The sequence below is a fragment of the Balaenoptera acutorostrata genome, chromosome 14 (genome assembly GCF_949987535.1).
Source record: "Balaenoptera acutorostrata chromosome 14, mBalAcu1.1, whole genome shotgun sequence".
NCBI lineage: Eukaryota > Metazoa > Chordata > Mammalia > Artiodactyla > Balaenopteridae > Balaenoptera > Balaenoptera acutorostrata.
Window position 1 is genome coordinate 73,040,250 of NC_080077.1, and position 59,632 is coordinate 73,099,881.

The 59,632-nt window shown below is 41.4% G+C and overlaps 1 long non-coding RNA gene across 2 annotated transcripts; it reads right to left on the reverse strand.

The window, feature by feature from the left end:
* Nucleotides 1-8,544: 8,544 nt before the first annotated feature.
* Nucleotides 8,545-50,983, reverse strand: LOC103002292 (uncharacterized). 2 transcript variants are annotated; one of them, XR_452306.2, is made up of 4 exons: nucleotides 49,857-50,983; nucleotides 40,966-41,055; nucleotides 9,734-9,855; nucleotides 8,545-8,586 (listed from the first exon to the last, which is right to left on the reverse strand). It is a non-coding gene; the product is annotated as an uncharacterized LOC103002292 (long non-coding RNA). The 2 variants fall into 2 exon arrangements; XR_009005218.1 differs by lacking the exon at nucleotides 49,857-50,983 and adding an exon at nucleotides 48,969-49,041.
* Between the last annotated feature and the right edge of the window lie 8,649 nt (nucleotides 50,984-59,632).

The window sequence follows — 59,632 nt, forward strand, 5'->3', positions numbered from 1 at the left end:
CCAAAATTGATTGAACATCTTTTATATGCCAACACTCCACTAGGTGCTGGGGATAAATCAATGAATAAGAGGCATTTTATATGCCTTCAGGGAACTTGTATTCTGGAAAGGAAGGCATAGAACAAGTTAACAGGAAAATAAATAAAAGAATTGCAAATTGTGATCAGTGTTATAACAGAAAGAAAAGAGTAAGAGTAACAGAGAGAACTTCTGTGGAGGTGCTTTATATAGCCTAGTCAGAGAGGGTTTCTCTGGGGGGTGGAATTTTAGCTGAGACCTAAAATAATGAGAAGAAACCAGCCATGCAAAGAATGAAGGAAGTGCATTCCATGCAGAGGGAACACCAGATGCAAAGACCCTGAGGATTCAAAAGAAGCTTGTCCAAGGAACCAATCAAAGATCAGTGTGGCTGGAGTTTAGTGAGTACAGAGAAGAGTATCATAAAATGCAGTTAAAGGTAGGCAGGAGATTAATACCTGGGGTATACAATGAACTACTACTCAGCAATAAAACGGAATCCTGTTATGGGTAACACCATAGATGATCTAAAAAATCACTGTGTGGAGTAAAAGGAACCAGACACAGAAGAGATGATACCATGTGCTTCCATTTATATGAAATCCTGGAACAGGCAAAACTCATTTTTGATGATAGAAATCATAACAGTAGTCCCTAAGTTAGGGAGTAGGGCAGGGATTAACTGAGAAGGGTATTTTTCTGGGGTGAAGGAAATGTTTTATATCCTGATAGGGGTGTGTGCTACATGGGTAAATACATTTGTCAAAACTCATCACATTATACACTTATAAATTATAATTCAATATAAAACAAACAACAAAGGACGCATACACACAAACAAGAGTAGCTGGGGCCATTTCATGCAGGGACTTTGAAGTGGTGGTATGGGTTTAGATTTTATTTCAAGCACAGTGGAAAGCCCTTGGATGGTTTTCAGCAGTGGAATGACATGATCTGATTTACAGTTTAAGATCAGTGTCGCTGCTATTGAAGAATGTACTGGAGGAGGACAAGTGTGAAGATCTCAAGACCAGCTAGGATATACTGCAGTAGTTCAGTTAAGAGATGATGGTGACATTAAGTGGGGAGTATCTTGGGTCTAAGGTGGAGGCAGTGGGCTGGTACTCAGCATGTAAAGGTACCAGGATAGGCCAAATCAGCCCCTTAATAAGTGACATTTGTTCTGTTCCCTTTTTGTATTATTTCCATTATAAGCCATCCTACACCCTTATAGATCAATGTTTGGGCACATCTATGGTCACATTCTTGGACTAAATAAATTCTTAGAAGCAGGACTGCTAAAAGAAAGGGAATAAACATTTTTATTTAGATACAGGTTATCAACTTATCCAGAAATCAGCAAGTTTGAACACCCATGTCCCTGAATCTCCATTCAAACTGGCTGTTAATGATGATAATAATACTGTTAAACTAAAGAATAGCTTCTTGTTATTTTTTATTACTACAAAATTTGATTTTTAAAAATTGTTTAGGCATTTGAATTTAGTTTTTGAGTTATCTATTTATTTCTTTGGAAGGTGGTCGTTCTTTAATAACTCTCCATGGTATTGATATTAAGCTTTAAGCTAAAATAAATCATTTCTAAGACTTGCAATTGGATTTCATGAGTTTCTTCCAACAAAAAAAGACAGAATTGCACATTATAAGTACATCGGATAGCCAGGTTCCATTTCCCCATGTGGGACTTGATTTAGCATACTACGTTGGGTGAGCTATTTGAACTCCCAGTGAATTAGTCGTCTAGCTGGGTCAGCATCCTTCTAGCAGTATCTGCGTGACTGTTTTCTGTTTCTCTCTTCTTACTGTTATACTGAGATAGCGCCAGAGAGATCAGATGACAACTTTGCATGAGATCCCAGAAGGCCTCTGTCTTCTTGTTTTCTATGCCTTAAGAGCAATTAGTAGAATGAAGTTGTTTTAATGGTTGAATCTATTGAGTGTACTCCTCCAGAAGCTCTTGTTTCTCAGCATTTGCTTCTCCACAGTTGATGTCATTAGAATCTGTGAACTGAACTGGGATCCAGTTTTCTCTTGTGTTTCCCAATGTCCCTCTCTCCAAATTCTTTTCAATATCTATGCATTCTCATTGGTCAAAGCCATCTGTCAATAAAGATTTACATACATTCCTCTCATGGAGACTTACAGTAAGATTAATTGTGACAAGACTATTGTCTGCATTTCCTGACTTTTATTAAAACAAAAATTCACGGATATTTAACAACTACTTCAAGACAAAGGATTTCCATTCTTACATGAAGGCTTCTAGTATGTTATTCACCCAAGTTCTCCATTCTTATCATACGCTTCCCATATTCTTCCTAGTAATGTTCAGTATACATCTTGTGTAGTCATCATCTATAGTAGAGAAAATAAATTCCTATAGACTAATGGTTCTGTTTGGAAGGTTGTTGGACTTTTCCCTTCAAAGGTTCTTTGTTTTTTTCAAACTGGTTTCAGAATCTTCCTAGTCTTTTCCACAACCATTTGACTTTATTAAGTTGGTTATTTGAATTCTTGACACACATGGCACAGGTAATGGCTGTACCACCAACTGGCAGTTGTTATCATAGTGATTTATGACTTTGTAGACTTATAAGTTCCTTAAGGACCAAGACCATGTCTTGTATATCTTTAGTTGCCTTTAACCAATTTTTTTTTTTTGCCAAGTGCCAACCAACATTGTCAACACTTGACATAAGTTTGTGGACAACCTAATGAAAGAATGAATGAATGATGGGTGAATGGTGAATTAAGAAAACAAAAATACAGTCTGTGGCTGTGGAACAGTCTATGAAGGGATGCTGTGTATTTTCTCTCCTTAATAACACAGTATAGCCAGTCACACTCTCAGAACACTGTAAAGCTTAAATTATAATATATTTAATTCAAGTCCTTATCAAGCACCTTAATATAAAATAGGCTTATTTATTTAAAGAATTTTATTAGAAGTCTGAAATCCTGGATATTTTTCTCCTATGCCTAGTTTGACATTGTGCAAGGAATTTAAACATGCTGAGCCCTTTGTTACCTGTGTATAAAACTCCTGAGAAACTCATAGTTAAGATTTATGAAAAATATTGGGAGGTTGCTTTGAAACTACTGAATTTATATAACTGTACCATAAAAGTACACACCAACAATCATAATCATCATTAAAAATAAGTGAATGTTTTAGGTTTCCTTTAAAAATATATTTAGTTCTGGGGGCTTCCCTGGTGGTGCAGTGGTTGAAAGTCTGCCTGCCAATGCAGGGGACATGGGTTCGAGCCCTGGTCTGGGAGGATCCCACATGCCGCGGAGCGGCTGGGCCCGTGAGCCACAATTACTGAGCCTGCGTGTCTGGAGCCTGTGCTCCGCAACAGGAGAGGCCGCGATAGTGAGAGGCCCGCGCACCGTGATGAAAGGTGGCCCCTGCTTGCCGCAACTGGAGAAAGCCATCGCACTGAGACGAAGACCCAACACAGCCATAAATAAATAAAAATAAAATAAATTTAAAAGCTGCAGTCTCTATAAAAAAAAAATTAAAAACAATATATTTAGTTCTGAAAAGCATGAAAAAAAGATATATACAATTCAGTCAACAAAGTATGTACACAAATTAAGTTTTTTTAATAGAAAATTTATATGTAATAAATGCCTAACCCTGGGAAAACTGCTGTAAGCTAAAGTTCAATAAATATGACTGAGCAGGAATGAGAGCGAATGCTAGGAATGGTGAGAAACTTCGTTACTGCCTATTTCCTGGAAATAAAACCTGATTTCTGGGTGAAAGTGCTCTAAGTCTGTGAATTTCAGGTATGATTCTAGGATATGGATGACACGTAAGGATCCTCAAAATGGTGCAGGCTAGCTTTTTGTAGTGCTGCAGTAATACAGACAATAAGGAAATGCCTCTAGTTTCTATCATGAATTTGTATTTATTTGCCATATTTAATACAAGGACGTGCTTGTGCAATGTTCTTGCTCTTAGAGGGTTTACATTCTCTTTGAGAAGAGAAAATGAAAGAAAAACATATGCCTAATCCAGTTAAAATAGTGTGAACAATGCTTGTCAAACTGTAGGTCATAATCTGTCATGGGTTACGATATCAAAAATGAAAATATCAGAGGGCATCACATGGAATAAGGCAAAATGTTATTTTGTGAAAATATTGTAAAAGTTGTGTGTTAGTGTTTAGGTATGTATCAAATGTATTCTTGTGTTTTACTGTGGGTTGTGTCTCCAAATGTTTGAAAGCCCCTGAATTAGCAGGCCAGAGCAGATTTGCTATATAAACTAAAATAATAAAAATGAAGAGCTGCAGCCCAGCTTGGGTGGTCAGGCCATTTCTGCAGAGCAGGTGAGCTGCCTCCTGAGCTTCCATCAGCTGTCAGGAGTGGTACAGCTGCATCCGAATGTAAGGAGCTGAAGAATTCAGCCTTGCCTTCATGACAACAGCAGCAGATGGCCCTGTTGGGAACTCTCGCTGGCCATTCATTCGCTGGCCAGCTTTCACACAGAGAGAGCAAGTGACAGAGCTTAGGAGCAGAGTGTTGTAAGCTTTAAGAGACTCTGGAGACCATGAAGCCCAGCCCTTCATATTATATCCTAGCCAAGAAGGATGTGTGAAAACCTCCTGGTGTCCAGGGATGGCTCCAGAGCTTCTCTCCCTTTCCCCTACCTCCACTCCTCCACCAGATAATCCCGCCTGACATGAGGGATTTGATAGGATAGAAATATGCTGGCATCCTCAAAATTGGGACCTCTCCATTTTACATAAAGCTAATCAACACAAGGTCTTTCCCAAGTTGAAACTTGCCCATGATTACCAAATGATGTACGGTTGTTTTTGATACAGATAACATTCCAATAGGGACCTCACTAAATATCCTCTAAAAACTCCTATTAAACAAGACCTCTGGCTGAACTTCAACCTTCTGCTAAGGAGTGAAAAAGAGTCGTGCTGTATCTGTTAACACGCCTCTCCCCAGCTCTATTCCAAATCCTGGAATCGTTAGGCAAATTACCCTATTTACCTTGTAAAATTTTGGACAAAGTGAGGCATCAACCTCCAGAAGAGTGTAATTAATTAAAGATAACTGGACTGATTGAATTTAACATTCAACTCTGGAGTGCCTATAAAAAGGACAAGGTGACCATCTATTATTAAGTTCTTAGTAGCTTTTGGCTTTCTTTACAACAGATGTTTTCCTGTGTTGGTCAATAGTATCCTATGGGTTATAAAATAAAGAAAGAAGTCTGAACAATTGATTGGCAAATTTCCCAAACTTAGGTCAGCCTCAAGTATATGAGAAATGATGCTACACTGAGGGCAAATACCAAAAAAAATCAATCTGATTCTACAAAATCTATTTTAGTTTGGCTGGATGCTCCCTGAACTCCCACTGAAGAGAATGGCAAGCAGACAGTGCATGGTTCCAGAAATCAATATCAAAAATGTGTTTGTGTGATAGTACTACACAATCTCTTTAGATTTGCTATGTAGGTTGCTATTAAGCTAAGGGAGTTGTTCTGTGTTTGTCATTGGTATTTTCCCTTAGAGTGCAGGGTAATATGAATATACTCTAATTGCAAGATTATTTTTAAAAATGAGAAGATTAAAAATCCATCCTGATCAACACTGACCAAATATTAAGTGTGATTGAAAAAGTATTTAGACTTTCTAAAAACCAGACATACCAGAATTTATACATCTCAATAAAGCCATTTGAAAGGTTGCAAATATCATCTAATTTCCTTGTTCAGAATGTAATTAGAACTCATTCTTTGGCTACTTAGAATTGAATTACCTTGGACAAGTGTTTTAAACTCTAAGAGCCTCCAAGTCCTCATCAATAAAATGGGGATTTTTTCCATAGACATCTATCAACAGAATACAAATGCAGCAAAACTGCAAAACTATTTTTGAGGATTAAGTAAAATAACATATGCAAAGTTTCAAACAGCAACTAGCTCATAGTAGGCTCTTAATACATGGAAGATGTCATTATCTTTTATTTATATACAACTCCTTCCATAAGACATAAATCTCATTCTTTCTTCTGAAACAATATCTTCAGAAACAAAATAAATAAATAAATGACGGTACAAAGGTCATCATTCTGCCCAACCATCACTGTTTCTGTCCATTCACTGCATTACAAACAGCTTTGGGGGAAAAAATCCATTTAATATCTCTGTTTAAGGAACTCTTCAACATATTGCACATTTAGACTTCTTAACAATCTGGCCTCTGCCTACTTTTCATTATAACCTCCACACTGAATCCCATCACTAGTGCACAATACCATGCCTTTTGTGGTCTGAAAACAATTCCCCTCTGCTTGCAATGTCTGTCCGTCATTCTTTATCCAGCAACCCCAATATAATAATATCTTTTTTTCTCACTTCTGCAGCACAAGTTATTCTCTCCCTCTGCTGTGCTCCAGTATTACATTGTACATTCTTTTTTGTTGTTGTTGTTTGCTTGTTGTTTTTTAGGTTTTTGGAGGGTTTTTGGCCACACCATGTGGCATATGGGATCTTAGTTCCCCAACCAGGGACTGAACCCGTGCCCCCTGCAGTGGAAGTACGGAGTCTTAACCACTGGACTTCCAGGGAAGTCCCACATTGTACATTCTTGATGCATTCAAATTACTTGCTTGATTTGAACAATCTAGATGAACACAGAATAATCTGAACATAGATGCAAAAAGATGCAACAAAATATTAGCAAACTGAATTCAACAATACATTAAAAGTATCATATACCGTGATCAAGTGGGATTTATTCCAGGGATGCAGGGATGGTTCAACATCCACAAATCAGTCAATGTGATACACCACATTAACAAAATGAAAGATAAAAATCATATGATCATCTCAATAGATGCAGAAAAAGTACTTGACCAAATTCAACATTCACTTATGAAATCGAGGGAACATACTTCAACATAATAAAGGCCATATATGATAAACCCATAGCTAACATAATACTCAAAGTGAAAAGCTGAAAGCTTCTCCTCTAAGATCAGGAACAAGACAAAGAGGTCCACTCTCACCACTTTTATTCAACATAGTATTGGAAGTCCTAGCCAGAGCAATTAGGCAAGAAAAATAAATAAATAACATCCAAATTAGAAGGGAAGAAGTAAAAATTGTCACTATTTGCAGATGACATGATATTATACACAGAAAACCCTAAAGACTCCACCAAAAATATAAATTGGTACAACCACAGTAGAAAACAGTATGGAGGTTGCTCAAAAAATTAAAATTAGAACTACCATATGATCTAGCAATTCCACTTCTGGGTATTTATCTGAAGAAAACAAAAACACTAATTCAAAAAGATACACTCATGCCCATGTTCATTGCAGAATTATTTACAGTAGCCAAGATATAGAAACAACCTAAGTGTCCATCAATGGATGAATGGATAAAGACATTTTAGGTATATATCCAGAAAAAAAAATGAAAACACTAATTCGAAAAGATACATGCACCCCAGTGTTCATAGCAGCATTATTTACCATTGCCAAGATATGGAAGCAACCTAAATGTCTATCAACAGATGAATGGATAAGGAAGATGTTGTATGTATATATACACAATGGAATACATATATCTATATCTATATAAAATAGAATACTACTCAGCCATAAAAATGAATGAAATTTTGCCATTTGCAATAACATTGATAGACTTGGAGGGCATAACACTAAGTGAAGTCAGACAGAGAAAGACAAATACTGTATACCAGTTATATGTGGAATCTAAAAAATAAAACAAACTAGTGAATATAACAAGAAACAGACACAGATATAGAGAAAAAAACTAGTGGTTACCGGTGGGCAGTGGGAAAGGGAGAGAGGCAATATAGGGGTAGGGAATTAAGAGATACAAACTATTATGTATAAAAGAAGCTACATAAGCTACGAGGTTATATAGTACAACACAAGGAATATAGCCAATATTTTATAATAATAATTATAAATGGAGTATAATATTTAAAAATTGTGAATTACTATATTGTACACCTGTGACATAAAGTATTGTATATCAACTATACTTCAATAAAAACGATGCACAGGGGGCTTCCCTGGTGGCGCAGTGGTTGAGAATCTGCCTGCTAATGCAGGGGACACGGGTTCGAGCCCTGGTCTGGGAGGATCCCACATGCCGCGGAGCGGCTGGGCCCGTGAGCCACAGCTGCTGAGCCTGCGCGTCTGGAGCCTGTGCCCCGCAACGGGAGGGGCCGCGATAGTGAAAGGCCCGCGCACCGCGATGAAGAGCGGTCCCCGCACCGCAATGAAGAGTGGCCCCCGCTTGCCGCAACTGGAGAAAGCCCTCGCACGAACCGAAGACCCAACACAGCCAAAAATAAATAATAAATAAAATAAAAAGCAAGTCTTTATAGTAAAGAAATGTATTTAAAAAAAAAAAAAAAAACGATGCACAAATAAAAGGAATTTTAGTTTAACTATACAGTGGACTATTATTCAACCATAAAAAAGAATGAAATCTCACCATTCACGACAATGTGGCTGGACCTTGAGGACATCATGCTAAATGAAAAAAGTAGACAGAGAAAGATGAATACCATATGATTATATGATCTCTCTTATATGTGGAATCTAAAAACAAAACAAAATAAAAAGCTCATAGGTATGGAGAACAGGTTGGCGGTTGCAAGAAGCGAAGGGTAGGGGGTGGGAGAAATAGGTGACCTGGTTATGTTTTTAGTTTAAATAAATTGAATAAAAATGTTAATAACAAAACAAACAAACAAAAACCAAAATTACTTGCTAGCACATTTGTACCCTCCAATAGAGTTTTTAGTAGTATCCTAGAGTAAAGACGATGGAAGACATTGTGTGGAGGTTAAGAGCACACATTCTAGAGTAGAACCAACCAGGGCTCTGCCCTTTACCAGCTTGGGTGGGTGACTTAACCACTCTGAACCTCAGTTTGCCCATGTAGCAAACAAGGATCCTATTAATACCTGCTTTATAGGGTGATTGTGAGGATTAAATGAAATGATGGGTATTCAAGACTTCACACCATTTCATGGCATCTAATAACTGTTAGCTGCTTTGGTTTATGTATTTGTTTGTGGTTATTTTTGGCTTATTTATTCCTTGAGGCTTTACTGCAGCTGTAGCCTAGAACATAGTAAGTCTTTGATTAAAGTTGAATGAATGAATGGTGACTTAAAAAATATCTCAGAGATGTATCTCCTTACATGTAAGAAGTATTTAAAAAAGGATAATCTATGATTCACTTGAATAACATACTGAAGTAGCTTACAACTCATACAGTGAGAGATGTGACAGAAGAGACGTGATGAAAGAAAGATGATTCTCTTAAACATGTACTCTTGTTAGAATTTTTATGTTGTTATGATTTAGGTGCAACTCAACAAAAGTGCTACTTTTCGGAAAAGTCGCTCCTATGTGAATCATGAAATAGGTGAATTATTCACATTGACTTCACAAAGAGAGACCTTTCCCATGGAAAAATATTACTGCAAAAGTACACTAAAAGGGGCAACAATCTCCATCTTTGAGCTTGGAACGATAAGAACCGTCCTCAGACTAATCGGTCTTTTTGTTGCCACAGTGTTCCCCAGGGTTTCAAAGGTTGTGGGTACGGTTGCCTGCCTTAATGGAAAGCGAGGTACCTGCCTAACAAGTTCCTGACCTGGGATGGTACCTGAAAAGCCTGGTCCAAGGTTCGCATTGGTGGTTTCACTCCTATCACAGGAGCGATACGAAGACAGGAAGGGAGAGAAGTCCTGGATTCTTCTACTGTCTTTCATTATGTCAGGAGTTCTGCTAAAGATAAGAAAATATGAATCCACTTCTATTTTATGCTTTGCTATAAAATGCTTTTCATGGGATTTATCTGTATCATTATTATTACTATTATTATTATTCATACCTTTTAAACAAAACCTCACCCTATAAATTTAAATGCCTTATATATTTGACTTCCTATAAAACTTTTCAGGGCTTTTAAAAGAGCAGTTTTACATTTATAGGAAAATTAAGAGGAAGGTAGAGAGATTTCCCATCCACACTCCTGCCCCTACATGTGCATAGCCTCCCTTGTTACCAAATTCACCATCAGGATGGTACATTTGTTACAACCGATGAATCTACATTGACACATCATAGTCACCGAAGTCCACAGTTCACGTTAGGATTCACTCTTGGTGTTATGCATTCTATGGTCCTGGACAAATGTATAATGACGTGTATCCATCACTGTAGTATCATACAGAATATTTTCACTGCCCTAAAAATACTCTATGTTCTGCTTTTTCATCCGTTCCCTTGCCAAACCCTCTTTAAAATTTTTACTCTATCCCTGTAGCTCCTCCTATTCTATTGATACTATCTCTTAAGCATGTATAAAGTACTTGTTTCTTCACTGGCAGATAGTAGATGGTGTAACCTTTGTTTTATATATGCAGGAGGTGAAGTTTTCATTATGTTAAAGATTTGTGTTCTGTACCTTTCCCCAGCAATATATTTCAGGAGGAAATCTGCATTCTTTATGAGTCTGGCCCTAAAACTCCATAGATTTCAATTATCCTCTGAGTTTAGTTATGCATCAAAAGATCTCTTTTTTCTTTTCCCCAAAAATATGGTGCCTAAAATGAAAAGCTGCTAGGTTGTTCATACACTGTGCTTTGAGGAACAGCTTTTCACAGATGGAAAGGCATAAAAATGATGGGCTGTTATCTTGTAGCCTGAAACTCCACGCTCTGAACATATGAAATATTGATATTAAATCAAGCTGTACCTGGTTTCTCCCATATGAATCCTTCCAAGTTCTTGACCTCTCTTCTGTTGCTGTTTCATTTTAGGCAGAATTCCAGAGGCAGGGGGTGAATAGAGGGGATATGTGGCCTCAGTGAAAGACAAAATGAAATTGGACTAGCCTGTTCGTGTATTAGTAAATTCAGGGATGGCAGAAAACAGTAAAAGTAAGGGTAGTGACAATACGGTCAAACAGATAAACATTTATTCAGTGTGAACTGTTTCACTCATGTACAATGGCATCATTAAAAGCTGACAACAGCACTTCTAATATTCATAAGTAATAGATTGTGAAAGAAAATAAATCCTATACAAGATTTTAATTACACAGATTATTAGTTAAGGTAATGCTCGCTGCTGTAAAAACAAATCCAAAGCTTATAACGGTTCAAACACATATTTCTCACTCATGGATGGCCAGATAAGTGTTCCTGATCTGATGGGGCTCACCTCTGGCCACTGCTTCAGGGTACTGGGCTCCTCCCATTTGCGGCTCCATCAGCTTTAACACAAAGCTGTTGCCACATTCCTCTGCACCAATTCACGTGAAGGAAAACAGCCCAGAGAGTCTACCAGGGGAGGTGTTTATACACCAGGCTCAGAAATGCTACACATCACTTCTAACTCATTCCATCAGTCACCTGGCTACATCTAAGTATAATACAGTCTTATAAAATGTTATCTGGCTGTATGACCTGGAAGAGGAAGAAAAGCTTTCGTTGATCATCTAGAAGTCTTTTCCATAGCTGGCATATTTTCAATAGGAGCACCTTCAAAAATTTTCTTCGTAGATAATTGGACAAGATCATGAAACAAATGGGTTATTGGGATAAAGAGTGGTTTTCACAAAAAAGGGGGGAAAAAAGATATCTCATATTTTTAATACATCCTGAAAATGTAGTTTGCCTTTTCAGTCCCTGTAATTGTCTTACTATTCTGTCTGAAAGCAATATAGTAAAAGAAAGTCATACACAACTGGATTTTCCACATTCACAAAGATATGAAGGCAGACATAGCAATTAACCTCAGATCAGTTGTCAAAGCCCAAACCATCAAACGCTAGAAGATTCTGCCTTTCATTGGCTGCCCTGGGTCTAGTCCAAACCTTGGTTCTTAATATCTGGTAGAACAGCTACAGAGTCATGAGGACATGGAATGAAATCAAGAGGAAAAATTTCTGGAGTATTAGTCATAAAAACTTACAGTGTCAGTAACAGGTAATTACTGCTCTTTCCAGGGACGCCTATATAGGTAACAGTTATTCCAAGTTCTTTGTAATAACTCCCATCTAATCGCAGAGTACTTATATCCATCCTGGGGATAAATTGTACACTTTTTGGAGGTTAACTGTTTCAGGACCTGACATATAATTTAGATTAAGAATTCACTAGTTGGCTCCCAGGGGGCCCAACCACCAACAGGAAAACTAATTTCCAAGATCATCTTTGCAACCAAATTCTATTCATATAAATTTTATTTCTAGCTTTAAAACCTTGTATTTCAAAATCAATTTTGTAAATATTCTTTGAGGTATACTAGCAAAATAGAAGAGTGACAATGTTATGCTGAAATTCACTGACAGTTTACCATCCCAACCCCCGATACTGGCTTTTATCCAGAAGCTTTGCCCTCTTCTGTGCTCTGTTGTGTTAGTTTATCAGTCTCAAAAATCACTTGGAAAATCAGAAAATTTTTCCAATGTCACATATGTAATCAATAATTTCTTTTCTAAACACATGGTTTCTGTGACTCACGAATTAAGAATATGTTTCTTAGAGAAAAGAAATATGCCATGGATTAAATACCTATATTCAGTTTCTACACGTTTATGAGCATTTTTTTGAACATCCACTAGATGAAGACATCATAACACATTGAACATAAAAAGAAAGAATGGGCATGTTTTGCCCCCTATGCGGCAAAGGTGGAGAGGTAATATATTTACCCAATATGAACCAATGATATTCACTAAACAATAAATAATAAATCCTCTCATAAGGAACAATAAGTCAACAAATGAAAAATCCTCTCCTAGGATGGCAGGCTAAAGAAGTATTTGCTTTCAGGCTAGATCATGAAATTCTAGAAATGAATTATTTAACTGAAATTAATATGCCCTTGATGTGTTGTTAAACAAAACAGTTAAGAAAGCTAAAGAGTAATCTAATAATCTGGTTTAATATTTAGGATTCATAAGAAGGAGTAAATAAAGTAATGTGAAAATATAAGAATTAATTCCACAAATACAGGGGTTAAAAAAGAAGAGACCCCTTTAATGAGAATTATTGCCTTTCTGAGTATAGATCCTTAGAAATGTCTTTTAAAATACCTCTGATTTAGCAAAGTGGGTGGAAAACTCCTGGTAACTTCAGTTTCTTATGCTCCCTATTGTTCTTGCATGAGAAAAGAATAGCTAATTCCTGATCCCACTGCTCTTTTATGATCTTTCAGAGATAAGGTGTTTTTAAGATATAATCCACAAAAGAAGACCTGGGGAAGTATATATTGATCCCAGAAAAGCATAACCTTAAGGAAAATATTTTAGCAGGAAACTTCACACAGTGATATTATAGCATGGTTTGATATCATTAGCCAATACTGATAAACATTCCACTTTAAACCAAAGTGGAAAATATAGATTACACTTCAGGTAAAAAATTATTTCACCAAATTAATAAGGGAAACCTAGGCCTAAGTTACACAGCAATCAGGATATGCTAAAAAAGAAAGTGGTGAGCCAAGTAAAGTTGGAAAGCAAATGTATTCTTGGTCTAAAATCCTTTTTGAAATGTAATTGCACCAAGTTGACAAAAAATCAGTTTCTTTTGATTCCAGGGGTCTTGACTGTGCAATTAATAATTTGCACTCTGAATTTAAAATGCTTGGAAGCAATATGGTGAAGATGACACACATCTGGACCCAGAGCCCACATGCACCATCTACGGGTTCCTAGCCTTGTGACCTTGGGCAAGTCCCTTCAACCCTCTATGTCTTGCCCTGACACTGTATGTACTGGAGTGTCCTCCATCCTGCCTGCTGCCTCCCACTGTCCACCATGCTGCTCTCAGCATTCTGACCAGAGAACACCCCCAAGCTGCTGGATGACTGTGGTAAGGTGAGTTTGGAAGATGGGTGGTCACACCAGAGAGCTCTGGAGGGAAAACCATGCTGGATGAGGTCTTTGAGGGTCTTTAGAAAAGACAACTCATGCATTTCCAGAGTCATAAATTGTCACACGAAGCCAATGATCTCATTTTAGTGATATTTGTTGTTGAAAGAAGTATGGTGACAACTTGTCTTAAAATCATTTCATGACGTTGTGGTAAATAATGTCAGCCCAGCCCCGAGCACTGGCATCTCATGCTGACTTTAAAAGTGAACAAACCAACAAAAAAGAAACTTCTTGATCCTCCTCCAACCAAAAGAGGTGGAAGTGCAAAATCATCATATCTATTTGAAAATATAGAGTATACCTCCATTTTTGTCGTGAAGTACAGTGCCGTGTTTGTAAGATTATTTTTATTTTGTATGTACCCTGTAGTGCTCAACATTTTAATTGCCACTTCCTCAATAAAGTTATTGGAAATCTTCCATCTTGCCATTAGCGCTAGCAAAATAACTGTTAACAATAGGTTATCCAGACACAGAAACTTTATAATTAATGTTGGAATAGTCTTCAAAGCCTAGTGACTAAAATATATCCTATAAAAATTACTGGACTTCATTCAATGCTGTTCTGCTGTTTTAAAGTTCAATAAATGTGTTGAGGGGGAGATATTTGGCAACCTAAGTTGGGCAGTCTGGCAGTGAGACCTGAGATGCTGGAGGGTTTGATTTCTGTTTTGTGGTAAATGCACCAAAGGCCTCCAGTTTCAGTGCAACCCCTGAAAGGCTGAAGGAGATCTGACCAAATGCAACAACCCCCGGTGGGAATCTGAACAGTCATCTGGGGCTGTATTCCCACCTTGTCAGTTGATGAGGCACTGGGACAGGTTCCATTTAAGCAATAAAACACAACAGGCCATGTATATATCTGGGTGATTATAGCATAACTCAGATTGTGTTATAAGTCATGAGGCTGAAGGCCAAGTGTCTTAACTCCATGAGAAGTGCAATATTGGCCCTGAAACACACTGCCTGAAGTGTCTTACTGCTGTCAAGAAATGGAATTTCTATAGTACATTAAGAAAAGGAAAACACTTAGCACAGTGGATTTAAAATAACCATGGCTATGACATCACTGACAGCTAATCAAAATTCTAATTGCAACCAGAGTTCTGAGGCTATTGTATGAAAGGTCTTAACAGACCCAGTCATGGATACAAGGAAGAACAATGCCGATGCCATGAGCAAAACTTCAGTAGCACAGGACCTGAAGCAAGAATGGGGTAGGCTGGCAGATTTCAGACAATCTCATTAGCAGTGAGTTGGTAACGTTGCAGTGAACTCACCTTGAGCAAGTTAGCCAAGAAAAAGCAGTGCAAACACTCCTTGAATACTCTTTCTCCTTCAGTAGCAACCTTCATTTTCATACAATTAAATATTTCTTTAAATGATTAAAAGATAAGGCAGCATAAATGGAAAAAAACATCCAGTTCACATGCTCTAGAAGAAATGAAAGATTATAATGAACTGAGAGGAGCTTGGGGGTCACACGTTACTCGTGATCTGTGCAAGGAATTTCCAGTGATATTAAGTTGAAGTTGCCCAAAAGGATTGAAGTCAGTATGTGGTCATAAGGACTCAGTTCAGATTTTACATCTGAATCTGTGTAGCACCACAAAGTGGAACGTGCCTTTCAAGGTCCAGGTAACAGCCTCAATTAATTTAGTCATGCCAAAGCACACACTGAGAAGTACATTCAGAAGGCATGTATCAGGGAAGCATATAACATCATAAGTGAGAGCAAAAAGAGGGCTTGTCTCAGGAGCCAGAGGATTTGGGCGTAATGATTTTCTGGGTCACCATGGGTAAGTATTTAATTTTTGTGGGCTTTAGTTTATCTCCAGTGAGCTCTCTTGGACTCTGGTTATAGATGTTGCTTCCTCAGACTCAAAATGGAGCTACTCTGCCATTTCCTGAAAGTTTATTGACAATGCCATAAAGAGGTAGATTATTATTTTTTTTTTTTTAAGGATTTTCTTATTTATTTATTTATTTATTTATTTATTTTTGGCTGTGTTGGGTCTTCGGTTCGTGCGAGGGCTTTCTCCAGTTGCGGCAAGCGGGGGCCACTCTTCATCGCGGTGCGGGGACCGCTCTTCATCGCGGTGCGCGGGCCTTTCTCTATCGCGGCCCCTCCCGTTGCGGGGCACAGGCTCCAGACGCGCAGGCTCAGCAGCTGTGGCTCACGGGCCCAGCCGCTCCGCGGCATGTGGGATCCTCCCAGACCAGGGCTCGAACCCGTGTCCCCTGCATTAGCAGGCAGATTCTCAACCACTGCGCCACCAGGGAAGCCCAAAGAGGTAGATTATAATTAAGAAAGGTTACCTTTCACACATCATGGGACATACATGTACATTTGGAAATAAAAGTTACATACGAACTTTACATCAGTTTCAGCAAAGATAGCCTTAGAGATAAGCCATTACTAAGGATCTCCGATCAATGGTACTGGAAGAAAAAATTATTCATGTTCTCGTGGGAAAAAACAAGGAGGAGTTTGTCCCATTAGAATCCATTCAAGTTCTGGAATGAACACACCACAAAAACATGTTTCTTTCTTCTCAATTTATTGAAAAATTTTACCTATATCATATCCGTCAGCCATGATTATACTAATATACAGGTAATAATTGTACCCTAGCTGTGACAAAATATTTTTAATAGTTTTATTTTTATATATTTCTAATAATCTTTATTTATATCAGCTTGGGTTCTTTTGGAACTATAAAAATGTTAAATGGGTAACCAAATGACTAAAATTGGATATAAGTAAAATTATTATTCCTTAAAAATATTAAACTCTTATTCTTAAGAAATAGATCAAACAGTTATTTTATCGTGTCAAAATTGTATATATCTGGATTTTAAAATTCTGCTTTTTTTAGTCAATCCATTAAAAGGGTTAAGAGTCCTGCTAGTTTTAATGGCATCTGAATGGTTTTAATATATATTTTGGTTTAACTTGAAATAAGCCACATTTCCAAATTCTTTTTTAACTAATGATCCTGCAATAGACCTTTCATAGACTAGATCCTTCATAATTATAATACTTTTCTCTATGATAAGGCAAAGAACTAGAGTCTAATATACATACAGTTAGTGACTTAGGATCTAAAATATTGTCACAACCTCAAAGCTAGTCACTGAATAGTTTAATAAAAAATATTCCAATAACACCACTATTCCTAGAGTGTTGAGTCCTGTAAAACTGAAGTATTATACAGAAATCCAAGCTCTAGGGTCTAATGACCAGCTAGTAACACATTAGTCAGAGCCACTATGAAATGATATTCTCTTTCGTTGTACATCAACACCATGAATAAGTGCAAAACTGCTGTTGAAGTACATGCTTCATACTTCCTGTAACAATCTAATATAGTTTCACCTCTGAACTGACCTGCCTAGGACATACTATGGGCTCCCACAATGGGGACAATTCCTAATATTTGAACTAATGAATGGCCTGAATAAGTTAAGCCAGCAAATAAACCCAGTTCTCTTATGTAGACATTGCTTGTAACATACTTGTTAGAACTGTTGCTGGGATGTTGACATATTTGGCTAAACGATCCAAAAAATACATATTCTGCTCTAACAATCACCTCTCCTCAGAGGTTCCTGCTGTGCCACATGCGCGCACACAGGTAAAAGGAAGCAAGGTGCAAAGTGCTGGGGTTGTTTCTTGGATTTTATTGGCTTAGCCCTGCCCAATTACCTCCAGTGCAAAATGAAGGTGAAAACTCGGTTGGGCTGTGTATGCAGCATAGTCTAAACTACAAAGTGGAGCCACTTCTTACCCCTACTCCTAACCCATATTAGGCTCTTACCACCTCTGGCCAGTCATATGGGACAGAAATCAGAGCGATGACCAACAAGTGCAGGCATACTTTGAGGGGAGCAACAAGACAGCTTCAGGCCTTCTCACTGCACCAGCAGCACCATGGAGGGGCACAGAAGAAAGCCCATGGGTGCACGAGCATGAATACAGTAACCCTGATCATCAGACCACCAGTCAATATTCCTGGACTCTAAACAGTCAGCTTAGCAACTCTTCCTACTTGGGGAAGGGTGAGGAAGAGGCTTGAGCAGACAGGGCTTGGAAAAGCAGAAGATCTCTCTGTTCCCATGTTTCCTCTCTGCCCAACAATCCTTAAATTCTACAGGTTTAATTATTGAAAATATACATTTGCTGGGAAATGGGAGAGGATTGTGGGATTCTTTCAAGTAATATATTAAGAGAGAGCAAAAGGAAGTCTGTTTGCCAGGGGTGTTTTCTAGGGAGTAGCTTCAGAAAAGACAGCATGAGGAAGGAAGACGTTGTAGAGTGGGCAACAGAGAATGGGATTATCTGGCAGGCATTTTATTAGAGTCTATGGACTGTAAAACACCATATGGAGAAGCCTGCTGACGGCTCATTATTCACTGAAATCTCCTTCCCCCACCAACAAATAATCCTCCAGGTAGCAAAGGGACAGTGAAAATATGAATATACACCCCATGAAGGGGAGTGAGGGGGGTGAGACAAATCCTTGCCCCACAAACAGAGCCTGTCTGCTGTGTAATCACCAAAATGATGTAACTTAAATCTTTCTCCGCTGGATAAGCCAATCAAATTTTTTTTAAAAAAGAAAGAAAAATGGCTAAAAAGATGTGAATCAAGTATCAAAGAAGAAGAAGAAAAGACAAGCCTAAAAGAGTCATAAAGCGATGAACCAACCCTTGAGTAGTTACAATGGATTGAATAATGTTCCCCCCAAATTCATGTCCCCCCAAAACCTGTGAATATGACCTTATTTGGAAATAGGGTCTTTGCAGATATAATCAAGTGAAAATGAAGTCAAACTGGATTAGAGTGGGGCCCATGTCCAATATGACTGGTATTCTTACAAAAAGAAGGAAATCTGGACATAGGCACAGAGAGAAGATGGTCATGTGAAGATGGAGACAGAGATTGGAGTTGATGCTCACACAAGCCAAGGAAAGCCGGGGATTGCCAGCACCCACCGTAAGCTAGGAAGAGGCAAGGTAGGACCTCCCCTAGAGCCCTCAGGGAGAGTACGGCCCTGCCGACACTTTGATTTTGGACTTCTAGCCTCCAAAACTATGAGAGAATAAATTTCTGTTTTAATCCAACCAGTTTGTGGTAATTTGTTATGGCAGCTCAAGGAAACTAATACAGACACTAAGGGTGTATTACTAAAACTTGTATATTAGTTACATTGTTCTTTCTTTACATGACAATTTACTCTATTCACATACCAAAAATTTAGACTTTTGCATAGGAAAATAATATTATTTACCCGCTCCCAGAAAAACATGGGCTTGTAGTTTTCTTCCACTTCTACAAATTAATAGGTACCAAACCCACTCCCACTTCCTCTCCATTCCTCTTGTGATCATCATCATGCATTTACAAACTGGAATATCAGACTATGAGTACAGTTTTCAATCATGGAGTAGAATATTTCTCTGTGCTATGAGGACTACATGGAGATAAAATCTGCAACCCAACCTCATTAAGACTATTATCTCCTCGATGACAAAATATACTAACTGATCCAAGCCACAATGAGACCATTAGAATGATTACACAGATAATGTGGATAAATTACAGCATTTCTTTTAGGTATTGCTTTCTTTTCATTGTAATATATATTCAGGAATTATAAGGCATTTAGGATGAAATAAGTTTTGCTTCTCTAAGTTGTAGTAATGTCTTTTGAGGTGCTTAGAGGGTTTTTTCCTCTACCTCATGCTACTGATTGAGAATTCCTTCTCTAAATTAATTTAATTTGCATCAAGGGAAGTATAAATGGTAATGGCACTAACCTTCGGCCTTTAAATGCACTCAGAAATAATGATGATCAGAACTATCCTGCTGTGAGTTGTATGTTGGCAAAGTAGATTTATCATGCAATGGGGTCTAATGGGACCCAAGTATCCTGACTTAAGTGGAGGTTTTGGATGAAAGCCCAATTCTCAGCATTCTTATCTCGGTCCCAATGTCCAGGACCTGAATAAAAATTATAATCATAATGATAACAGTACCAAGAGCAACAGCTAACATTCATTGAACATTTACTATGTTATAGACACCATGCTAAGAATTTTACCTCATTTAACCATCACAAAACTTCTATGATATAGGTGCCATTATTATCCCCATTCTATAAGTGAGGGAACAGATTTAGAGATGAAAAACAATTGTACCTGTTGAGATCCACTCCAGCAGGGAAGAGATGTCACCCCAAAAGGGGTAAAGAAAGAGAGTTAAATGAAGTGACTATTTACATAGTTGTGGGTAAAATTAGGGGAAACCAGCAAGCAATGGTGAGAGGCTAACCCCATCAGGAAGTTCTTACTATTGCAGGCTGGAACACTATAAGACCAGCCAACAGCTTTTGATAGAAGGACACAGCCACTGCCAAACTGTGACCTGGTAGGCAGGTGGCTAGGAGAATAAATATCCTGACCTCTGTCTCCCCTCTCTCTGATCTCCTGAACCATATCACATTGGCTGACTCAACTAGAAACCACAGGACAGGGGAACTTGGTGATGCAGTCTCTAAAGGCCAGCCTCCCAAATACAGAGGAAGGAGGAGAAGAGTGGAGAACAGATCTGGAGAGGCAAATGAAGTATAGGCAGCACAGTAACACACCCAGGACATACAACCACTCAATGTTGAGTAAAGGCAAAATGTTAATATGGGTAGAGCTCCTTCACTTAACCACTATACTGTCTACAGAGAAGGAAGAAAATTGTGATACAGAAACCAATGGAGGATGCGAGAGGATTTTTCTCTCCTCTACCCTTCTTGAAATCCACCTATAGCCCCCCTGCTCCAGCTGAACTCTTAGTCTTTGCAGAGAGCTCCTCTGATGCAGACAGAGAGGGTTTCTGCAGAAACGAGGGTACACACAGCCTTCTCCCACTGAAACGTAAGCTCTATTAACACAAAGATTTTAATCAGCTTGTTCACTGCTATATCCTTATAAATTCAATCACTGGGTTCCAAGAACTCTTTTGGACCAAGAGATGCCGAGCTGTCCATTTCAAAGAAACCTGCTAGCAACAGAATGTAATCACTGAAACATTCTGACCACCCTGCTTATCTTTCTTGTATCCGCTCCCCTGTTTCTTTCACTTGTGTCGTTGTGAAATGGTGCTAGTCTTTGATTAACTGTTTAATATTTTTTACAGTGGAAATCTAATGAGTGCAACATGTCCTGTTTGGTGCTAAGAGCTTTATGTAGATTTTCTTACTTGATCCTCATCACCACATTCCTCTGAGATCAACACTGTTATTATCCCAATTTTACAAGTAAGTAGACTGAGACTCAAACGCAGGTATATCTTATTTCAAACACTGAACTTTGAACTACTTACCCCATTCTGCCTTTCTGACTGTTTCTCTATCACTGTTTAAAAGTAACAACTCCGTTGGTGAGGCCCAGACCTTGATGGTACTAGGCCCTCACACCCACCTTTGATGGCTCCTGAACCACCACTAAAGTCTGACGCAGGGGGAGGAGCTTCAAAATGGTGGAAGAGTAAGACGCGGAGATCACCTTCCTCCCCACAAATACATCAGAAATACATCTACATGTGGAACAACTCTTACAGAACACCTACTGAACGCTGGCAGAAGACCTCAGCGTTCCTCAGACCTCAGACCTCTCCCAAAAGGCAAGAAACTCCCCACGTACCTGGGTAGGGCAAAAGAAAAAAGGAAAAACAGAGACAAAAGAATAGGGACGGGACCTGCACCAGTGGGAGGGAGCTGTGAAGGAGGAAAGGTTTCCACACACTAGGAAGCCCCTTCGCGGGCGGAGACTGTGGGTGGCGGAGGGGGGAAGCTTCGGAGCCACGGAGGAGAGCGCAGCAACAGGGGTGCAGAGGGCAAAGAGGAGAGATTCCCGCACAGAGGCTCGGTGCCGACCTGCACTCACCAGCCCGAGAGGCGTGTCTGCTCACCCGCAGGGGCGGACGGGGGCTGGGAGCTGAGGCTCGGGCTTCGGAGGTCGGATCGCAGGGAGAGGACTGCGGTTGGCTGCATGAACACAGCCTGAAGGGGTTAGTGCACCACAGCTAGCCGGGAGGGAGTCCGGGAAAAAGTCTGCAGCTGCCGAAGAGGCAAGAGACTTTTTCTTGCCTCTCTGTTTCCTGGTGCACGAGGAGAGGGGATTAAGAGCGCCGCTTAAAGGAGCTCCAGAGACGGGCGCGAGCCACGGCTATCAGCACGGACCCCAGAGACAGGCATGAGACGCTAAGGCTGCTGCTACAGCCACCAAGAAGCCTGTATGCAAGCACAGGTCACTATGCACACCTCCCCTCCCGGGAGCCTGTGCAGCCCACCACTGCCAGGGTCCTGCGATCCAGGGACAACTTCCCCGGGAGAACGCACGGCGTGCCTAGGCTGCTGCAACGTCATGATGGCCTCTGCTGCCGCAGGCTCGCCCCTCATCCGTACCCCTCCCTCCCCCTGGCCTGAGTGAGCCAGAGCCCCCCATCAGCTGCTCCTTTAACCCCATCCTGTCTGAGCGAAGAACAGATGCCCTCAGGCGACCTACATGCAGAGGCGGGGCCAAATCCAAAGCTGAACCCCAGGAGCACTGCAAACAAAGAAGAGAAAGGGAAATCTCTCCCAGCAGCCTCAGGAGCAGCGGACTAAATCTCCACAATCAAACTGATGTACCCTGCATCTGTGGAATACCTGAATAGACAACAAATCATCCCACATTGAGGAGGTGGACTTTGGGAGCAACGATATACATATTTTTTTCCCTTTTTCTCTTCTTGTGAGTGTGTATGTGTATACTTCTGTGTGTGATTTTGTCTGTATAGCTTTGCTTTTACCATTTGTCCTAGGGTTCTGTCTCTCCGTTATTTTGTTGTTGTTGTTATTTTTTAGTATAGTTTTTAGCACTTGTTATCATTGGTGGATTTGTTTTTTGGTTTGGTTGCTCTCTTATTTTATTTTATCTGCTTCTTTCTTTCTCTCTCTCTCTCTCTTTCTTTCTTCTCCCTTTTATTCTGAGCCATGTGGATGACAGGCTCTTGGTGCTCCAGCCAGGCGTCAGGGCTGTGCCTCTGAGGTGGGAGAGCCAAGTTCAGGACACTGGTCCACAAGAGACCTCCCAGGTCCACGTAATATCAAATGGTGAAAATCTCCCAGAGATCTCCATCTCAACGCCAAGACCCAGCTCCACTCAACAACCACCAAGCTACAGTGCTGGACACCCTATGCCAAACAACTAGCAAGACAGGAACACAACCCTATCCATTAGCAGAGAGGCTGCCTAAAATCATAATAAGGCCACAGACACCCCAAAACACACCACCAGAGGTGGACCAGCCCACCAGAAAGACAACATCCAGCCTCATCCACCAGAAAACAGGCACTAGTCCCCTCCATCAGGAAGCCTACACAACCCACTGAACCAACCTTAGCCACTGGGGACAGACACCAAAAACAACGGGAACTATGAACCTGCAGCCTGCAAAAAGGAGACCCCAAACAGTAAGTTAAGCAAAATGAGAACACAGAGAAACACACAGCCGATGAAGGAGCAAGGCAAAAACCCACCAGATCTAACAAATGAAGAGGAAATAGGCAGTCTACCTGAAAAAGAATTCAGAATAATGATAGTAAACATGATCCAAAATCTTGGAAATAGAATGGAGAAAATACAAGAAATGTTTAACAAGGACCTAGAAGAACTACAGAGCAAACAGACAGTGATGAACAACATAATAAATGAAATTTAAAATTCTCTAGAAGGGATCAATAGCAGAATAACTGAGGCAAAAGAACAGATAAGTGACCTGGAAGATAAAATAGGCGAAATAACTACTGCAGAGCAGAATAAAGAAAAAAGAATGAAAAGAATTGAGGACAGTCTCAGGGACATCTGGGACAACATTAAACGCACCAACATTCGAATTATAGGGGTCCCAGAAGAAGAGAAAAAGAAAGGCACTGAGAAAATATTTGAAGAGATTATAGTTGAAAACTTCCCTAATATGGGAAAGGAAATAGTTAATCAAGTCCAGGAAGCACAGAGAGGCCCATACAGGATAAATCCAAGGAGAAACATGCAAGACACATATTAATCAAACCATCAAAAATTAAATACAAAGAAAAAATATTAAAAGCACAAGGGAATTTGGTAAAGTAGCAGGATACAAAATCAACGCACAGATATCTCTTGCATTACTATACACTAATGATGAAAAATCTGAAAGATAAATTAAGAAAACACTCCCATTTACCAATGCAACAAAAAGAATAAAATATCTAGGAATAAACCTACCTAAGGAGACAAAAGACCTGTATGCAGAAAACTATAAGACACTGATGAAAGAAATTAAAGACGATACAAACAGATGGAGAGATATACCATGTTCTTGGATTGGATGAATCAACATTGTGAAAATGACTATACTACCCAAAGCAATCTACAGATTCAATGCAATCCCTATCAAACTACCACTGGCATTTTTCACAGAACTAGAACAAAAAATTTCACAATTTGTATGGAAACACAAAAGACCCCGAACAACCAAAGCAACCTTGAGAAAGAAAAACGGAGCTGGAGGAATCAGGCGCCCTGACTTCAGACTATACTACAAAGCTACAGTAATCAAGACAGTATGGTACTGGCACAAAAACAGAAATATAGATCAATGGGACAGGAAAGAAAGCCCAGAGATAAACCCAGGCACATATGGTCACCTTATCTTTGATAAAGGAGGCAAGAATATACAGTGGAGAAAAGACAGCCTCTCCAATAAGTGGTGCTGGGAAAACTGGACAGCTACATGTAAAAGAATGAAATTAGAACGCTCACTAACACCATACACAAAAATAAACTGAAAATGGATTAAAGACCTAAATGTAAGGCCAGACACTATCAAACTCTTAAGAGGAAAACATAGGCAGAACACTCTATGACATAAATCACAGCAAGATTCTTTTTGATCCACCTCCTAGAGAAATGGAAATAAAAACAAAATTAAACAAATGGGACCTAATGAAACTTAAAAGCTTTTGCACAGAAAGGAAACCATAAACAAGACCAAAAGACAACCCTCAGAATGGGAGAAAATATTTGCAAATGAAACAACTGACAAAGGATTAAGCTCCAAAATTTACAAGCAGCTCATGCAGGTCAATATCAAAAAAACAAACAACCCAATCCAAAAATGGGCAGAAGACCTAAACAGACATTTCTCCAAAGAAGATATACAGATTGCCAACAAACGCATGAAAGAATGCTCAACATCATTAATCATTAGAGAAATGCAAATCAAAACTACAATGAGATATCATCTCACACCGGCCAGAATGGCCATCAGCAAAAAATCTACAAACAATGAATGCCGGAGAGGGTGTGGAGAAAAGGGAACTCTCTTGCACTGTTGGTGGGAATGTAAATTGAAGCAGCCACTATGGAGAACAGTATGGAGGTTCCTTAAAAAACTAAAAACAGAACTACCATATGACCTAGCAATCCCACTACTGGGCATATACCCTGAGAAAACCATAATTCAAAAAGTGTCATGTACCAAAATGTTCATTGCAGCTCTATTTACAATAGCCAGGACATGGAAGCAACCTAAGTGTCCATCGACAGATGAATGGATAAAGAAGATGTGGCACATATATACAATGGAATATTACTCAGCCATAAAAAGAAACGAAATTGAATTATTTGTAGTGAGGTGGATGGACCTAGAGCCTGTCATACAGAGTGAAGTAAGTCAGAAAGAGAGAAACAAATACCATATGCTAACACATATATATGGAATCTAAAAAAAAATGGTCATGAAGAACCTAGGGGCAAGACAGAAATAAAGACACAGACCTACTAGAGAATGGACTTGAGGATAAGCGGAGGAGGAAGGGTAAGCTGTGACAAAGTGAGAGAGTGGCATGGACATATATACACTACCAAACGTAAAATAGATAGCTAGTGGGAAGCAGCCGCATAGCACAGGGAGATCAGCTCGGTGCTTTGGGACCACATAGAGGGGTGGGATAGGGAGGATGGGAGGGAGGGAGACGCAAGAGGGAAGAGATATGGGGACATATGTATATGTATAACTGATTCACTTTATTATAAAGCAGAAACTAACACACCATTGTAAAGCAATTACACTCCAATAGAGTTTAAAAAAAAAAAAAAAAGTCTGAGGCAGCTCATGGCCTGGCTCTAGCTCTGCTGGGGTGAGTCAGGATACCATCAGCCCTTGACCCTGCCAAGCCTCAGTCCCTTCTCTATTATGCCTCCTACTTAGGCTACTTCAAACGCAAACAGCTGCTGTCTCCTCAAGCTCTCAGTGCCCTCATCCATCAACCGCCCCCTTGATGAGTGCTGGAAAGTTTGCTTTGTGGTGCAGACTCCCCAAGGAAGCAATGAAAATGCCTGTTCAACTTTACTGATTTGGGGAGAATAATTGACTAGTGCCTCTCCTCCCCCTGCTGCCTCTCTGAACTATTTTCACACCAAGGCCACATTTCCCACCGGCCACTCCCAGGCAATGCCTGAGCATGGCAGAGGCGTTCTGCCAAGATGTGGGGATTCTCTAATACGTGGTGTTTGAGGACTCCTCATTAGCCTGGATGAACCTTTCTTGAAATCACATCACAGTACAAAACTAGACTCCTCTTTCCCATCCACTTTCTTTCTCTCTCACATTCCATAGATGTCAGACCTACGTGTGGCCTGAAGCCTCTCCCCACCTTCTCCAGCTCCTTCTCCCTCTCTTACATGTCTAATTCCATCTTGGCATCTGCTTCTTAGTAGGCATGAACTAATGCAAGTGATACTGGAGGTGGTCTGAGAAACAGGTGGTAAGATAAGAACATGAGACTGGCTTACTTGTCACAGTAAGGCAAAAAGGATGCTATCCTGAATGTTAAGTGGAGCATAGATAGTTCCTGACACAAGTTGGCAGCTCAGTTGCTAGAGAATTCACTAGTGGTTACCTGGGAAAATGTCTGAGTGGAAGGAAATATCTTTGCAGATTAAACAATCCAGACATTTGAAAGATGTGAAGTAACAATAAGAACAGTGGAGGTGACTACTTATTTCTAAGTTGTTTTGATGTCCTACAGAGGGATGATGAGAAACTGAGCCATTAACAGGCGGTTAAGAGCTGAGTGTGAGAGCCAGAGCATATCTTTGGTAGCTCACTAAGAGGTCCTTAACCCCTGAACAGAAGAGCAGACACAGCAGAGCAACATCGTAGAGATCTAGAGATCTGACAGTTGAGTGTCAGAGCTCCAGAGATGCTTGAATGCTCACTCTGTTAGGCTCAGAACACTGGCTGGGAAAAACTGAGTCCCTGAAATATGGCATGAGGCCATCTGGATGGATGTCCCTAAAGACGCTGGTTCTGCAGAGCCCCTTCCGACTGTTGCAACTGCGTGTCTTCTCATTTGGGGGAAGGGTGAGAATTTCTTTACTTGTGAGGAAAACAGCTCTATCTCGTTAGGAAGAAATAGGGAGTGGTACGGTTGTTGCATGGGAGTTCTGACGGGTGTACAAGAGTGTATATGGACCTGAACAGCTTCCACTGGTGACCCCACAGCCCTTGCCTGGGCCTGGTGACCACCTCGCTGCAGTTGCCCTATCATCAACACTGGTGCACTCCAGGACTTGCACTGGAAGTGGCACCCCAACTCCTTCTTCATGCCTACCCACCAGCTTCAGCTTACCTACACTCCAAAGAGTTACGTCCTACTGCCTGACAATGGCAGACCAACTCTGACCCAAGAAACCCAGCAAACATCTCAACCATCAATTGCAACCACACCTACCACAGTGAGGTCTGAAGCCTGGCCTTGGGGACGGAGCCTCCCTTCCAAGCTGTTCCTTTCACGGGTATGCTTCCTTAGTCCGAGGGGTTCCTTTAGAGTTCTTTTTGCATCCTTATAGTTATTGCATCCCTTATATGGTTTAATCATTATTTATATTAAAAATCCCTTGTTCATATTACACTGTAGTTTCTATTTCCTGACTAGACCTAGACTGATACAAGTATCCAGAATGTACATCAAATAATCCAGAATATAAGATTAAATGAGCAAACATTGATTGTCCATGCCAGTATATTTACATTTAATATCTTGGTAAGGATCCCAGGTGATGCAACAAACTCACTGCTAGAATAGCTCTTAGAGGCTTCTAAAAAACTATGGCCAAAGCTGAGAGAAATGGAAATGCTTGGGTTGCCTTGCCTGATGGTAAAGGAAGAAATAAAGAGGCTAAGGGAAGTGGACATGCTGGGATGAATATATTAAAAGGCCAGAAGATTATGTTCTACAGTGAAGTCTAGAGAAGAGAACATATCATTCACTAAGGCCATTAAAACGTCAATGGTGGGAGGGGTGTGAGCAACAGTAAATATTCATGGTGGCCCTTCTCTGTGGGCTGGGCTCACTGTAGGGGAAGCAATCATAGAGCTGAGCTCAATAACATTCAGCCCCAAAGTACTAGAGGCTACATGGGGGTACTTACCCACCAGAAGCCAGTTACCATAATTACTACATGCAAGACCAGAGGGGTAGCCAAGAGGTCTTGATGCACAGGGAATTGCAGAGATGGTTAACATAACATGGCGGCGTCTGTAGGGGCAAAATAGACCACTGAGCGACAAGGATGCTGCTTTACTTCTACAATCAGAAAAAAAGTACCAACCCCTTGCTCAGTTTTCAGATCCAGAATCCCTTGACTTGAAAGGGTCCCTTGAAAGAAGAACACTACAACACTGCTATAAGGACATATTGTAATGATTTTCCCTGTTCTTCCCCAGTGGGATCTATGGGCATATACTTGGGTGACTGGATATACTGGGGAAAGGGGAATACCCAGACATATCGAGGCTACTGGATTCAGAGTCTGAATTGACAGTGAATCCCAGAGGCCCAAAGCATCATCATGGTCCCCCTGCTAGATTGGGGGCTTATAGACGACAGGTAATAAATGCAGTTATGGCTAAAGTCTGGCTTACAAGTTTTAGAGGCCTAGCCAGTGGTCATTTCCTTAATTCTCTACCTTATAATTGGAATTGACATGTTAAGCAATTAAAGTAACCCCCATATTGGGTCCTCAGCTTATGGAGTAAGACCTATCATAGTAGGGAAGACCAAATAGAAACCTTTGAAACTGCTCTTGTCTCAAAGACCAAGACAGTAAACCAAAAACAATATCACATACCAGGAGGGATGGTGGAGATTAGTGCCACTATTAAAACCTAAAAGATACAGGGATGGTGTTCCCAGTTATATTTCTGTCGAATTTGGCAGTCTGGTCCTTGCAGAAACTAGATGGCTCCCACTAAGCCTCGGGTATCTTCACACAGAAACAGAGCACATGTTGTTATTTTGTTGTAATGATTATTGGGCACTCAAATTTCATCATTTGAACTCTAATTTATCACTCAAGTTATTAAAACTTATAGATCATATCAAATTAGAACTAGAGAGAGCAATATGGGTATGATTTTAGATAAAGAAGATTACCTTCTGGACATATTATAATCATCCTAACTGTGTTCCATCAGCAATACACTCCACAACATTCTCCAAAAAGGCACATTGCTGCTTGGTGCTTTACTGCTCCAAGCTCCTGTACACAGACTATTATTCACCCTATATTTTGCCAGGTATACTACAGCATCTATTTTAAGACTCAACACAAGAGCTACCTTTTCCGGGAAGTCTCCCTGAAACCCCATCCACACACCAGGCTAGTTTAGAGGTCCTTTCTTGCTGCTCCAGTAATATCTCCTGAAGTTTTATACTTGCCAATAATCTCTCACCTTGTTTTATCATTGCCCATTAATATATCTGTCTCCCCACTACGCTGCGAGCTCCTCAAGGGCAGGGATTGTATCTCATTCATCTTTGAGCCTCCGTGATTTAGAATAGTGCTTGGCACACAGTTGGCAGCCCATAAATACTTGATGAATGAAAGAATAAATAATTTAATAAATTTAAATATTCTGTGTTGATGTTTGGATTGAGTACCAGTTCCTCAGAATGCAGCACTCTATGAGCGATTTCTTCCAGAACACATTAGACTGTTTCATGAATGTGTATGTAGGCACATTTCTAATTTATCCTTTTGAACTGGAACAATACCCTGCTCCAGACCACCCAGCAAGAACCAGTCTGTGCAGTCACTGCTCTGTAACCAGACTGAAACACCAGCTTTCAGTCTATTCTGGATGGAATCCTCGGCACAGTCCTCTCCACAGAAGGTCAGATGACCTATCAACAGCAGAACTATTGACTGGGGGTATGGCCGGAGCCTGGCACCTGGCTCACTTTCCACAGAGGGGCCGAGTCTGCCAAAGGTCCCTTTAGGTAACACGGTTCTTTACTCTCCGCTTAAAGCATCACTTTACCAGGTTCCACAGAATTGTGTCTACCGTGTGCCAGAGAGAAGAAGGCTCTAACATGGCAGTGTGGTCAGTTGTAGCTCAACCTCAGAAACTACCTTAGGTCAGATCTTGTACTACTTCTCAAGCCACACAAGCCTGCTCTTGCCATCTGGAAGGAGCTGCTGCAATCAAAGCTACAGCCAGGATCCAAGTGTCCTGCTTATAGAAAGCCATGCATTACAGCACAATTAACATAAGTGACTGAACCTTCAAACATCTCTACACAGCAATGAATATGGTGGTTACCCTTTTGTACCTGCTTCCACTGTCTGATTTAGTCTGCCCAGGTTTGAAGTGTAAAAATATGAGACATCAATAAATCCAGATGTATGTCTTAACCAGTGCAGAAAGGATCCAACTATACATTAGGACCAAACAACAGCACCATCATTGTTCCATCCTTCATCATTGTTCAGGGGTGGGAGGGAAAGAAGGAGGAAGGTGGCTGTTGAACTACACTAACTTGTATTCTCATCCAGGCTCTACCACTTCACAGCAGTGTGACTGTGGACAAGTCACTTCATCTTATTAATCCTGTTTCACTGCCCATAAAATGGGACAGTCTGTTTAACTGCAAAACTTGAGTTCTTTTCATCATGTCATGCTGCTTCCCATTATAAGACATGATCTTTGCCCTTGGATAGTGAAAAACAGAAAAACAAATAATTAAAATACAATCTAAACACCTCCCAGTTGCTCATGGAAGGCTTGGCCCAGGTTTCCAGGGAAACATCACTGGTTTAAGATTTAGAAACAACATAAACCAATGTCTTCCCCAGTCTCTGATACAGAACAGATACTATGGAATAACAATATCATGACCACTTAAGTTCAGCTGGATCAAAGCTACCCACTTAGTCACCCTTCTGGGAGCCCCTACAGATACCAAAATCCACAGATGCTCAAATCCCCTATATAAAGTGATCATAGTACAATGAATACAGTTGGCCCTCCAGACATCTCAGCATAGTTGATGCCAAAATAAATCTTAACTCCACTAGTTACTTGACTGCAGCTTCTCATCTACACAGTTGAGTTTATAATACATACCTCACAGGGTCAGAGTGAGAATAAAATATGATAGTGTATCCATTCAAAAACATTCCACAAATAATTATTAGGTAACCATTCTTAAGGAGTCTTAAGTGAATGCTCATAGCAGAGGCCTGACACAATATACTGCTCTATAAATAGCAGTCAATAGAAATAGAATTCTGATAGCTAGAAGGATGTTCAACTGTATAAAGTCACAAGGGAGACATTCTGAACCCCTTGTCTACAACAAAATGCTGTGCCTATGGTCCCTAACAGTCTTCATTACACAAGTTTGTGGCCATGGGCACACTCATAAATATTATTTCAAAGTATTTTAGTTCTAGAGGACTCCAAGGATAATTTATACCAACCCACAATAAAAAGCTCCCACTGATATATATACTTTTAATGCCTCCTATGTATATCATTTCTTTAAACTTAAGAAAAAAGAAGAGCATTTAGTTCCAAAACATATTCCCCCAAGTTGTATGATACTACTTATTACCTATGCATGGTTTTAGGTATATCAACCTAAACTGCGTTTTATAGAATTTCTTCTGGCTGAGCGTCTGTTTTTCTCATTCCACATTGAGTAAGTTATCAGGTCTAATTTTGAAATATGAGAGCTATTATCCAAAATGCACCAATATTTCCAGGTGCGCTTTATGGAAGTGTAGAACTACTTCTCAGAAGCATAAAAGTTGTTGAAAAATGCTTTAAAGTGCCAACAAGTTAGAAGTCTTATGAGTTGAGCAGGGTCAGGCTCAGAGGAGTTGAACCCCGAGGTCCATTTGCCCCAGCCCCACAGTCATGATGGGCCTGATGTCCAGACCTCTGACAGCTTACAGTCAAAAGGGAATATAATACATTCTATTTTGAGGGTTAAAAGCTCTACTTTACTTCATGTAAACATTTAAAATATAACACACGATTTTAACTCCATTTGGCACTTTATTGGTTTATACCCTGCAAGTCTCAAAACTAGCCCAGGCTCTCTCAAATTCAGAGAAGATCTGGAGGAGAAGAGACAGCTTCAGGCAGCCTTTATATTCTAATACATTTGATCTGCAGAGCTTCAAGCGGGAACATCAGTGATCTTCTCTAGTGATCAGACTTTTGGAAAACTCACATAACTGTAAGTCATGAGACTGATTTATGGCAAAATCCCAATTCAGTGATTTACTATTAGAAGTACAGTATACAGCTTATGCACAGGTAATCAGTGCATTTATACGAAGGACAGGAAAGATGTTAGGAAAGCCTACTTAGGGAACCCGTCATGAGGAGAAAGCAGTTTGCTGATTTTGTATCTTTTATTTCTTTAACCAGCATTTACTGAATACCTAAAATGTTCTGGGTTATATGCCAGGTGCTGTTCAGAAAAAATAAAATAAAATAAGACAATTGCTTTGATTCATGGAGCATTTATACTATGTCAAATATTTTGCAAAAATGATCTCATTATCTCATTTAATTATTCCAAAAATGTGAAATGTTACAAGGCCTGCTTTAGCAAATGAGGAAGTTGAGGCTCAGAGAAATAAACCTGCACAATTACACAGCAGTAAGTAGCAGGACTAGGAATCAAATCCAGATCTATTTTTCTGCCAACTCTAGCTCTTTCCATCACATCATGCTGCTTTTAATTTAATGCAGGGGTCAGCAAACCAAGGCCTGTGTTCAAATCCAGCCTATAGCTTGCTTCTGTAAATAAAGTTTTATTGGAATACAGCCATGCTCCTTCATTTATGTTTTACTGTGACTGCCTTCTCTCTACAGGAGCAGAGCTGAGCAGTTGCAACAGAGACCATATGGACTACAAAGCCAAAAAGTATTTAATATCTGGCTCTTTCACAGAATAAGTTTGTTGAACCCTGATTTAAGACATGATCTTTGCTCACAGAAATATCAATCTAAAGTGGAAGAGAGACAGGAAAACAAATAATTAAAATACAACTTAAAAGCCTTCCTAGTACACATATGGCTATCTTAGCCTGGTTCCCAGGAAGACAAAACCTGAGGCAGGTTATGTGCTAATGCTCTATTAGCAAGTGCAATCCCAGGCACGAAGTGGTAAGTAAGGCAGGGAAAAAGAGGAAGCAAACACTAAGTAGTGCATTACCCAGATTGGCCAGTCTCTGAAGAGCACATAGGTGGTTGTCAGCCATGTAGGATATTTCCAAAGAGGCTGTTGGGAACAACTGCATCTCAGAACAGTCCTCACCCCTCAGGGCAAGCTGAGACCACCAATGGTATTGGAAGATGAAGTGAACTGCAGAACCGGTGGAAGCCATCACTGTGGCTGCTCAGGCTGGAAAGCGACACCAGAGACCCAGGGGATAAAAATGTCGAGCAAATAGGGATTGGTGCACAAACTGGTCTAGTACAATTCACCCCGTGCACCTCTCAGATCTGTTCTCACCCTTTACTATAACCAAATCTTATACAAGAACAAGATGTCTTCACTTCCTCCCTGAGAGAAAAGGTGTCCCATTCTTGAAATTAATGGCCAGTTGTAATCTCCTAAATAGACTTCAACAGGATTATCAATCTAAGCTATAATCACTGATGCTGCAGCAATTGCTCTTGGAGCCATAGTTAATAGGGATAATCTCCCTCGTCTACCTCATTCCAGACTTCCCTTTCCCTTGGCCAGCATTGTACTAACTTAGTGGAATTAAGCTGATGATCATTCCCAAGGGGTCTAAACCCTAAATTGTCTTGCCATGGCTGATGCAATTACCCATTCACACTTATCCCTGGCCACAGAAGCACCAATATACAATCCAGTGATTTTCTTGGGCATCAGACATAAGTTTTTCTAGACCCTCAATTTTGTAGTCCCCATACAATTCCTCATGGTAATTAAGGCTAGTTATCTCAGCCTTTGTTGGGTCACTTTGTTGGTTGATGCTTAATTCAAAATGGCCAAGTGGTAATCACAGCTTCCAGTTCAGTGGATCTTGCTTTGTCCCTGAAGGAAGTACCCCACCATCTATGACCAAGGAATATAACTCGACAGAGCCTAACGTTACAGGAAGGGGAATCAGAAATTCCATAAACGGACAACTGGGAATGATGGCAAATAGGATCAATCTTACTCCCACCTTATATTAGTTTGGATCATCGAAGAAATATTCCCCTCCAAAATGGGATTATTTGTATAAGTTATTCATTAGGGGAAATGCCTGTGATGGATAGAGGGAAAAGGAACAGGAATAGGCAGTGAGAGAGTACAATGCAGGTCTGATATCTATGAAAGGAGATAGGGGAGGCATAATGCTATCCCTGTTATATGATATGCTTTTGATTCTTCCTGCTGCTAGCGATCAAAGGAAAGCATTCCCCCAAATTAATAGCTGCATACTAGGTGTCAGAGTCTTACTGATGCCATGGCAGCTGAGAGTGAAGCTACTAATGCCCCCCTACCATTACCACACATGTACATTAAATATACTGTAGTCCACATTCATCAGTTGTGATCCATCTGGGTTTTCTGGAGGTCTAGTAGGTAAATTAATGGAGACCTGATGAAGACCACTTAGCATCTTTTAAGTGTGTGATAGCGCTGCTAATATTTACCATACTTCTTAGAATGTTATACTCCTTCTGGCATGCTTACCCTGGCCAGGGAGAGTAGGGGATTAATTTCAGGGGCTTTCAATGGGTCCGTCTATGTAAGAATTCTATCAGCTGCTAAGTATATATTTGGAGTATAACCATAGGGTGGATCTATGAAGCCACTGGACTCATGATGAAAAAACTTGGGCTAAAAGTCCATATATTATCTGACCTCTATAAATCCCCACTCTACCCAGACAACCAACATGGTATTTCAGGTCTCCTAGTATTAGTATCATCTCAGCCCTCATATTTTACAGTACTTTAGAAGCCTGGGTATTCCACAGAGGACAATTACCTTGACCACAGGGCCATTAAGGGAAGGACCTGTCCCACTGGTCTATATGTCTGTTTTTGCCACTACCATACTGTACTTGAGATGGCATTTCAGGTTCTTTTTCAAAAGGACTGATCTCTTTTTTAATACACTCTGGCTCTGTAAACTATCCTATATCTGGAAACAGGGTAAAGTACCATGATTTTTCCACTGCTGAAACTGACGTTCACCTTCTGCTTGCTGGGTACCAGTTGTTTTTATATACAAATCAACACCCAGGTCAACTTCCCCTCTGTATTAGCCCTAAGAAATCTGTACTCTATTAGCCATCACCATAGATCTCTGAATCAAGGCTCACTTGTTGCCACTCTTGTCTTTCTACCCATTATCGTAATTATGTCCCCTTACTTTTGGTGGCCAGTGCTGTCACCAGCACCTGTTATTATAAAATCCCATCATTCCCAATAATATTGGGGATCCAAGTTCCATAGCCAAGCTTCTCAAAGATATTTGGAGTCCCCTTCAGCAGTGCATTTCTTACAGTTTTAGAGAACGGGGTTTTCTCTGTTGCCTCTCTCGGAACATAGGTATTCCACACAGTAAATCCATCTATTCTAAGATTTCCACTACACTGAGCCCTCTGACTACTTCTTCAATCCTCTGCCAAGAAAGTTCCATTTACTGTAGGCCATTGCTATGTCCAAGTTTCAAGGAGTTATCTCAGCAAATTATTAAGACCAGAAACAGACATACTTCCAGAATACTGAGTCCTGAGTCATATGTGAGATGCCCATGACAATGAATTCTCTCTTACTCATATATTGCACCTACCCCTAGTTAGCCCCCTCAATATCCTAATGTATTCCTATGTTCCTACTGATATGTGTGTATATCCTGGAACTACAATTCTTTTGCGATGTAAGTGCTTCTTCTTGAAGCAGGCTTGTACTTCCCTGCTCAGCCTGTGCTAAAACTTGACCCAGGTTATTATCTGGAGGCAATAAAATATGGTGAGGGGCAGACCTTGATGACAACAAGCATCATCTTCTGAGGCACCTACTTAAAGTAAGATATATAATTGAGTACTTTCCAGGTAAGGGGAGGTGTCTGCAAGAAGTAAGGACTTGCTTCTAATGGCCAGAGAATTCAAGAGAAATTGGGGGTTAATGATTCTCAGGCTCATGCACACAAATGTTCTTATTCTAATTTTCAGGATCCTAACTTTTTCCCTATCAGAGCCATGAGTTAGATATAGAAGAACTATTGAGGCTGTACATTTAGTTTTCTTTGCTGACTTACCACCCTTATACTCAGATCAAATGTTTGAATTTCAGCCTAGTTAGTCTCGCAGCTGCAGGAGATGAAAGTTTTTCTGAAGCTGCCATGAGGTCCTTTAGCTCTTACAGCAGGACACAGGTTAACAATTGTCTAGAGCCTATAATTTTTTTTGCAAGGCTTCTGATGACGTCAAAAGCAGCCACCCAACAACATAATCCTTATGATTATCATTGTTCCCATAATGTTCAAGTAGAGAAGACACAATGTTCTTATACCATGTCATTCACCTGTACTTCAGCTCAATTAACAAGAGGCGAAAGCTTTAATAATTGTAATGCCACAGGAGTTGTTACTACAACCCTTTTCACACCAGTTACTTTATCCTATATATTCTACAGCGATGCGACTCAAAATGTGGTCCATGGACCAGCAGCATTGGCATCACTTGGAGATGGTTAGAAATGCAGAATCTGAGGCCCAGCCGAAGAATATTGAATCAGAATCTGCATTTTATTGAATTCCCCAGGTAATTCTTATGAACATCAAAATGGTCCAATTTCATTTTTTTCTTTTTTCTTTTTTTTTGCAAGTGAATATCCAGTTTTCTCAACACCATTTGCTAAAGAGACTAATTTCTCCATTGGATATTCTTGGCTCTCTTGTCAAATATTAGTTGACTGTTTATGTGAGGGTTTATTTCTGGGCTCTTAATTTTGTTCCATTTGTCTGTATGCCTGTTTTTGCCACTACTATACTGTTTTGAATACTATAGCTCTGTAATATAGTTTGAAATCAAGAAATGTGATGCCTCCAGCTATGTTCTTCTTTCTCAAGATTGCTTTGGCTCTTTGGGGTCTTTTCTGGTTCCATACAAATTTTAGGATAGTTTTTTTCTATTTCTGTGAAAAATGCCATTGGAATTTTGATGGAGATTGCATTGAATCTATAGATGGCTTTGGGTATTGTGGACATTTTAGCAATATTAATTCTTCCAATCCATAAACATGGGACATCTTTCCATTTATTTGTGTCTTCTTCAGTTTCTTTCATCACAGTCTTATAGTTTTCAGCCTACGGATCTTTCACCTCCTTTGTTAAATTAATTCTTAAGTATTTTCTTGTTTTTGACGCTATGCAAGTGGGATAGTTTTCATTATTTCTTTTTCAGACAGTTTGTTGTTACCATACAGAAATGCCATTGATTTTTGTATGGCTTCTTTCACTTGGCATAATGTTTTTAAGGTTCATTCATGTTGTAACATATATCAATACTTCATTCCTTTTTATGACCAAATAACATTCCATTATATGGATATACAACATTTTATTTATCTATTCATCAGTTGATGAATAATTGGGTTGTTTCCACCTTTTGGCTATTATCAATAATGCTGCTATAAACATTCATATGCAAGTTTCTGGATGGGCATATGTTTTCATTTCTCTTGGGTATATATCTAGAAGTGGAATTGCTGGGTCATGTGGTAACTCTATGTTTACTCATTTAAGGAACTGCCAGACTGTTTTCCAAAGTGGTTGCATACTATTTTACATTCCCACCAGCAGTGTATGAGTGTTCCAGTTTCTCCACATCCTCGCCATCACTTGTTATTATCTGACTTCTTTATTCTAGCCATCCTAGTAGGTGTGAAATGGTATCTCGTGTTTTTGATTTGCATTTCCCTCATGGCCAATGATATCCAGCACCGTTTCTTGTGCTTTTTGGCCATTTATATAACTTCTTTGGAGAAATGTCTATTCATATTCTTTGCTCAGTTTTTAATTGGGTTATTTGTCTTTTTGTTACTGAGTAGTAAGAGTTCTTTACCTATTCTAGATGCAAGCCCATTATCAGATATGTAATTTTCTAAATGTGTATAGCATTTTATTTGCATGTTTTGGTAACTCTCTACATGATCACAGTCTTCTTTTAGACACATTTCCTGCATTCAAGTTAACGTCAAGCATGCTTTATAATTAAATCCTTCAAATTAAATGCATCGGCTACACATTCAGTATCATGCTTTCCCTCATCAACATTGCTATTAGATTCACAATACTATATGCACCAACACATGGAGGTGTTGTATAGTAGTGGCTTCGCAGGGGAGAGGGAGAGCTCTAGAGGTAGAGAGCCTGGGTTCTACCACTGCCTCCACCACTTACTAGCTGTGGTACTTGGAATATTACTTCCTAAGGTTTAATTTCCTCATCTGTAAAATGAGGCTAATGATAATATATACTACATAATAATGTGATAGTGATTAAACTAGGCTAATGTGGTAACAACTTGACCATAATTTCAGACAAAAATAGTGGTAGCTATTATGTATATTATTGTTGTTATTATTGTGTTTACTCTGTTCTAAGTAATCTAAAGATTTTATGTATATTATTTAATTTAATGCTCAGAACAATTATATGAAGTTGATATTATCATAAATATTTTCCTTTTCTTAATATGCAGACACAATCTTAAAATATTATTATTATATAGCCATAAAACACCACACTCAGTAACTATTGCCTACCTAAGTATAATTACTGGATTAGAATATTTGTAAGACATATTTAAATTTTATTTCTCAAAATCCTGGTTTGTTTACCTAGTCTTGTAGATTCATTATTTAAATATAGTGTGACTTAAAGGAATACTTCATTTGTTTAATAAAGAATACTGACAGAGTTTGTTTTGGCTTCCTATTAAATTCTTTAGCAAACATTCACATTTTTATTTGAATAGATTTTTGTAGTCTTTCCTCAAACATGTTTTAATGATTTATATTCACTCATCACATTAATGAAAGAAATGTTGAATGGTTAATTTAAATGTTTATTTTTAAAAGTGACCAGAGGAAAATATTTCAGGAGATGGAAATTTTGGAACAGCACATATTTAAAGAGAAAGAAGGAAAAAGCTTTGTGGTATGTAGTATTAAATTCCACTGTCCCTGAAAACAGTCATCAAGCCTTTTATATTTGCTCAATTTATAATTTATAGATGGCACTGGAGTGCCAATTATAAAAAATATTTTGGAGGACTGCTGGAAGTTTGTAGAGGCAGTTTTTATTGTTAACAGATGCATTTATGTATAGGCTTTTTGGCCTTGGATAAACAGTGTATATGCTCAGATTCAACATTATTTATTTGAGCACTAAACACAGGTGAATGCTATCACAATACTGATATTTCATTTATTCCTAAGAACAATGCATAGAGGTAGGTTTTATTATTACTCCTATTTATACAGAATAGGAAACAGAAGTTCAAAGAGGTTGCATGTCTTGACAAAAGTTCTTCAGCTTCAAATATTTAAGAAAAATCTATTCTATTGTTTTTCCACCAGGAGGTGATGAAGTCTTAATTAGTGAGGAGAGTGGGTTTTTTTTTTTTTTTCCATCTTTCCAGGAATTCTTCCTTTAGGAAAGTCTCTTTCATCCCCAAATAATCTGATCGTTTTCTCTCTGAAGTACTATAGCAGTAGTTCTTCAAGCATGATCCTGGATCAGCAACAGTGTAGAATTACCTGGCAACTTGTTAAAAATGCAAATATCCCAGACCTACCAAACAAGCCCTCCTGATGATTCTGATGCACACTGAAGTTTGAGAATCATCACTCTACAGAAATTGCTCTCTAAATAGTCTCTGTCATTCTTAATTCCAAATCAGTGAGCTTAGTCCTCATGAAACTTTACTCTGTGGTGGCATTTAATAGAATTCACCACTGTCTCAATCTTAAAACTGTATTGTTTTCTAGAACATGTTGTTATCTGATCACCCATTCTTATACATCCTCACTACCTCTCCTCTTTATCCCTATATGAGATTTCCTAAGGTTCCTAAATTCTCTTTTCACCCCTCTTTAAGCTTTTGATTGTTCATTTCTTCAATTCCCACAGACCCAAACATCACACATATACTGCTGACGTCCAAATACCTATCTATTCCCTAGACCTTTCCATCAGTTGAATTATTTAGTCATTATCTCAATATATATTTGATACTGTGCAGTGGTCATAGTCAAACACCGTTTGTTGGGGATGCCACAGGAAGAGATAAACACAGCCCTTCCCCTAGGGAGCACATAATTAAAATTTGTAAATGCCTGTAGAACATTAAACCCTGATGTTCTTTAGGTCTTATCTCAACACAATCTGATTGATTAAAATCCCCTTCCTCCCTAAAGGTAATCTTCCTTTTGAGTCTCATCACAGTTAAAAGTGCCCTCAGGCTCACTGAAACTGTAACTGACTCCCTTTCTTTCATCCCACATACATAGATACAACCAACCTTTGTCCAGCAAGTCTTCTTGCTTCTTTAAAAACGTGTCTCACAAGCATCCGCCTTCCTCATAGCCAATGTCTTGGGTCCTCTTCTGATCTATAATGCAATAGATCGTAGTATATATTATACTGCAGTAGGTTCCTACCTTTTTTTTCTATTCTTTTTCCCATTCAATTTTTCTTTCACAGAGTTGTCTGACATTATTTCCCTAAGGATTAGATATTTTGTCATATCCTTGCCCTGCTTAAAAACACACAAATAACAAACAACACACTTCAATGTCTCTCAATTGCCCACAAAGACCAAACTCTTAAATAAACCATTCAAAATCCATCTAAATGTGCCTTCAACTTCCCTTTACAGCTACATGCCTCCACCTCCTTGGGCTACTTCACCAATATGGCATCCACTGTCACTCTGCTATGGCTCTCCTGAGCTATGTCCCTACGTGGAGTGACTTTATCAACAACTTCTTCCTCGGGTAACATCCCACATCAGGACCCAGCTCCAATGTTACCTTTTCTGTGAACATTTCCCACCCCTCCTAACAACCTTGCTCCCAAACCAGACAAAAGTAATAGCTTCCTCTTTAACGCTCCTAGAATATTTTGTGATGGCACTAATAATGCCCCACTGGATTTTAAACAACTTGAGACTGAGGATTACATTAGTTCATACACGGATGCCTGGCATCCAGTTCAGTGCTTGGCACGTAAGTAGGTGTTTAATAAACAGAGGTGGAATTGATCTAACCCAATTTTTATACTTTTGGTTTCCATGTTGCAGCCATCTGGAAGCAGAAAAAATTTAAAGGAATATAGTCCTAACTCTTAGATGCAGGCACACTGAAAGTAAGAAGCGGTAGAGCTGACAAGGAAAACGATCTTATAAGCACAGTCCTCATGAACAAGTAGTTGTGGTCTCCTGGATGATGGCACGTATAATCATAGCCCTGTGTCGTGATGCTTGTTAACCATAAAGAGATTAAATCGTATTTTGAACTCTCTGTTTAAGGATTAGGGAAATAAAGTGTGTTTTGTTAAATAAATATTTTAATACAAACATCAGGATTTTAAAATTGTATCGTGAAGGACTGGGTTCAGCAAATAAATAAAACACCATTGAAAACGATGGCATCTGATTTCCTTCTCTCACATCCGTCTGACACTGCAGCTGGGGCTGATGTACCACACTGAGTCCACGGAGAGAGGGGCTGAGGCCCCATCTGTCCTGTCGCTGTGCTTTACGGGGCCTGCACTCCCAAGGCAGCCAAGCACATCAGTGTTGGAGCCAGAGCAATTATGTCCACGTTCCAGGGCTTTCCCTTTCAGGCTTCCCAGAAGTTGCCATGCCACCTCTGCTTATATGCTACTGTCCAGAATTTAGCAAATGACCACACCTTGCTACAAGGAAACTGAGAAATGTAGTTTTTATTCCAAGGGTCATGAGTCCAACCAAAGATTATGGGTTCTAATACTAAGGAAGAAGAAGAAATGGAGGTTGCAAAACAACCAGTCTCCTTTTAACCAGTATTTTAAGCTTCTATTTTCTGAAGCATTCACCTATATTGTTTCACATTCTCATTCTCCAATAATGACCCATAAAGGAAGCATCACTGTATTTGAAAGATTAGTGCCCCTCCCACATCTGCATTTACAAAGTGTCAAAATAGAAAACAACTTTGAGACCATGCACTCCATTGAAAGTCCATAAACTGTTATCAGTTCACAAAGATCAAAAACAAAATAAACACTTAAAAACTTACAGTAATTTGATATTTCTGTGACATGCAAGCCCACAATCAGTAGTATACTCATCTCCTTGAACAGAATGTAAACCAGTTTGGGTGTCATCTAATTCACCTGGTAAGTCACATGTGGCACAAGCTGAGTGTATGTCATGTACACCAGGACCATATGTCAATCCAAAATGGGTTGACATTCAAAAAAATAATCCTGCACAAAGAGTTTGGAACACTGGTTTACATCAATTTAAGGGAAACACTGGGGCCAGAACTTGGGGTTCCTGACCTCTGGCTCAGCACTGGCTGCTTTGGTCCTTTGTTGCTCTCAGATGCTGACACTAATGTCACCAGCCCACATCTCTGACCACCTGAGGGGCTCCAGAGCCATTCCCTAACCACAGCTCTAAACCCACTGTAGGTGCTTCTGAAATCTGATTGGCTTCTCTGTGTCTGAACTCCAGTGTTCATGGGATGGGCCCTGTACACCTGGGTTCCAAGGCCCGTTTCACCCCCAGCATTTGCCTCCCCTCCTACCTTACCCTCAATACTGTTCTGGATCCTGCTCCAAACTGAATAAACTATAGAAAACTATGAGTCTGTCTCTCATTGAACTCTGAAAATCTCCATTACCTAAATGCCACCACTGCAGTGCTCCCCCTTCCTCAACACACACACACACAGATGGGGAAAGCAATTTAGATCCAACCCACTCTCATCTGAATCAGTGATCAATGGTCACCCCTTACTGGTCTGACAAAGTTTCTGAATGACCAATTCACTGAGTTATTGTTGAATTTTTTCAAAAGATTAGTTTTGGTGATTGTTCGCACTAGTAGTTTTCACAAATGACTGGATAGGGCAGCTCAGTTATCAATTTCCCATGTGATTCACATTTCAGATGCTGAAGCAATTCTCCAGCACTCAGCATTTAAGATGCGGATGGATGAGCTTTCCTTTAAACACACTTTACAGCCTTTTCTATTTCTGCAGGTGTATGCCCTGGCCCTGCCTTCTGCTGGTGAAAAGGCTCTTTACAAACCTTCTCTACCCTGGTAAAAGATATATACCTGATGGTTTCCTGCAATTGGTAATTTGGCAAATTGATTGTCAAAGAATTGATCTGGAGCCATCACCAAGTGCCACATACTACCGTACTTATGTTTCCATTCACGTAGCAAATGATTTTAGCAGCTGGAAGTGAACTTTGGGGGAAAAAATGGTCTCTACCAACATTACTGTTTTTACAGGTACTTATGGTGTCAAACAACATACCAAAAAAACAATCGCCTCCACATCACCTCCACCCAGAGCCACAACAGTTTGTGTGTGGATGTGGGGCTGGGAAGCTACCTGCACAGCACTTTACCGTTTTAAAGCACTTTCAAATATACTGTCTCATCTGATCCACAATCAGTTAATGTGTTTGCCAGGGTCCACATTACTCTATTTCTTGGTTGAGGAAACAGAGCCTCCTAAAAGTTAAAGAACTTCCCTCAAAGTCATACAGGCAGTATGTTAAAGGATCTGCACCAGAAACAACCTCTCAACTCCTATTCCTTCACTTGACCCTGACTCCTATTTGGACGTTTTTTTAAATCTTTCTGCGTAAAAGAATACCAGCCAAATATTTTCACCTTCATTTCCTTTAGGTATTATCATTGGTTTGCCTCTGACCATGCTTTCCCTGCCCTATTAATACAGTTAATTTATTTTTGATTTTTCACACAGTTCATTTAGCTATAAACTACTGACGGTAAAGGCCAGGTCTTCTCCACGGTCAGTATAGTTCATGACATATGTCTCCTGGCACTCAAGGGATCCCCATTTAGCTTCTCTCTTTGGCCAGAGCCTTCCTTAGGTGCTTTGAATCTGGCCAGTGAGCATTAACCAATCAAGTGGCTTCTAAAGTTCTGGCAGGACTTCTAAGACCTCCTCACACATAAGTTCAGGAATGAAAATAATAAGTCAAGCTATTTTAAACAATAAATGCAACTATTCTAAGAACAGACAGCACAAAGGTTTTTCTAGTCTCTTCGAAGACTAGAACTACAGATCAATGTGCGATGTCCATCATCTCTCTTAAAAAAGAGGAGATTTAGAGTTTTCTTCTCTTAACTATACTTCTCATCTGGAAAATCTGAGCGTACTGGTGTTGAACCAACTATCCTAAATGGTATTACAATATACTGTTCAGTGAGAAAGTAAAATGCAAGAGTGTGTTGGGAAAAGAACTTAACAAGAAGGCTGCAACCACTTTAGAAGTGTAAAACTCTGTCCACAGGGGAGTTGGGACACTAAAACTTCCATCAAAGCACATGAAAATGACATCAGTGGTCTGTTATCCCCTCATAAACGAACCAGACCCGGGCAAGGACGTTCGAGCAACGTCAACCCTTGTCAAACCCATAACAAAGTTTGACATCTGTTAAATCATTAAAGGTACAAATAAAATGTTAACCAAGACAGAGAAGGAAGGGAGAGTGCTGATAGCATCTATTAGGACTAAAAGTAAAAGGCCAGAAAAGACATGATTAATTCCTGGATTTTGGAATATCACTATAGCTTGTTGGCTAAACCTTCCCAAGTTCCAAGTCACTGGAAACTACTCTGGCAATAAAAACACTATGGAGATCTGTAATAGATGGATTTAGGGCTTTTAACACTGATACAGCTGTTTCCACAATAAGTGGAGATCCTTTGGCTCGTCACATCCTCATTTTCCTCCAGACACCTTGTTTCAATTCCATGGAATGTAATTCTCCCTGACCTCAAAGAGAACTTTGTCCTTGAATCAGCTCCGTAAAAGCAAAAACCAAATATTGGCCTATAGTACTCATCTTAGTTTTTATACCTGATTAAACAGTGCATTCTATTTTCTCTGTCCTTTTGAGTCTGGAGCATACTAGCCTTGGACATTCCCTTATACAGAAAAGAGTGGGGTTTCCCTTCAAAACCTGTAACAGAGAAAAAGCTAGGTAATCATCAAATTTACTTCTATTTTCCTGGGAAAAAAAATACTATGTTCCCCAGATTCCTTTGCAGGTACATGGGGCTTTGGGATTGCTTTCCTGTGTGAACAGAGGTCATAAGTGTCACTTCAAAGCTGAGGTCATTAAGAATAGGTGTGCTTTCCCCATACATTCTTCTGTTTCCATGGCAAACTTGGAAGTCAAGTTCCAAATGGCATAGCTACAAGGAGTCAGCCTGGGTGCCTGAGTCACCAACTGGAGGAAAGATGCCACCTGACCCACACGGGGCTCTTAAGTGAGAAGTAAACTAGTATTGGGTTATTCCACCGTTATTCAAGGATTGTTTGATATAGCAGTTAGCATTACTTTCCATGACTAATACGTAACTTCTACAATGTTGAAATTTTCTAAAATAAGTAAGCCTGAAACTTATATGATAAATGCACCATAAACAGATGGGGATGAATGTGCATTCAACTGAACTCAAGGAAACCTAACTGGCCTGAAGGGGACCAGCAACCAGCCTTCACATGTGGGTACATGGGTACTTCCTGCAGCTACAAGGAGGTGCACAGAAAGTACCATTCCATACCTTTGGGCCTGCCAGTCAAAGAGGGGACCTTTAGGAGGAATGGCCAGAGTGCATTAGCTCACTTCTACGGCTGTGTGGGTGAAGGCAGCGAAGGAATAACCAGGAGAATCCACAGCAGGAAGAAAAGACAAGTGATCTGGACCATCCCAGCCCAACCCCACACAGGCAAGAAGGAAGCACTTTAGCAGGGCCTCCAACATCTAAGACCCAAGCATGTATGCAGGCCCAGCGATGGGAAGTTGGGGTGACTGTGGAGACAGTATCAGTAACTAAGGCAACAGGCAAGTTCAGCAACTTGGTGGCAGCAAGCAATAGTAGCAGAAGCTCTAGAAGCACCAGTTTTCCAGGGAGGAAATGCAGGAGTGCTGCACCAGCTGGCCCAGGCTGAGGCTCTGGGTGGGCCACAGCATGAAGGGCTGCTTGGAGGAGCTCCAGTTAAAGGTAAGCATAGAGGACGAAGGGAGGGGCTGGGTTGTAGGCTCAATGACCCAACTGATAGAGGAAGCAAGGAAATGCCTTATTGTGAGAATTTACTGTATCCTTCTCTCACAGCATTGTTCTAGAAAACAGTCTACTGGTTCTGCCTTCAGCCTTAATTCTGGAATCCATTAAAACCAGCAGAGGAATTCAGATTCATATACTTTAACAGAGTATAGTTGTCTTCTCACTCCTTCTTTCCCTTCCCCTGAGAGAGTTTCAGAGAGTTGGCAAACGTGGCCACGAAATCCATGCCACAGGAACAGGCAGGCCTCTCTAAACCCCTTCCCAGGGTCAGGTGGGCCCCACTGCTGGCTGCACACCACACTGCTCAATACCCACTATGCACCTAATTAGCTGGGGAAAAATCCATCACAAAAAGCCATCATAAAGCCTGTTTCCCTTCTGCCATATTCTGTGCATCTGCTAAGGAGAGAAGGTGGAGATGTATTCTGGATCATTTGGCCTGTACTCCACAAACAACAAGCACAAGTGTGCTTCTTGGCATCTTAGTCTTGGGGCCACCTCAACCTGAAACAAATGATCTGCTGTTCCAAATTCAGTCAATGCATAAACACCATGACGTTTTTGACCTTGGGATGCTTACAATCCTGTAGAACAGGTCACACATGCACATATACACCTCCATTCTTTTCTAAGATACAACTAACTTGGAAAATATAAAGACTTAGATACACTAGATTGATATTTAACCCATTATCAACGTGCAAGCTTTAGCAGGAGAAAGGTGAGAGTTTAGTGGGTACTGAGCAGGTGAAAGAGGGAAGAGAGACAAAAAGAGAGGACCTCTTGGAGGCCAACTGCCTGGATAGTCTTAGGTGGTGGATCCAGGACAGAGAACCTGTCTCCATAAAACCTAGAGCCACTACTGGATTCTTCGCAAGTACTCAGTTTAGAAGCTCTACACAGTAAGAGGCAGGGTGAGGGAGGATGGGGGAAAGGAGAGGGTCACCTTCTATTTAGCTCCTGCCCCAAATCCTCAATACTTACGAGATTACTGACTTTCTATAGTGACCTGCAAAACTGTAGTGCTCTTTTCCCCTCCAAAAAAATACTCAAGAGATCTATCTACCGTCTCCTGGAACTCATTCATGGCATGACTCACCTCATTATCCAGGTCATCCAGACAGCTGCCATCCCCACTGGTGACCAGGAGTGGCGCTGCTGTATAGAACCCACCTGTGGACCTGCAGCCTCAGGGACTGACGCCCTCTTACACTTGCTGGTTTAAGACAAGGTCCATCTTACCAATACCCCCTTCTCTCCCCAGAAAAATACTACAGGTAAGTAGGGAGAGTAAAGGACCTCAGAGACCTTGCTCATATAACTGCACTGACAGGTCTTCAAGTCTAAAGCCTGGCATTCTCATTTGCTCTGAGGCCCAAAGGTAGAAGTGCCATTGAATGCTGTGTAGCTGTGGAAAAGGGGAAGGAAACTAACATTTGTGCTATGTGAAGGAAAATAAAAACAGCAACAGCCTCACACAAAGAGTTTCTTAGTGTCAGGATGTAGAAAGCCCTCTCCTATAAGCCTATGGGATAAACTGTCTCCACTTTATAAAGAAAAGTGGGTCTCAGAGAGAGAGAGAGAGAGAGAGAGAGAGAGAGAGATTAAATGCCTTGCCAAGGGTTACAGCAGAGCCCTAAGTGCAAAAGCCAGTACTGAATTCAGATGTCTCTGATTCCAAAGTTCCTTCCAGATGCTAAACTGCCTCTATGCAGAGAAGCAGCTTTTAGCCTAACTGTAACAAAGTAAAAACAACCCAAGAGGAGTATCTGAATGTGTTGGAATTTGGAAGGCATGGAGAGGAAGGGCAGTTGATCTCCCAAATGGAACAGCTGCTGCCGCGAGCATCATTACTATCATCATCATTATCATTTTAGGGAACTACTGCTTACTATAAGGAACAGATTAGATTTCTCCCTGTGCACTAAAAGGATCTTGTTTTGCTCTTTACTCTTGCTGCTAGGAAGCTCAGAGACAAATCCAAAGTTCCTGTTTAATAACTGTGTAGTACTCCACATGCATATCAGAGTTATAGTCTTCTTATCTTGATCCTGGATTGTGATTTCTATTTTACTTGGTTCTAACCTTTACTTGCCATTTATATATTTATTTATTCATTATATATATTCTCAAGAGACTCCTCGAAACTTTAGTGGAATAAGGTAAGATAGGCATGACATTAATTTAAAAAATAATTTACCTGGGTACAGCTTTCATCTGTAGCATCACACACATTCTTTAGTCCTTTGAATTCGATTGCTAAAATATCTGAAAAAAAAATCAAGACACCATCTGGTGCCTTTGGAAAGACAGAGGTAATCAGGTCTTTGATCTGCTCTGCATATGGACTGGGAGAGGGAAAGAGGACCAAATCTCCCTGACACAGACAATCATTTGCTTTATTAAACAAGTGTCTTGTATTACACACAGAGGAGTGCACTATTTGGATGCACAAGAAAAAATTATGAAAAGTAGATACTGAGCATACTGAGCACTTTGGGTTTTGAAACATTAACATCACAGCTGTTTCTAATAATTTTTCTCTAACTGCAAGCTTATTTCCACAACATGTACTAATGTAACTGTAACTGCCCCAAAATGTTTTTCATTTTTTCAAATGAAGTCTTAGAAATACTACGCAACTGAGAGCCCATAGCCATCTTAGCTCACTATCCCCATATACAGGTTATTTTGTATTCATTTTTTCCTCTGCTATATGATTCAAGATGGGACAGCTTGCAACAGTTGACCTACTTACAAACTTGCGAGATGTGCCTTTCTAAACAACAAAACAAACAGCAACAAAAAACCCAAGAGAACCTCACTAATGAGAAAAGTCAAGAAAGTTCATCAGTAGCGTGCCCTGCAGTTATAAATGGAAAATGACAATGAGAAAGAAGCTCATTCCTCGCCCACTATCTGGAGCACTGATAATGGTAACAGGTCACGGGAACTGGCCTGGGAACTATGCGCTAGCAGGCCTAGGGCCTGGAGAAATTTAAGTCCTTTTTTGTTTGAGTGTTAACCTGAACTCAGGTGCAAAGAAAATGTACATTAATATTCCTTTCAAGTTCCTCTTTCTATTTACCTTTTAATTCTCAACTGTTTCCCTCAATCCATGTGGACGCTTCCTTTTCTAGATGGTTTTATAGTTTTGTGAAGAGTTGGTGGGACTTCTTCCTTTGAGACTCTCCGCGGAGGTCTGACCAACAGAGGCCAACGTCTTCTCTGGGACTGGTTTTCCTGCGAGACTCAGGGTCGCCTCAACTGCGTCCGCAGATCAGGACAACCTACAGGGCTTCCCTTTCTGCCTGGGTTCAGTCGGGGACGCTCAGCTCCAGATCTGGCCAGACGTTCCGGAGTCTCCTACGGCTGCTGCCCGCGGCGAGACGGTGGGGTCCGCGCAGAACCGAGTACAGGGTGCCCAGAAGGCTGCTCCGCCCCAGGCCGAGCTCGGGACAGTGAGGCGAAGGTCCCCAAAGGCGCCACGTGCCCCCGCCGGAAGCGTGGCGGGCTCTGCGCAACCTAAACAACCACGAGCCCCTTTCTTCCGGGAGGTCGCAGGCCGGGGGCGAACTACCCCCGCCCTCCAATCTGGGAGGGCTGTGAACGGCCACCCAGCGGAGTAGTTGACAGTCTCTGCCAATCCTCCTCACTCCTCCACCGGAATATATTATCCAGCCACCACCTGGCGGGCGAGCCGGCAAGGATTATTATCCCCGTTGTAACGCTGAGGAGGTTAAGGCCGGGACACGGCCAGGGTCCCGAAACAGATGCGTGCGGAATCGCGTCAGGAGGGGAGCTCAGCCCGCCTCTCCCCAGCCCAGAATCCTCAGAGCCGGGCGGTCCGCGGGCCATGGCGCAGGCCGAGGCCCGAGGCCGGAGTGGATTCGGGTTTACGCCCTCGGGGGAGGAAGCGGTGGGCGGCGCGGCTGCAGAGGTCAGGGGCCCGGGATTGCCGAGCCGAGCTCGAGAGGAAACCTGCGCCGTGGAGTCCAGGAGCCGCGAAGAGGCCCAGGTGCCCCGGGATGCGGCCGCCCGACCTCAACAGCGGACGCGGTGGGCGACCAACTCCCGTGCGATAACCCCCGGAAAAACGGGGCCCGCGCAGCCCCGGAACTAGAGCTTCCTCCGGGGGGTGGGGGGGGCTTAGGTTTTCACTCACTTTGTTCTTTAACCCATTTTTAAAAGGAGAGTCTTAATTCAAATGGCCTCCTCTCCTCTCCTCCAGACACTGCCCGTCTCTCGCGGCCACCGGGACTGCCGGCGCGCGGCGAATCCGCACGCACACGCACGCTCACGCACGCACACATGCGCACACGCCGCGCACGCTGTGTTCGGGCTCTGCGGCGCAGCTCAGGCTCCCCAGGCAGGGTGGGACGAGGCTCGGGACATCGTCAGCGTGGTTGTGCGGTCTCCTGGGTCTGGGGACGTCTCTGAGGGTTTTGATGATCCTTATTATTAGTTCCCCTCGGAGGAGCTAGCGCCGCGCCAGGCGAGTGGTGCGCAGTGGCCGGGGCAGCGCGCCCTTCTCAGCCAGCGAGCAGAGGCGCAGGCGCGGCGCGGCGCGGGCGCCTGCTCTAATCGATAGCCCTCAGCGGGCTCTGAACGGCAGGGGGCTGAGAGGCCTTTCCGAGAGAGCCGCCCCGGGAGATGATGTATTTATTCTTCGCACTTACTGTGCACTTAGCACCGAGAGGGCTGTTCTTTGCTCTTAGCAACAGAGACCCGCGGCTCCTCAGCCTTGACTCCCTGTGGCCGCTGAGCGCGAGTCCGCCCTGGGGCGCGGGATCTTAGGCTTGGTCTCTCCAACAGGTGGCGAGGGCCGGCGGCAACCGACCCGAACACCTTCCGCCCTGCCTGACCCATGTCTCCTGGGTGTCGCGGCCAGCCGCCCCTCTCTGGAGAAGGGGGCGAGGACTCGGAGTGTGCACTGGGGAGTGAATATGCAGGCGGGCTCCGGACTCCAAGCAGTTACAGCGCTAGCGCAGAGAGCTTTCCAGGCGCCTTCCTTGATTTTCCGTAAAATAGGTTTAATTAATAGCTGAGACGAATCTCCTTTTCAAGTGACTTGAGCAATGAAAGAAGCTCCTCTGGGATCCAGAGACAGTCGGGGGTTGTTACTCCCTGCTCAAGCCCCCACCCCCGAGTTTGCCTTCCTAGTCCTCTTGACTTCACTCGCACACAACCCACTGGAGAAGTCTCAGTGATAAATTACGGAGTCGCTTAGGCGTGGCCATGCCTTTCTCCCCTAACATGTCCCTTCCTCGGATGACTCTGAACTCGGGGTGGAATCCGATTCCCGCTCGGATCCCCGTGGCGGAGCCTCGCTCACTCAAGCCAGGCGAGCCCAGCAGTTGCTGGAAAATTGCGGCTGCAGCGGGCGCGCGGCTTCAAGCGCGCTGCTTCCCGAAGCTGCCAGGATACTGATTTATGCTCCAGCCGCTCTCGAGAACCCCAACGCTTTGGCTGAGTTAATTTTTGTCAATTGTTCCTCATCACACTGAGATAGTTTGCAGCTCGAGGCGTGTTTTATTTATCACCCTGCACATTTGAAATACAGTCAGACATAAAAATAACTGACTCTGGGACTCTGGCGCAATATTGGAGCCGTCGGGGAATAATTTGGCTAACTGACTTGGACGTTTCACCTTCTAAACAGAAATGCAACTCTCAGTCAAACTGTAAATCAGATTGTCTTTGCAAATGGGAAAGAAAAAAAAAAAAAAGGCACCAAACCCAGGAGGGAACGGAAACAAAATGAAAGAAAACGCAGGTATTGACCAGAGCAAAACGAGCTTCAGACACCCAGACTGGATTTTAATTTTAGGCGTGGAACCTCATCGAGAATGTGAATTCGTGAATGTTTTACCAGTCGGATCTGCCTTGGGGTTTCTAGGGTACCCCTGGAAACTGGACTGATTTCTTTATTTCTTTTTACCGTTACTGCTGTTTTTGTTATTAAATAATGTATGCTATCTTGGGGGGGTCCCCTTGAAGAGCTCCAATTGTAAATGTTAACGAGAACCGTCTGGGCAGGACAGGGTGGGAGCTCTGGAAACGACCTAAGACTTGGAGAAGGAAACCAGAAATTTCTCGGCACTTTCCATGTTCCCAAATTTCTGTGAATAAGCAGAAAAGAATCTGATAGTCTTTTCTGCGCCTCAGGCATTCTTCTCCCCAACCTGTCTGGAAGCCCCCAATAATGAAAGCTCGATATCTTACCGCCGCACATAGATCGAATGGTCTAAAGCCTGGGCAGGACTGGCCTTAAGTAAGGCAGTATCTGGAAAAGAGAAAACCCACTCAGGCGACCACTCAACAATTGATCACTTAGGGGAATTCAAAACTCAACCAAATAAAAGTTCTGCCGGGGTGGAGAGCATCTGCTATTATTTTTGCATTATTTCACACAACCTGCACCCCAGCAAGTAAATTTCATTCTAACACAGCAAAGCGGAGATCAGGCACGAGCGTTTCCCTAGCTTCCACAAGGGGAATCTGAAGACGGTTTTCTTGACGTGAACCCACAGCGACCTTAAATGTAGGCACCTGCCCCAGTCTTAGGGTATTAAACAAGTATATATTTGTTTAAACTTCTTTTTGACCAAGATCATTCATATAACATGCTTCTAACATTTCTCCAAATAAAATGGAACAGGAGAGCTGTGACTCTTAAAATCCACAAATTAAAATTAAATTTAAAGATACCAAAGGGGGCTTCAGGTAGAAAGTTGGAGGGATTATTTTCAAATAACTCTGAAGGTTTAAGAGAAGATACTTGGTAGTTGATAGTGCTTGGTATCCGTACCGAATATATAATATTAAATTACGACTTCAAACAAAACGTTTCAAAGGCGTTAAATAAAATTAAATTAAACCTAATATTTTGATGGGGAAAAAGATCAGCAAGTAGTTGGAAATTTTTCTCAAAAACAAATATATTGGTGTGGTTTTGACATTTGTGTGATCCAATTCTTAATCTGGTGTTTTTTATATCGACCCCAAACTGGTTTTGCTCAGGTTGGCATCTCTGCTTCTTCAGAGCTGGAACTCAGTAAATGCAGCATGCTCTGCTGACGGGGAACTCCTGTGTTGTGAGTAATCCTTTGCCAATAGATGGTCTGAAGTCCTTTTCAGTGTAACCAACTGGGAAATTAAAAGAAAAAGGTTTGCCTCTCCACATATTTATTTTTATTTGTTGTTTTTTCTTTATTTCTAACACATCAAGACGAGTTCTTTCTCTTAGAATCCCAAACCACAAATTTCTCCTAAAAACGTGTTTTTCAAAAATTAAATCTACAGGTGTAATACATACTGTGAACCCTATAAAATGCATTTACAATGCTGACTTAAAGAAAGAAATTTATAACTTTCATATGTACCTTCTTTTTGCAACAGGCAACTGCCATATGTTTCCGACTTCCATAATTCAGTTTTTCCTGGACATCTGTAGCAGGTAGTGAGTGCTTCTTAAAGTACATTTTATGTAATTTGAGAAGGAACCTGCACCAAAGAGTAAAGGTTAACAGAAAAAAGCACAAGTCTTCTAGAAATGCTAGTTATTCAAAATTTACATCACCTATTGTGCTTGGCCTGGATAGCTTTTTTCCTCTCCCTCTTTCTTCTTGAGACTGAATTTGGAAATGCAGTGTTTTATGTGCTGAGAATTCTTTACAAGCAACATTTCCAAAATTTCTAAATGTTTTGGTAAAGATCCTCTTGTTATTACTGTTCTTTTGCTTGACGATTCCTGAAAACCCAGGTTGGAAGTGTATTCCAGTAAGATTATTTTATTTGAGAAAAATTTTAATATTTTTATATCCAAAATGGGGAAAACCTTAAACTCTTTCATTTTTCAGCTATCTTAATTGTTCATCTTACACTCGTTAAAGGATGGGAAAGTTTACACAATTAAAAGTGAAAACAAAGCAAAACCAAAAGTAATGTAGAAAAGTCAAAGCTTGTTCTCAAATTTTTTGCCCATGTGTTTAAATTCAGGGTTCATTCTTAATACTATTTTTCAATAGCTCACTTCTTTTTATGCAGTTCCAGTGCTAGCCTTAAATTAATCTGTTAAAAGTCTTTTCATTCAGCTGAAACTGAAATGCCTCATCTGTCAGTACAAAAATATGAATAAATTTCAGCCACATTCTTTATTCATACTTTCAGCAAATTATATAAATGCCCACAGAATTTTCACTGTTTAATAACTGTGGGTATCTACAGATGTGAAATAGGACAACAGGGCCCAATTTACAGCCAATTAGAGGGTGTAATAATTTGTATAAAAAGCTAAACATCCTACCTAGTTATTGGAGCCTCAGGCACTCAGTTCCCTTTTCAATTCATTTAATTAAACCAGCAGACTCAAGAAAATCTTTGTTTATGGGGAAATATAACATTAAATATTTAATTCAAAGAATATGAAGCTGCATATCTTAAATATCAATTTAAACATTTTATAAAGCATAAACTATTAAAATGCCCATTAACTATTTAGAGAATATTATTTAATTTCCCCATTCATTGCCTCAGTTTGATTTATGTCCAAATTGACCTGTTGCAATTCAGCAATGTCCATCTACCCATCTTTGGGTATCCATTTACATCTAGGTATTAATTTCATTACCTCCTTGAAGCCAGCTTATATTTGGATCAGGTATTAGTGATAGAGACAAGTGTTTCCTTCTTGGACATTTCTGTTACTAACCCGTTACTGTAGTAGTGTCGTCAGAGGAGTGTAGGTCAATGAATGAGGAAGTGAAGGGTGCGGTTTTTCACGCACAGGGTGAAAAATAATTCCAGCATCGTCTGGAGGTAGAGCAGATGCTGCTGGAAATTGGACATGAGTGGCGAAGCTCATTCGTCCAGCCGAGTGAGTTTTCTTCCGGATACATTACAGGTTCATTACGTCCTCACAGCCCCTCGACTTGGTGGGTCAGAGGCCTCACTTCTCCCTTCCTTTACCTTTCCCTGGAGAACTGGAAGTGGAGGGAGGGAGGGAGTAATGACGACAAGCTTACCATTAGAGTACACGCCTTTTGCTCTCTCCAAACAGCGCACCTCCCCTAAACCTCACCGAGACACGATCATTGATTGAAAAACCAGCACTAAAAGGAATCTCTCCGGACCCCAAACTGAGTTTGGGCGCTCGGGAGCCCCGAAGAGCACTTCGGTAGGCTGCGCGATTTCTTTGCTATTGAGACTCGCGCTCAGCTGATGAGAGTACTTAAGAGACTTGTTGTTGGAGGAGGAGAATGGTAAACAATCGCCAACATGTTGGATAGTGCTGTGTGTGTGTGTGCAAATCCACGACAGAAGCGAGCCGCGAGGAATCGCGGTTCTGGATCGCTTTCTCCACGGGGCCTGGGTTTGCAGCTGCAGCCGGAGACCCGGCAGGAAGGAAGCCCTCGACAGCGCAGCGGTCCAGCCCCCGGCCGACTGAATTTACTCCCGTAAATTACTCTTTGTAAACTTATACAGGTTATAATTATTGTTTTTATTAACCCAGATCAGAGGGAGAGGCGAGAAGAAGACCAGGGCAGATAACGAAGAGAGTGGAAGACGGTAAGGGAAGGAAGGGAGGAGAGAGGGAGCTCCAGCCAGCGAGTAAGGTGCTGCCTGGTGACTCCGCGACTCTGACGTCCACGCCCCCACTTAGGCTGTACCTTCTTCCCAAATTGTTACAAATTAAGGCAGCCGAATAAGTACCCACCTTAGTGCTAGGATTGGGCCCTTGCTCACCCCCACTCCCATCTATTTCTGTACTTCTCGCTAGGTTAATCTTCTAGCTAATAATAAACTTTTTTTTTTTTTTTTTTTAGCGCATGGAAGTCCGGTTCCCGCCTGTTTGGAAACTTGGGGACCACCTGAAGCAACTCCCATTCAATGGCCAAGAACAGACTCTCTTGTAGCCAGGGCTCACCTCCTGTGTCATGTCTTGAGTGTGGGAAATTAATCGTAAGGGTTAGAAACTCTTATGGCCACCGTCAAGTTTAAAAGAAAAAAAAAGTCTATCTAGAGAATGAAATCCTAACGCATAGGATTTTTAAATTTAGAATTTAAAAATAAGTAACTGTTTATAAATACAAGTAGCTACGTCAGGTAAGTGGAAATAGCAAGCTCTCTCCAAACATATATATATTACACTATATATAGTGTAAACAGGCTCTAGGCTGAGAAAGCACAGCGGGAACCGACAGAATGCGTTTAAAAAAATCTTTCAGAACTGTCCAATTTTAAAATGCACAGAGAAAAATAAGGAAGAGGAACTGACTATGCTTTTCAACGCCCACCCCCCTCCCGCGATAGTTTTGCTAACTGGCTGGACACAGATTCCACTAGGTACCATTCGCAAGGCTCTTGTGTCCTTCCCTCTCTCCCCGCCCAAGTTCCTGAGAGAAGCCCACTCTGATAATGTTCTTCCCTGGATGACTTTTATTTGAAATAGAGCCGTGCTATTCTTGCCAGAGGCCTGACAGTTTAATTCAGTTTTAATCGTTTCCTTAACATAGCTCATACTGGGAACAGACATTTTCTCTCTTAAAGTGACGAGAGGCACACGCTCCCCGGTACACAGGCCCACCCATGTTTACACCCTCGCAGGTGCACACACGCGCATCCACGTACATACAGGCACGTGCACGCGCGCACCCTGTCGAGTTTTTCTCCCGCCAGTTTGCGCCCTGTCCCCGATTCCTTTGCTCTCTTGACTGGCAAAGTGCAAGGCCCTGGCTCGACTCTGGCACGCGCGTGCCACGCTTTTGAGAAAACGCCCGATTAGGGTGGTGGCTTCGCCAGCGCTTCGAAGGCCGCGACTCCGCCAGCCTGCCAAACCCGCCTTCCTTCCCTCAGGCTCCTGGAGAAGCTCGGCTTCCCCTCTCGGGAGCGAAGGTCGGGGGTGAGCTGAGGTCTGCGACCTTCTGCTTCGTGGGGTCGGGGGCAGCTGGTCCCGCTGGGTCCTGGAGTCTGAGCCGGATTCCATGCGAGCCCAAGGTGGAGAGCGGCGGTGCGGCTCTATCGCTGTGGTTCCCAAAGGCCAGCCTGGACTTGGACTAAGGACACCAGAGCCTTGGTCCTGTCCCGGGCGCCCAGGGCACATCTGGATTATTTCTAAGGGCCACGTTCTATCTGACATAGTGGATGTGTGTGAGGCCCGGCTTTTCAGCTTGTCTGTGGGGCCCAAGTCCCCAGTGTCCGCGCGTCCCGAGGGCTGCGCCCCTTGCTGCCCGGGGTAAAGGAGAAAGAAGCGGTGTAGGGATATAGGAGGCCTTGGGGCCCTGCAGGCCCGTGTAGTCCCTTCTAAATCAGTTTGAGCTGCGGGGCCTGTAAACGGACAAGAACCCGTCTACAAAGCAGGCTTCGCGTCTGGAAAACCGCGATCGTCCCTGGCGGCCTGGGATTTCTCCAGAAGAGCCGTTCCCCCGGAGTAGGCCTCAGGGCCCCGGCGACTCCACCCTTGGGCCTCAGCGCCTCCACCTCTCCAAGTCCGCAAGGGCAGCTCAGAGGAGCCTCGGGTCGCTCCTCCTTGGGGCCACTGAAAGCCTGGGCGTGGAGCGGAGCGCTCGGTCCCCGCAGGCTGCGGATGCTGGCTTCAGATGCCCCGGCCGCGCGGAGCTCGGTGCGCAGCCTGCTGCCAGGTCTGCGGCCCTCCCTCCACCGCATCCCCCTCCCCACTCCCTGCCCCAGCCCTCCAGGCGGCCACTGCGCTCTCCCGGGCTTGCGCCCGTCTTCGGGCAGGCTTCAGAAACCAGGTTTGCACTTACTTTTAAGGCTATACTACCCGCCTAGGACGCCGCGGAGTCTGGAGGTCCACCGAGGTCCGGACCGCTCCAGACCGTTCGCAAAGCCTTTTTTTGCAAATGCAAAACACCTCCTCCTGGTTGAGTCTGGTTCTCAATCTTTTAAAAGAGGCCTCCTGCTCAGGTTGTTGGGGAGTCCTGTTTGACCCTGAGGCTGCCGGGCCCGCCGGGCGGCGCGTGCGGAGACGCCCCTGAGCACCGCCTGCTCTGGTTCCCGCTCTTCTGGTTTCCTTGGAGGAACCGCGAGTTCCCCCTGGAGCTACGGTAAAAAGATCGCAGTGGCGAAGCTACTGCCTGAATCACTGTACTGGAAACTAAGAGAGAAGTAAGAGATAATGGGGCAGCCAACAGTGTGGAGGTTAAACAGAGCGAGGGAGAGAAAACAAACAAAAAAATACCCTCAATCCTTTGTCGTGTATTTTATACCAAAGATTTAAGAGTAAAATCCATCATGAGTTTTATTCTACAAAGAGACTTGCTCTATTTGCATCACATCCATTATTTTTGTTAATCCAGAACAAAAGTCGAGTTGAAACTACAAAACAAACTGTACAGAGACATGTTAAGTGTTATTCAATTAAAAAGAGGTTTTAAAAAAAAATTGTTTTAAAGAAACATGTTGGCTCTTTAAAAGCCTGAGAAAAGAAGTAGCTAACTGGCAAAAACAGGGCAAACATGAAGTTATGTTAAATCACAGAGACATTTTCTAAAACTGCAATGGAAATTTTATTGCATCTTAAAACTTATTTCACTCTGCGAAGTGTTTAGGGGTCTTAAAGCTAAGTCCTTACCATTAAAAACATAAAAATTAAAATACCAGGTTTAAATTAGCGATCATTGTTCGAAAGAAATGGGAGGCTCCAGAAAGAGCGTGCTTTTTCTGACTGGTTCATATAAAGGACTGAGCAATAATGGGGTAAAATTTTGCTCTCCTAAATATAAAGGATTTAAACGTATCTTGAATTCCCCCTCCCTCCCCAAGAAAAATCCACGGAGTAAAACAAATAAGTCTAGTGCCACTCCCGGCGCAGAGTGGGTGTTACTAAATGCAGGAATGTGT